Source organism: Sinohyriopsis cumingii, chromosome 1 (genome assembly GCF_028554795.1).
Source record: "Sinohyriopsis cumingii isolate HCF-2022 chromosome 1, ASM2855479v2, whole genome shotgun sequence".
NCBI classification, from domain to species: Eukaryota; Metazoa; Mollusca; class Bivalvia; order Unionida; family Unionidae; genus Sinohyriopsis; species Sinohyriopsis cumingii.
Window position 1 is genome coordinate 60,214,170 of NC_142961.1, and position 60,948 is coordinate 60,275,117.

The 60,948-nt window shown below is 35.3% G+C and overlaps 2 protein-coding genes across 2 annotated transcripts; both read left to right on the forward strand.

The window, feature by feature from the left end:
- The first annotated feature begins 26,717 nt into the window (after positions 1 to 26,717).
- On the forward strand, positions 26,718 to 50,357 carry LOC149806950 (N-lysine methyltransferase KMT5A-like). Its single transcript, XM_089960048.1, has 9 exons — positions 26,718 to 27,639; positions 29,364 to 29,403; positions 33,431 to 33,475; positions 37,756 to 37,858; positions 40,160 to 40,340; positions 42,149 to 42,353; positions 46,218 to 46,274; positions 48,606 to 48,749; positions 50,264 to 50,357. Exons 2-7 carry the CDS (start codon positions 29,371 to 29,373, stop codon positions 46,260 to 46,262), a joined length of 612 nt encoding a protein of 203 aa, XP_089816174.1. The 5' UTR covers positions 26,718 to 27,639; positions 29,364 to 29,370; the 3' UTR covers positions 46,263 to 46,274; positions 48,606 to 48,749; positions 50,264 to 50,357.
- Positions 47,769 to 60,706, forward strand: LOC149806951 (uncharacterized). The gene is made up of 5 exons (XM_089941193.1): positions 47,769 to 47,910; positions 48,606 to 48,749; positions 51,042 to 53,168; positions 56,329 to 56,448; positions 58,521 to 60,706. The coding sequence occupies exons 1-5, from the start codon at positions 47,769 to 47,771 to the stop codon at positions 58,805 to 58,807; spliced, it is 2,820 nt and encodes a 939-aa protein (XP_089797319.1). The 3' UTR covers positions 58,808 to 60,706.
- Positions 60,707 to 60,948: the final 242 nt, after the last annotated feature.

A 60,948-nucleotide genomic window follows, 5' to 3' on the forward strand; every position in this document is an offset into this window, starting at 1 on the left:
ACACAAAAAGTTGTTAAACATCGATTATTATGCTTTCTTCAATGCATCATTGTAAACAGTGACACAGAATAGAGCACAGTTCCACGAAACAATTTATTTCGCGGTACGTACCACGGTATAATGCAATTATATCAAGAACCTACATAAAACGTTCTACGACAGAGATCTGATACTTAACTCTCCACCTATCAATAGCTAGAAGAAAGAAAAATAGCTCTAATTTAAGGCAAATCAACACTATATGATATACATTATATTATATTATTGAAAACAAATTAATATATCGAAATAAAATAAAATAAAATATCTCAGCTCAAAAGAAAATCTTTGTCTATCCACAACCGGGATGAATTAAAATGGTTTCAGTTGAAATTTACTTTGTCCTTGTCAAAATGTTGTATTTCTTCTATTCTAAACACTGTAACTAAAGTATAATGATTGAGTTTGCTTTATAGCAGACACTCCGTGGAAGACTTTGTGCGGACAAGAGAACGTTGATCAAAAGAGGAAGCCTGGAAAATGAAGCTTACACTTTACTAGCTACACTATTGATATTTCAGGGATAGGATCTCTTGCGTGGGATGCGAACGCACGGAAAAATATTTGTCAGTGTAGGACAGTAAACAAAAGACACACACAACAAGCGAGGAAATCTTTAATGTAACTACTGCTATCCTGACAATTTTAGGATGATTCAAATATGTTATTAGATGTTTAATATTCAAAATAATTTGTGAAAATACAACTGTTACATACAAAACATAATAATAGTCTTTGTATTTATTTTATAATGAAAAATGAAAACATTATGTAATTACACTCGTAACAAGAGTACGCGATAAGTTCAGTACAGTTTTGTTAATGGACACTAACGAATAACCGGTACAGCAGGAAAATACAGGAAAAAATAATTAAAATAATTGCGGATTTTAATTAGATAATTAGGAACAAAAACTATCATAAATTTTGTCGTCTTTTAGTTCTGTTTTATTTGGTGCGGTTGGGGGATTAATTTTCTACTAAATTGGCATTATGTGTTGGTCTTTGTGCCAATGACTGACATACTGGAAATCAATTACTGAATCCAGCCTCTAAAGTCACTACATATTAACCGTCGCCTGGTCGGACCAGCATGTATCACTATTTATCTTGGGCATGAGCTGTATATTAAGCTATTTTACCAGTAATAAGCAGGGATATGTGTCTCTTAATGTCTAACGAAAACACTTACTTTCGGTTTACATCAGTTCCGCATCGGTTTACATGATCTGTTAAGCAGCTCTATAAATATCTGATAATTATTGTCAAGACTTATGAAAACTGAAAGATGATTTTTTTCGAATTCACCCTCAACAATGATTATTTTTTATTCTGAATTGTTTGTCGATCATTTGAAATCTGATCCTGCTTAGAAAAGAAAACAATGTTTATTTAGAATCCAGGCTCAATTTATTAGGATGACTAAAGAAACGATTCTCTTCAACTTGACAAAAGGTACACCATCGAGAAGGATGAACAAACGTTTGTAACTGTGTCAAAATGAAACTTTCTGTTAACACTTGAAAGGACAAAGATTAAACGTTCCACTAGAGCATATCATGAGAAATAAAGTTCTGAGCATCGATAATCTCCTATCTTCTTTTGCATAATTGCGTTTTCTTGAGCGTACATCAAATGCAAGGCAACAGACACCATCTAACAGGCCAATCAATACACAATCAAACAAAAGAGGGCTATCATACTCTTATGTCACGTGTTTTGGCTCGAATAAACAGTAACACAAGAAAGAGGAAAACAACAAGCTTTGAAAAAATACAATAATTTATTTCCCTGTAAAGTCTGTAAAAATGAAAAACTATGAACTTACGGTTTTATAGAGTCAAATCCAAAAATAACCCACGAATAAAATTTGAATAGTCCTAATAGCAAAATTTTCTACCGATTTCTAGTTCGAATCCAGACGAAGAATCCAAGAAGGAAGACGATGAAACAAGAATTATTACTCCGGTTTTGGAAATCAAAATAAATTTCTTATAAGAACTGTCTTTGATTAAGATTCTCACTTGAGCATATTTATTTTCCAGAAAAATAACAGAATTAATCCTTTTGAATCTAACTAATTTGAAATAACTCCAAAGAGAACAACATACAACTTCCAGTTTAACAGCCCAGCTTCTACAGATAATAACTCTCCAAAACAGAGACTATATCGTTTCCAAAAACGTAAACAAGGGATCATATGATCATCTTCTGGAAGCGTATAGTAATTTAAGTACTTGTTAAAGGTCACGTACACCCAGTGTGGCCCTGACGAAAACCAATCAGTTTACTCTAAGCAATAATAAAAACAAAATTGTTTACAGCTAAAAGACGAACTCCCATCACGACCTCGACAACAACCAATCATTTTCAAATAAAATAGAATTTGTGTACGTGGTTGCATCAAATTTGAAACAAGGTCAGATATACATAACATCATGTAATCCTTACTTGAAAGATAGAAAACAAGCATAAAAAATAGTATTGCTCTTGAAACTTCAATACTCTGACAGAAAAAAACAATAATATTTGTCGTCAGCATTGATATAATATTAGTATGAGAATATGCGTTAAGAAGGCTTTATTTATTGCAATTTTGATCACGATTAGGCAAGACAAATGTTATAAAGGTTTCAGTACTGAGGTCGATGAACATAATGCTCCAACATCCATCGATTGTTTTACTATTATAGTTATTGAAAATTTACCTAATGTGAGTTCCCAAATCAAAAGCTCACGAAACAGTACTGTCAACCGTTTTGTGGGTTCTCTTGTAGAGTGATGGCAAGAAACCTCGAAAGTTTTCATCTTTAATCATACCGTTTTGAAAATCATTAACGCTATTTCATTTAATATCCATATTTACTGAAACACGTGATGTCCTGAAACAGAATCAATACAATCTACACTTCGTGCGGGGGTTAGAAGGGGAAATACCACCCAAAGGACGCATGCTGTGTCAGTGACAAAGCCTCTTGAGTTCCTCTATTATTATTTTTTTCTCATGGGTTGGAATTTTCCATCTAAAATACATTTATGGGTTTCTTGATCACAACTACCGCAGACCTAAAGTATACCAGTTTTCGAAAAATAATATAAAATTAGGATGAAGCCAGTATCTTTTTCTTGAGCTATAAATGAAATTGGTTAGCATGCAAGCTTTTCTTTCAAAGAAGCATCCATTATTGGATGAAAGTGACTTCAGTTCGCAAGGAGACCGTCTACCATTAGGAACACCCACAATTAACGGGCCATATTTCACGGTTTATACGGAAATGTCTTAATTGAAGCATCGAGTAAAATGAACCGTCTTTTCATGAGTGAATAAGGTTCTAAAGAGTTGTTTGATATGCCCTGACAACATTATTGCACTAGAAACATCCAACAGCATGAACAAAGACACAGCATTAGAGTCGTCCATGTCGATTGATATTCATTAAATTTCAAGTTAAGTCCATGTAATAGCTTAATGGAGCGAAAAGGAACATTGGAAGTCAGGTTGAATACAAATATAAATGGTTTCCTCTTTTATACAGAAGAGAGAATAGTTTAATTGCAAACACAAGAAAAGTAGATTATAAATTCAAACAATTTACATCAGGTAGAGTTCGCCCCAGATATTACTTACAACTCATGGTGTACATACTGCTTGCAAACTATAACCCATAAAGTATATCAATAGAAACATAGTCTTGTTACCATTATCTTATAGCATGTACTTTCGATATCTAACAGAAATAATCGGCTGTTTCGGAATTACGTTACACCCACATTTATAAAAATCTTTTTTATTTTACTGAGCCATATAAAACGGCTTGTCCTGCTCTGGGAGAATGAATTTTCTGCACAAATTTTGGATTATTGCCTGTTTAGAAGCTTGTAACACATATGGAAGTATAATATGTAACTTAAAAATAATACAATGTGTAGCCCATTTTAGGTGTTTAGAAATAGATAGGAAACTTTTAAATGATCTTCGAGAAAAAAGAAAAATTTAAGAATTTTCTTTATAAAATCTAATGGTATGAATTACCTTCTGCATATTTGGTTCTCTACAAGCAGTGACATACTCTGCATGAGGAACGTATTTTAAAACTTTATTTCAAAATTGCAATGATATCATAGACATTTAGTCAAACCTGGGCCAAGATAGAATCCACAGACTGTATAGTGCACGAGGATTAAACATTTGTACGACAAGATCTTTTTTTAACAATGTGGTGATGAGAGACTCTACCATCTCTCTCGCTTTGTGTTGTCATATCCTTTACCATTTTTCAAATTTAGTTAAAGCCCATGTAAGCAATATACCACATAAAACAACGTAATACGTTTATAATTCATTATTTAGGGCCCTGCAATCATCCATTAAAATCAAGGCAGTCCCACATCTTGATTACCAGAGTAAAGTCGCATGGCTTCATTGCTTCATGTGATCCCAAAAATAACCAAACTGATTAGGCAACCATACAAAGATGACAATCCAATAAAGCGTCGCCCGTTCGTAAAGCAGTAATACTTGTGCTAAGGAAGTGTATTAAAAATTGCTGTTTACATTATAAGCAATGAAATGACTATTCCCTAGATTATCTCTTTATTTACAAAACATAATAATAAGTTTGATGGCAAATGCAACGGTAAGCTTTAAAATCGCAGTACACAGAAGGAGTCAAGTCCGTGCCAACTCTAAGGCATAAATGGTTAAAAATTAAAACAACAGAATAAAACATAGAAGTGATGCAATTTGATAATAACATGAAAAATCATGTCTTGCCACAAAGAAGGTGATGCGTTGGGTATTGAAGAGAGAGAGATATGGTTGTTAGTAGTATATTTACAATGTATATTTTAACACAGATATAACAAAAAACGGTACACTCCGATTATCTTAATGGGAAAAGTAGCGCATTTATACATGAAAGTGAACATTTTGATCCAGTAACTTTATGGCAGGTTTAGTTAGCAATGTAATAAAATAATGATTATTAAAATTCACGGAAGGTAGATGAAGAAGCTGGTACATTAGAGACAACTTTCATTAGCTATAATATTCTTCTAATATAGTCAGTGATTATGATATTAGGACACAAACGTCAGTGTTAAATCTTATTAAGAGACAAAATCGTATTGACGATATTGACCGGCATCTTAGAAGAACATTTAACATCGTGCAATGCCAGATGACAGCAAAATTGTGTGCAGTCTAAATCACTGTTGCAGTGTATATTGTGAGCATGCAAACCTGAAACAAATCTGGACACGGATCATGACTGTGATTATGATGTTGACCTAATATGAGTCACAATAATCCGCCTGTAAACTGAAAGATAGAGCGGTTTAGTTGAATTTGAAATTATTTTTGTGTTCGGCATTTTTTTCCATGATTGTAGATTGCATTGACCAGTTCCAAAGCAACATATTACAAAAGTTTATTTTGTCTGTGAAGATTATAATTTAACACAATTGGTATTGTAGGCAGACATGTTTACTTGTTCTGGAATTGAAGACTTTTGTTTTCCCCTCGGAACTTCTTGGTCTACTTATTGCTTGCCATGTTCTGTACTAATATATAAGTAAAAGATCTGACCTTAATTACAATTTGAAATGTCATGGAAATGAAATTTAAACTCTCATCCTGGTTCTCGTGTTCTATCTTAGATTTCTTTAAGATTTTTTTTATTTTTATCTTAGCATATGTAGTGTAGTCTTTTAGTTGCGTTCAGTTTTAACATGCAAGGACATTTTTATTGAAATTTTCGTTTTACTTAGCTACAACAATAGCTGCAAGAGTAGTAAAAGACATCTTCACCCGGGAAGTAGAAATTCCCTTGGAAATGTGTTTCAGGTTTTTCATCAAATTAGGAAACACTGGTTTGGCAGGCATCATCATGCACGGCGATGAAGTGGAAGTGGTGGGAGAAACTGTCACAAAACAGCGAGGTCTTCAGCGCGTTATAGCAGCAGAACTGACTCTCTGGCATGAAATATTTGTTCGGAAATTTTTTTCTTGGGGATTTAATTAATCTTTTTAGGAGAGTGTGCACTTGCTGCACCAAGTCTCTTATTTTAGATCTGCCTGCGTTTTTGGCGATTTCAATTGTGTAGCTTTGGTACTAGGATTTCATTTTAAAAATAAACAAATAAACAATGACCCGCTTCCATTATATTTCAGAATATTATGTTTGGGTTTTGTTTCGTATCTGTTCTTAGATCTGCCAGATTTTGCAAGGCTGCATTATATTTCTAGAAAGAAAAAAAACGTGCTGTTTCATGTCGTACGTGAATGATGTATTAATGTAACTGACGTGAAGCCAAAGTAAACCGTTGTAAAACTTATTGGAGAGTCGCTTCTAACAAATGTGAAAGGACTTGTGCATTTGTTGTGACAGATGCCATTCAGTGCAGAAATCCATTTTCGTAACAATGAGATTGAAAGGATATCATGTTGAATAGATTTAGTAATAATACAAATGAAGGGTGTTTTATAGTTGTATAGTTTTGTTTCTTTCTGACAGATGATGACGTGAATACCAATACCTCTTTGCAAACAGTTATAAAACGAATTGGTTCGAAATCTGAACTAATCGAGAGTGACAGGTTTTAAATCGATGAGTAAATACGTATGGAGTGTGTGAACCGCATCGTCATAGGCACAGTTGAACTAGAGTGTTCCTAAATATTTGGCTAACACTTGCAGCTGAAATGAATCTCTTGACTATTAAAACAAACATCCCATAATGAACGTAATGAAACTGATGCATTGATGTTTTTTACTTTGTTCTAAAATAATGTGAATAATATAAATAATACCGGCATTACGGTGCTGAACGTTTTGTGTGAATGAAAGTTCAACGAAGTTCATCTCTCCTAGCATGCTATCGAAGATGAGCAGATGTGTTTAGCTAAAGTCAGACATGGTCCCAACGTCTTCGCGAGGGATCCCTTCTACAGAGGAAAAGGTTTTTCATCTTCTTTTGTAAAGTGTAATTTTGCCAATTTGTGTTAGAGCCACACGATATGTTGTGGTGGACGATCGAACAATTACAATTTGTCAAAAGTTTGACAAATGCACTTTTGCCTGAACTACTAGGTCCAAAAGTAACGTGTTATGGGAACGATATAATGTTCCCTCACTTTATTATCTTACTTCTCGTCACTCGCTTTAAGAACTGATGATGCAGCCTGGTGTTTATAATTCTGAGATAACCATCAGTGATACAATACATTTCATACATTTTATGCATGTTTAATGTTTACTTCTTCTCGTGGAATGTGTAACAACATCAGCAAAACCAAATTTACATTTCAGTTATCAAGTATTGGAACACTAAACAAATCAACAAGTACAATTAAAACTACATTTGCATTTGTACAATTTGATACTAATTATAATCAATCGGTTCATGCCATATTGAATATACATAAAGCTCTCGAGTTGTTTTATTCTCTGTGGAATTTGTTGGCGTAATCTCTCCGGCAATGTCATTTTCTGATTCATCTACACTAATACTACTACTATTACTACTACTATTTTTTTCGTGGACTTGCAGTATTCTTTCCCATAGTTTGGAGTTCTATCGCTGTTTTTTAAATATGTCTCGAATTCAGGTTTCACTTATGACTTTTCTGCCACTGACTATTAGTCAAACATTTTCCTTTATCATATCTTTGCAATAATTTGCAACGCCTTGCATCGAAGCATCGAAGCAAAGAATATTCCGTTCATTTATATCTTTCGATTTGTAAGTCTGTCTGTACAACCATCTTGCTATACACGCTTCATGGTATGTAGGCAGCGTGGAGAAAGTACGACGAATGTCTTCTGCGCATTGAGAATACAACATATCTTCGTCACTATTTTCAACACTTTAACGCAATAATTCTCTAGTGCGCAGATAGTGGTTTTAGTTATGTATTTGCTGCGCCTGCTCTTCATAAACTGTCCACAAGGAATACAGTGGTAAAAGAAATCCGACGTCAGTAGTCACTAACACACACCACACGTCATCCTAAGTTCAAACAAATCCTATGTGGAAACAATTCCTATAAACGCTTTTGGTAATAATCTTAGTCGTAAACACTGTCATTTACTTTCTTCCATTAGAGAGTAATTTCTTTCTTTCTAAGGAAATAGTCATACGTTTTACAAATGGTACCTACTAGTCGAGAGCGGAATATACCATTTCCAGACACAGACACACAAAACACATGTCTTGAGAAGTCTCGTCTTGATCTAAGACTTCTTTTATTGTTTGTTTTTTTAAAAATATTTATCTTGTATGTCTTCATCCTCTGCAATTCTGTGTATTATTACAACGTTAAAGATAGAAAAGGTGACATGGTTGCCCGTATGAGTTGTATGTAGTTCATCAACGTCTGATCACTGGAACACTTTCAAAATAATCAGTCATCCTATGGCACAGATATGTTAATGGTTTATAAGTATATGTCGTTAAGGATGTAATTGGTTATTTGGCCTCTCAATTGCATGAGTGCAAGCTCTGTGGAAAACACATTCACGCAGTTCATTAGGTAAAGTAGGAATTCTCTCTTGCAAAGTATGTAGATAATATTCTTGACTAACCAAAAGAATTTAAACCTAATCGTTGATAGCTACTGACTTGATTGCTTTCATATTAATTGCAAGAATCGGCAAACATGCGATACAATCGAAATATTAGATGAGCTTTGTTGGGCAATTTGTTCGTCCATGTGAATTAATTGAATTTTAATGTGCTCTCAGCGAATTTGATATAGTCCATCTCGAATAGAGATTACATACAAAAACCCGAGAGTTAACGAACACACGTCGGTATATTTGAACTGTTCTGCTTTAGACTCATTTGGATCGTACAAATGGAGAATAGTAATGACGCGTCTTTCAAACTAACGTGTGCAAGGATCCGAAGGTTTTATCTATATTACGTTGCAATCTTCGACGATGCCTTAAAAATCCTAAACATTTTTCATAAGTTGTTCGCATTTGCGCCTACGCTCGACCATTACGAGAAATTCTTCGACTTCTGAATTCTGTCCCCGTTGGTGAGTTATTGTATAAAACTCTTTCTTTTTAGGAAAATCCAGTATGCGGAGTTTTCCGTTCTTGTTTATAATTCAGATGCTTGACGCAAACACTCATACAAATCTTAAATGATCTATGGGTTTTCCAAATATTAATCATCGACGGAATAATGACCGATCTTCTTCTCTACGTCGTCTTTGGCATGATGCATCCAGTTTGTCATGAGTCTCGCATAAGAAGGGTAGCCAACAAATCTTCTTTGCAGAATAAAGTCTATTTTCAGATAAGAAGTCATAGCTCTGTTCAAGGCCAATATCTGATATTAAAAGCCGTTTTCAGAAAAAGACATTTGACGTGATACTGTCATTTGTATGCCGACAGATTCTGAGTTATCAAATATCATTACTCTCCTCCCAGAAGCATGCTTCTGCTCTGACAGTGATCTACATGTTCCTGAATACGCTCATTGGAAGCTTGATGTTCCAAACAATCTGGCGAATATTTCAAGTCCCTGCAGATGAATCCCACTCGACTGCTCTGCTTCTTTTGGGTTAATTTTACAGGCATCTAGTCCTTCGTCTTGTTTCATTATATTTTGATGAATATAACATAACTGGTCAGAGTAGACGACTACATACAAAAGTAAAAGGACATGGTTTCTGTCCAGTTCAAATGGAATTGGAATGAACCTGTACACAGTTTTTACACACATCCAGTAATGCCCGTGCGCTTTTAATCAGTTGACCTGGTTAATTCTGCGTCGATCGTATTAATCTTAATATGAAATTTTTGCAGCAGTATCGATATCTATAAATACTTTCCTTATTTATTCCAAACGTGTAACTGCTTCTATTTGTTGCTTGGATTTTCTAATGCTGGCTCACATCGCGAAAATTCGTCTAGCACAGCACTACGTTTTTATCTGTACTGTAAAACTTGTCATTATATTTTTCCACATGACTCTTGCACAAATCGTGACATGTACGAATAAGTGTCGCAAATAAAGTGGTTTTCTCGAAATACTCGCACAGACTCTATAGCAAAATGCTGGCAAAGACTGTATAGTAAAATACAGGCACAAACTGTACAGTGACATATAGGCACGACTAAATAATGAAATAATGTTATAGACTGTACAGTGAAATACTGGAAAAGATTGTATGGAGAAATACATGCACAATATGTACAGTGAAATAGTGCACAGACGGTATAGTATACGGTTGATCACAATGAGTGACATGGTCTGAAGAGCTCCATAGCAACAGGAAGAGTTGGTGGCCTGGGCCCAACAGACAGGATTGACTGCACAACGACCCTGTCCTGTCCGAAATCGATTCAGTGTGGTCCACAAATGATATGGAATGTTGAAGCCAGGAGTGCAGACAGATGGCTCAACTACGAGGGAGTGGTTTACAAAATATGTTGAAGACCACTCTACACTCCATGCCGAAATAGCTGTCATATCCTCCAGCAACGAATCTAACGTGATTGGGCGTATCGAAGCCAAGCGTACTGCTGGATGTTAGGTGATGTCTATGTAGAGTGGAAGTTTCTCACTCACAAAGATCTTAGCCAACACTTTTGTGGTTGCTTCCTAGCGACGCAGATGTGGAACAGGAATGTTGCTGAATACAGGCAGTCATGGTAGAGGAGTAGGACATAATGTTCCAGAGATTATGCACATTGTTGTGTTGAGCTGGACATCAATTAACTTAGTATGGGATGATCGATACTCGGCTGTCGAATAACATAGGATCAGTGCTAATGTCTTGAGTGTTGAGCACTAACACCCAGGTTGAGCCAGCCAGTTTCGAGTGCAAAGATTTGCTGCAGTTTGTATCAGGTGGTTGTAGAATCTCAGAGATCTGTACAGAGTCACACAAAGGCATGTTGTGGCGGGTCGCATTTTATTTGCTGCCCATTGAGGAAGATGCAAATCTCACCACGGTTCGCATTAGGATCGCTAAGGTGCAATACGCTGGAGTCCATTAGTCTAATAGTGAAATACTGGCACAAACTGTACAGTGAAATGCAAGAACATACGGTAGAGTGAAATAATCGCACAAAATGTATAGCACAATACAGGCACAGACTGTACAATGAAATACTGAAACATACTGTACAATTAAATACAGGCACAAACTGTACAGTGAAATACAGGAACAGACTGTACAGTGAAATACTGAAACATACTGTATAGTGAAACACAGGCACAAACTGTACAGTGTAATACTGACGCAGACTGTATAGTGAAATACAAACACAAAATGTACAGTGAAATAAAGCACAAAATATACAGTGAACTACTGTCACACACTGTGTAGTGAAATACTGGCACAGACTGTACAGTAAAATACTAGCACAGACTGTATAATGAAACACTGGCAGAAACGGAACAGTGAAATAATCTCACAGACTGTATACCAATATACTAGCAAAATGTAAAGTTAAATACTGGTACAGACTGTATAGTGAAATACAAGCAAAAACATGTAAAGTGAACTACTGGCACAGACTGTAGAGTGAAATACAAGCATAAATGTAAACTTAAATATTGACACAGCCTGTATAATGAAATACTGGCACAAATTGAACAGTGAAATACAGGCACAGACTGTATAGTGATATACAAGTAAAATGTAAAGTGAAATACTGGTGCAAAGTGTATAATGAAATACAAGCAATAATTTAAAGTAAAATAATGAACAGACTGTATAGTGAAATACAAACAAAAATGTAAAGTGAAATACAGGCACAGACTCAATAGTGAAATACTAGCATACATGTAAAGTAAAATATTGGCACAAGCTGTATAGTGAAATAGTGGCACAAAATGTGCAGTGAAATACTGGTACAGACTCTGTAGTGAAATACAGGCACAAAATGTAAGATAAAATACTGACAAAGACTACTGTGAAATACTGGCGCAGACTGTCCAGTACAATATTGGCACAGATTGTATTGTGAAATACAAACACAAATTTAAAGTGAAATGCTGTAACAGACTGTATAGTGAAATACAAGCACAAAATGTAAGGTGAGATACTTGCACTGACTGTATAGTGAAATAGTGGCACAAAATGTACAGTAAAATACTGGCAAAGACTCTATAGTGAAATACATGCACAAATATGTAAGATGAAATACTGGCAAGGACTATACAGTGAAATACTGGCGCAGACCCTCCTAGTAAATACAGGCACAGACTGTACAGTAAAATATTGGCACAGACTGCATAATGAAATGCTGCCACAGACTGTATAGTGAAATACAGGCACAGAGTGTACTGTAAGGCACTGACACAGAGTGAACAGTGTTGGAAGGTTGTCTCACAATATAGAGCTGAGTAATTGTTTCAGGATGATACTCATTTATGATATTCAGTTTCTTTTATTATACTCTCTCCTTTACCTCTCTCTCTCTCTCTCTCTCTCTCTCTCTCTCTCTCACACACACACACACACACACACACACACTACTACTATTAATAAGAAAATAGACGTGACCGGTACTATAGGTTCGAATGATCTCCTGGAATTCGTGACACCAAGGCAATTAAGTGGTTTAATCAGACTGAACACTATCCTTGTGCTTCGAATAATAGCTTCTTAAATAGATAGTTCTCTATTGCAGACGTCATTATTATGCAATGAACAATCTTGATCCGAAAGTGTCAGACGGACATATGATAGACTCCAGACTTATTTTGTTTTGGCTTGGTAAGGTGTGATCCCAATTCAAGATTAAATACACTATACTACCATCTATTGGCATTAACGTTTGGGATATGCCACTATAAATTATTTTTCCATTTCGAAATTTAATCTCACTACTACTTAATATTTCGAAATTTAAACTACAGCCTCTCAGTTTTAGCCTGGTGAGAGCCAGGATATTTGTGATCGCAATATTAGATATATGATGAAAAACACCGAAGTTAGCATTTACATAAGACCTACGAAATAATCATCCAATTTGCGATGGAAGTCGTACTCTATCTTCAACGTGCAGTTTTTACTAAGTCAATCCAATTTCCGTCATATCGTTGACGTCCACGCTGGTATAAGCACTTTAAGGAAGCAATATGGAAAGAACAGCAGTGTCTCTCAAATACGTGTCTGCACACTGATTTAACCCTGTATATAACTCCATAAATCAACCACTGACAAAGCTGAGGTTTTTTAGTGTCCTCTATAATAAAACACCCATGGATTCAACAACTGACATAGCTTGGTCGTTCTTTATATAAAAAAAGCAAAACTATTATATTCGTTCAAATTATATTCTTTTGCAATTTTTACGATTTAAAAAGAAAAGAAGGACTCCTTTCAATGCGCCTCACGTGACAAGATTTGAGCCATTTGTAAGTACTTACAACAGTAAGTTACCTTTCCATCAAATTCCATTCATCCTATGCAAGATAAATTCAGAAATCGATGTCGGTGTAAGAAAATCAAGTAAAATAATTAGTGGGGGGGTCTACGTTTATCGTGGTATAAACTGTCAGTTGCTAAATCAGAACAACAAATAACGCCTTAAGGACTTTATATAAACAGCGTGAGTCGGACAGTCAGACAGTTTAAACCATGATTCAGAAAAACACATATTAAACTCGTTTAATTACAATTCTTTATAATTGTGATCCTTTTAATTTTGTTTTATAAATATATTTCCTACCAGTTTAAACGACTTTTTATAAGCATGAATTTAGTTGAGGTGGTCTGCTACATAGCTGTTTATAGAACAAGGGAATCTCCATCTGTAACGTAAGATAGGATCAAAGAAATAATGCTATCTAAGGTTTTGAACATTCCACAGCATGGTCTCTCCCGCCCCCATTTCATAACTATCAAGGTAGGCTTCTTGCATTGAAGGACTGTGAGCCCAGTTGTTAAAATGTTCGTCTTTGAACCCAGCTCCTCCCAATACCGATATCCATTTACATATAGTTTCAAATTCATTTGTAGCGAGTCTCAGCGAAAGTGGTGTAGCCCAATATTCTTCTTTGCAGATTTAGATTTTTCCAGCTTTTCTTCCAAAAAAGTTTCAAAATTAATTTATCTTCCGAAAAAATACAAAGTTGTTTTATTTTATTCTGTCAACTCAAACTATTCAATTTTCTAAATAAAATACAAACCCATCATTTTTATTTCGTTTTAAAGGCATGCAGTGTGTATGCCTTCTGTTTCAGTGTTTACATACGAAATTAGTATAAAGTAGTTTTCCGTATAGTTTGTACAAAAACTCTTACGTTACGTGTTTAGGCTCGAATAAACAGTAACAAAAGAACCAGTGAAAACAACAAACTTTGAAACATTTAACAAATAATTTATTTCCCTGTAAAAACACCGTAAGAATGCAAAAAAAGAACTTACAGTTTTAAGAATCAAATCCAAAAATAATCCAGAAATAATCCACAAATTAAATTTTTGATGTCCTAGTAATGAAATGTTCTAATGTATTCAAGACCGAGTCCTGACGAAAAATCCAACATGGAAGGCGATGACGTATACTGTAGTCAATGTGGTGTTGTATCGTCTACAGTTCCTTTTTTTTTATTCCACAATCATTAACATTCCGGTGTTTGAATTTCAGAATAAAATTTAAATAAACGTCTTTGTCCAATAATTCTGTGTGGGCACTCAAATATTTCCAAGAAAAAGAATTATCTTTTAGAATCCAAATAATTCGAATAAAAATTAAAATATGATTCCTAAACTAGTCACAAATACACACTGTCCAGTGTAAAGAAAAAGACCCAACTGAGAAATATCTCTATAAACAAAGGATATACAGTAACTTGATACGCAAAACATATTCCCGGATGAGGTTCAACTCTCCATAATTTTTAGATGTATTTACGTATAAAAGCACGTAGTCACAGTACGGCCTTGACAAAAAAAACAATAATTTTACTCTAAGAATAAGAAAAAAAATAAAAAGTTGTGTACCTGTCTCAGTGATTTCTGAATTAAGGTCGGGAACTGGGTCAGCATTAGATACAAAGTTCGGTGTTTACGATTAACTCTAAGGTCAAACTAATTTCTAGAAAATATCAAATTCCTAGTAAACAAAATTACATTATTTTGAGATACAATGAATTTTTTTTAAAAAATTGTAAAACTTACAAACAATTAAATTAATCAAATATCAATAAAATCAAATATACATAACAAATCAAGCGCAGTTGAGTCTCATCACGTGGTTATGTACTGATTAATGGAAATCTTCCCTAAATTAATCAACTGATGCAGGTGCAATTATACAAATTGGAAATACTGGCGACATGTAACAGCTTTTAGAACACTCTTCTGATGCTGAAAATAAAATCTGAGCTAAACACTAATTGTAGGGTAATGAGTACGAATTGAGAAAATAAATTTATTTTAGTAGAGTAGACCTCAGGCCCAAATTATATAACATATTTACAAATAATGCAAACCTGTTCAATTTGTTAATGTTCATTTGTAAATATTCAGTTATATAAACACCAGTTCCTTTACTCTATTTCACATCGAGAAAACTAATAAATTTATTTTAATATTTTTTTCTACAGCTAATGGCCAGGGTATTAATAAATTTGTCGAAATGTGATTTGTACACAACTATCTTTTAAAAATTCGTTTGGTTTGATTTCGTTAAGTCTGTTTTGGTGTTACGCATTTAACACCATTTTTCAACACCTGATAGGCTATACATGGGGGGAAGAATAGTCAGTAGAAGAAGTAACCGAGAAGACCCCTATAAGAACCACCGTACTACTGGCAAAGTTTTCTTTACAATAGAACCTTAGCCGAGCCGAGAATGTACCAAAGCGGACAGAGAAGAAGTGCGAGTCATCACTAAAGGGAAATAACTTAGATCACTCATTTTGGTACATATGTTACATGCAGCGCAAATACTTTTTGGTCACAGCAGAGGGTAAGGTGTGTGTGCATGTGTTTATATATTTGACATAGCTTCACAATTTATCTTCCAGTCATATCGCTACGATGTCTGCAGTATGGCAGCTTAATGTCTTGCACTGGGGCATCATGCCGCAGACATGTAGCATCATTTCCCACCCAATGACATTATCCTGACCAAAGACCAACCAGTCCTAACAATAACCTGTTAAAGCTGAACGAGGCAGCTAATAGTACCATTTTTATAAGTTTTTGTTATGACTCGGCCGGAGTTCAAACACGCAACTTCCTGCATCAGAGGCAGACGCTCTAACCGCTTAGGCCACCTGAGCGGTCGAGGGAAAGGTCACGAGTAGTTAAGTGGGCCACTTTACCGTCAATGGGAATTAGCATTACAAGACCCCTTGGGCAACTCTAGCGTCAAGGGAAATTTAACATGGAGAAAAATCGTGGGCAACTCTAGGGACAATGGGAATTTAACATAGAGTTTGGGTCTGTCTAGCGACAAGGGGAAATTAACATGGGAATAGAGTTTGGGTCTGTCTAGGGACAAGGGGAATTGAACATATGGAAATTGAACATGGTGGGTCTGTATAGCGTCAAGGGGAATTGAACATGGTGGGATTGTCTAGGGACAATGATGGTAGAGGGTCAAACACAACAGAGACAGAAACATACACTAGTACAAGCGTGAGATTTATATATAAAGCATCACCAAGACCTGAAATCTTGCTGGGGTGTTCAAAAATTTGCATAATTGTAATGATGCTATAAATAGCTATAATCAAGGAAATGCTCAACGACAAAATGGATGTGACTAAAAGTAACGCTAAAATGACGAAATTGTCCCAGAATTTAAAGGAAAATAAACATATCCCCGAAAATTAAGTTACAATGGTTTAGACTAAAATGGATAAAATTAGTAACTACTTACAATATCAACTTCTGTGACGATCGTGAATAAATACCTATGTATCTATAATCAGCTGAAATTCCTATGAAATCCCACTATCTATTTATAGCTCCAACTTGTGGGTTTTTCCTTTGGAAAATCCCACTATCTTTTTATAGCCTCAGCTTGAGTGACGTTCCTGTTTATGAATTCTAGTATATATGTATAGCTACAAAATGTGGAAATCCCCAAGTCGATATTTATAGTCTCAAAATTTCCAGCGTCAGTGACGTCACTGTACTGAACACTAGGGGATAAATGTCAACAGTGTTGCAAGTGGCTGACCTGAATACACGCTACTGCAGGTAGGTAGGTAGAGTGCATCTGATAGGGATAAAGTGAGTTTTTATAGGGACAAACAGACACCAATACACACACACACACACACACACACACAACGTACGCGCGCAGACATACGCACGCAAACACACACACACACACACACACACACAGGGAAGAGGAAAAAACAAACCCCAAATATACTATCAATACAGAAGGGAGATAACACAAACCCCAAATAAACTATCAACACAAACGTACGCGAACGCATACAAACCCCAAATGTACTATTCACACAACGTCGCTAACGCATACAAACCCCAAATATGCTATCCACACTTGGGAGGAAGAAGAAAAAACAACCAAATATACGATCTACACAACGTACGCGAACACACACACACACACCACACACACACACACACACACTCACACACAGAGGGAAGAGGAAAAAACAAACCCCAAATATACTATCAACACAGAAGGGAGATAATACAAACCCCAAATAAACTATCCACACAAACGTACGCGAACGCATACAAACCACAAATATACTATCAACACAGAAGGGAGATAATACAAACCCCAAATAAACTATCCACACAAACGTACGCGAACGCATACAAACCCCAAATATGCTATCCACACTCGGGAGGAAGAAGAAAAAAACAACCAAATATACGATCTACACAACGTACGCGAACAAACACACACACACACACATACACACACACACACAGGAAAGAGTCAAAAACAAACCCCAAATATACTATCAACACAGAAGGGAGATAATACAAACCCCAAATAAACTATCCACACAAACGTACGCGAACGCATACAAACCCCAAATATACTATTCACACAACGTCGCTAACGCATACAAACCCCAAATATGCTATCCACACACGGCAGGAAGAAGAAAAAAAACAACCAAATATACGATCTACACAACGTACGCGAACAAACACACACACACACATACACACACACAGAGGGAAGAGGCAAAAACAAACCCCAAATATACTATCAACACAGAAGGGAGATAATACAAACCCCAAATAAACTATCCACACAAACGTACGCGAACGCATACAAACCCCAAATATACTATTCACACAACGTCGCTAACGCATACAAACCCCAAATATGCTATCCACACACGGGAGGAAGAAGAAAAAAAACAACCAAATATACGATCTACACAACCTACGCGAACAAACACACACACACACACACACACACACATACACACACACAGAGGGAAGAGGCAAAAACAGACCCCAAATATACTATCAACACAGAAGGGAGATAATACAAACCCCAAATAAACTATCCACACAAACGTACGCGAACGCATACAAACCCCAAATATACTATCAACACAGAGTGAAGAAGAAAAAGTTTTTTGAAAGCACCTAAGCCCTCACCTGCAATGACCAACTCTGCCAAACACCTACACCCCACCCCCACTCCCAACACTACAAAACCCATTTAACCCGTTATTTTATGGCATCAGTGTGTGATTTAGGAAACATCAAGACACAAAATGATGGATGAATAGACTGACTATTGTTTACCGACTTGCATGCCTAAAGAGCGTGCGTGAAGGAAAACATCCTTCCATTTCAATTCTAACTAAAACATGATCCAGAGGGATAGAGAGAGGTGAAAGAGCACAATTTCATAAAGTGTGAGTAAAAACAAAACACGCCATCCTTATTATACAATGTCAAGACCAAGAGACACTTACGTTTTCTTTCTGGTCTATTCTCTTTTAGAAGGTAGTATGAAATTTCACATCAGGGCCAACGCATCGGCTCACATTGTCAATTTTTCCATTTCCATGTCTTTACTGGCACAAGTTCTTCATCATCTTCAATTTCTTCTTCTTCTGAATCCCTCTTCTCTGTTTCGTCTTGTTTTTGTTTCTTCTCTTTTCTCGTAGGGCACTCTGAATTCCAGTGTCCTTTCTCCTGACAACGATATTAGGTATCTTGACTTTTGTCTCTCTTTCTTAGACGAAGCAGGTATTCTGGAGACAAATACCCATTTACCTTTGCAGATATAGCAAACTTCATTAGCACTTACACACTTTCGTATGACTCTCATCAAATCAACGATCAAAAGAGTAAGTTTTGTTGCCAATTTCGCATGTGAATTATGCTTTCGTATGACTTTTAGCAAATATTTGACCAGCAGGTCGATCTGTGCTGACTCTTCCATCTTCTTGATCGTTTGAGAGCGGAATGAATACTCTGACGCTAAGATACTCTCCTTATATACAGGGACCTGCTGCGTATGAAACCTAGTCAAATGTAATTTTGCAATAAGATGAAACGATTTCATTGAGGAAGTAAAAAGCAATGATGTACCGTATCGCCTCACACAAAACCTGAAGTGTTAGTTCAAATCCGTGTCAGCGATTTCGAAGACGACATAACTGAGCTTTAATCAATGCTCTCCAATTATGACACAAAACCACGAGTCCTGATTCACGCCAAAAGAAATTTCGTTCGGTCCATAAAAAATAGTATCATATCTGAGAAACGCAAAAAGGAACTTCCAGAAAACTGAGAAAGACGGCTTACACCTACAACGTAAATGTATGAGTTCAAGTAGTGCGTAAAACTTAGTCAAATTAAATTTTTATAGTCAAGACGAAACGATCTCTTTTCGAACAAGAAAGCAGACACCAAGCGACAATGGCGATCCGTGTCACACAACACTTTTCAAAATGTATATTATCAGAGGTTTGTTCTAGCGATCTGCACGGTTAAATTAAATGTTGATGTATTTTGCAATAAGACGGACACAATTTCCATGGGATCGCCCATAGTACGAATGTTCGTGCATTAGTTTAATTTTTAAAAATATTTTTTTTATATAAATCGCCTATAGGATAGACCCAGTAAAGCATGGCCATTCTCGTCACTGTCTGAATAGCTACTCAAGTCAATTCGAAGCGAACGCGGTAAGAAAATAAGTATAGCCAATGAAATGGCTTACAACGGGTGATGCATTGTTTTGTTCTAGGACTGTGTGGCATAATAATCCCTATGTTCTTGCGTTGTTACCATTACAGTGCAGACAGACTGAAATGTGAACTTACAAGCCCTCTTTGTGTGTGTTGTACCATTTCCTCTTACCACATCAAAATACTGAGCGTCACAGTATTGGTTCGCGTTTTCAAACTGACCATTTTTTTTTATATCTCACTTAAACATTTCGACATAAACACTCACACTCACATCGGTAGAGTCAGAACAGACGTGTTACAGTATTGAGGGGCATGTTATCTTTTCGTTTTCAAACTAATAAATTTGGGGCTTGTATGAAGTAAAGAACCGAAAGTACAGTGAAACTCAAGGATGATGACCCAATCTGTCTGTCTATTGATGCGTGTATTTACTTAAGAAGAAATATGACCTCTAAAACACAAAGAGATACGGCAAGCATGATTAGATCAAACACAACGATGTTTTCCTTCACGCCCGTGTAATTTAGAGTTTCAATCGTCTTTGAAGACAAACTTGGTCTCCTTTTGTAGGGCTTGAAATAATAAAAGAAACTGAAAAATCTTAAGCACTTTGCTATAGATAATTTCATCAACAGACTAAACAACATAAATACCGTTACAACAATAGAAAGCCTTAAATCTTCTATCAAAAAGAAATGCATGAAAAAAATTAAAGATTAACGATAACTAACCAATGAAACCGAATTTAACAAAGGCAATGACATGTGAAGAAATGCCTCTCACTTTGGAAAGGTAGGCGAATGTACTCTGTCATGCACCATCAACTTGAAAAAAATTATAAACAGAGAGAAACCTGAATTCAAAATTCAGTTGTTTCTTTTTCTTCAAAATTGTTTCGTTTCTTTTTTCTTTTTTTTTTGGAACAAATCTAAGCACTAATATAGAGTGGAAAAGGGAAAATGCACATACAAGCTTTGATATTTCTGAAAAAATGAGGGGATATTCCTAACGTTCATAACCACCTATATATGCTTGGTCTTGTCTGTGACTTATCCACAAAACAAGATGTACATATTTCTGGTCAAGCTGCAAGTGTGTGCGTGTTTTTGAAAATGGTAAAAATGGGATATACAATTTTCTCGTGACACTTATAAAGTGAAGAGTCTGTGCAAGTGTCAAAAGCCAAAGTCATATAAGTTTTGTATTTTGTACGGCTTGTAAAGATTTCCACTTTAGAAAATGTGAAGTATCACAAGTTATTATCACAAACGGAAGTGGAACATAGGGGCTTGCAAGAAAGAAAATAACCCAGACAGTTGGTGTCATCAAGAGTGCTAGAGACGGTACCCGAACTTGCTTGCTTGCTTACTTGAATTAAAGTGATTTTCGCTCTAATGGAGCATGTATCACTGGTTTAATAACGCACCGCGTGATTTTTAATTACTCCTGGGGAAGGAAAGAGAGCCTCATCCCCCCAGGCTTTTATGTACTCACAGACTACTTTTAAATTTAGCCAATCAGGTGTAGGACTAACTAGTCCTTAACAACCTGACTGAAAGGCTTTAAACATGAGTGGGAATTGTCTCACCACACACTCATTTTTCTGTCCGAGCGTGGTAAAGGAGGAAAAAGGTGCTCAGCAAGACAGCCATGGATGTTAAGTACTCACCAAAACGCTAGCCCGTACTTATTTCAAATCAAGTCGTGTCACCAAAAAAGACGACGTGTACGACATCAAAGGCATTGTCAAACGCAGAATGCCTCAGTGCTAACTGGCTAGGTCTGCATTTCTTACTCCCGCTGCTGTTGCGTATATTTCTTCCCTCCACACCGAGTTCTGGGCCTAATTCTTTAAATTTCGTTGTACCCGAACTTACATTATCCATATTATCACCAACAAAAAAAAAACCCAAAAAAAAAACCGCACAGACCTAAAAGAAACACTCACTCACTTTTTACAGAACATTACTATTTTTAAAATTTTGATAAGCGACGGAAACGAACAACTTAGAGCTATGGCAATCGCTTCAAGTTCCCCCAAAAAATTTCAGGGCTACCCCATATTCTGTATTTTTTCTTCTAACTGACTAACATATCATAGGCAATGGAATGTTATTTCTTTTCGAGAGTATGGGGTAGCCCTGAAATTTTTTGGGGGAACTTGAAGCGATTGCCATAGCTCTAAGTTGTTCGTTTCCGTCGCTTATCAAAATTTTAAAAATAGTAATGTTCTGTAAAAAGTGAGTGAGTGTTTCTTTTAGGTCTGTGCGGTTTTTTTTGGGGGGGTTTTTTTTTTGTTGGTGATAATATGGATAATGTAAGTTCGGGTACAACGAAATTTAAAGAATTAGGCCCAGAACTCGGTGTGGAGGGAAGAAATATACGCAACAGCAGCGGGAGTAAGAAATGCAGACCTAGCCAGTTAGCACTGAGGCATTCTGCGTTTGACAATGCCTTTGATGTCGTACACGTCGTCTTTTTTGGTGACACGACTTGATTTGAAATAAGTACGGGCTAGCGTTTTGGTGAGTACTTAACATCCATGGCTGTCTTGCTGAGCACCTTTTTCCTCCTTTACCACGCTCGGACAGAAAAATGAGTGTGTGGTGAGACAATTCCCACTCATGTTTAAAGCCTTTCAGTCAGGTTGTTAAGGACTAGTTAGTCCTACACCTGATTGGCTAAATTTAAAAGTAGTCTGTGAGTACATAAAAGCCTGGGGGGATGAGGCTCTCTTTCCTTCCCCAGGAGTAATTAAAAATCACGCGGTGCGTTATTAAACCAGTGATACATGCTCCATTAGAGCGAAAATCACTTTAATTCAAGTAAGCAAGCAAGCAAGTTCGGGTACCGTCTCTAGCACTCTTGATGACACCAACTGTCTGGGTTATTTTTTTTCTTGCAAGCCCCTATGTTCCACTTCCGTTTGTGATAATAACTTGTGATACTTCACATTTTCTAAAGTGGAAATCTTTACAAGCCGTACAAAATACAAAACTTATATGACTTTGGCTTTTGACACTTGCACAGACTCTTCACTTTATAAGTGTCACGAGAAAATTGTATATCCCATTTTTACCATTTTCAAAAACACGCACACACTTGCAGCTTGACCAGAAATATGTACATCTTGTTTTGTGGATAAGTCACAGACAAGACCAAGCATATATAGGTGGTTATGAACGTTAGGAATATCCCCTCATTTTTTCAGAAATATCAAAGCTTGTATGTGCATTTTCCCTTTTCCACTCTATATTAGTGCTTAGATTTGTTCCAAAAAAAAAGAAAAAAGAAACGAAACAATTTTGAAGAAAAAGAAACAACTGAATTTTGAATTCAGGTTTCTCTCTGTTTATAATTTTTTTCAAGTTGATGGTGCATGACAGAGTACATTCGCCTACCTTTCCAAAGTGAGAGGCATTTCTTCACATGTCATTGCCTTTGTTAAATTCGGTTTCATTGGTTAGTTATCGTTAATCTTTAATTTTTTTCATGCATTTCTTTTTGATAGAAGATTTAAGGCTTTCTATTGTTGTAACGGTATTTATGTTGTTTAGTCTGTTGATGAAATTATCTATAGCAAAGTGCTTAAGATTTTTCAGTTTCTTTTATTATTTCAAGCCCTACAAAAGGAGACCAAGTTTGTCTTCAAAGACGATTGAAACTCTAAATTACACGGGCGTGAAGGAAAACATCGTTGTGTTTGATCTAATCATGCTTGCCGTATCTCTTTGTGTTTTAGAGGTCATATTTCTTCTTAAGTAAATACACGCATCAATAGACAGACAGATTGGGTCATCATCCTTGAGTTTCACTGTACTTTCGGTTCTTTACTTCATACAAGCCCCAAATTTATTAGTTTGAAAACGAAAAGATAACATGCCCCTCAATACTGTAACACGTCTGTTCTGACTCTACCGATGTGAGTGTGAGTGTTTATGTCGAAATGTTTAAGTGAGATATAAAAAAAAATGGTCAGTTTGAAAACGCGAACCAATACTGTGACGCTCAGTATTTTGATGTGGTAAGAGGAAATGGTACAACACACACAAAGAGGGCTTGTAAGTTCACATTTCAGTCTGTCTGCACTGTAATGGTAACAACGCAAGAACATAGGGATTATTATGCCACACAGTCCTAGAACAAAACAATGCATCACCCGTTGTAAGCCATTTCATTGGCTATACTTATTTTCTTACCGCGTTCGCTTCGAATTGACTTGAGTAGCTATTCAGACAGTGACGAGAATGGCCATGCTTTACTGGGTCTATCCTATAGGCGATTTATATAAAAAAAATATTTTTAAAAATTAAACTAATGCACGAACATTCGTACTATGGGCGATCCCATGGAAATTGTGTCCGTCTTATTGCAAAATACATCAACATTTAATTTAACCGTGCAGATCGCTAGAACAAACCTCTGATAATATACATTTTGAAAAGTGTTGTGTGACACGGATCGCCATTGTCGCTTGGTGTCTGCTTTCTTGTTCGAAAAGAGATCGTTTCGTCTTGACTATAAAAATTTAATTTGACTAAGTTTTACGCACTACTTGAACTCATACATTTACGTTGTAGGTGTAAGCCGTCTTTCTCAGTTTTCTGGAAGTTCCTTTTTGCGTTTCTCAGATATGATACTATTTTTTATGGACCGAACGAAATTTCTTTTGGCGTGAATCAGGACTCGTGGTTTTGTGTCATAATTGGAGAGCATTGATTAAAGCTCAGTTATGTCGTCTTCGAAATCGCTGACACGGATTTGAACTAACACTTCAGGTTTTGTGTGAGGCGATACGGTACATCATTGCTTTTTACTTCCTCAATGAAATCGTTTCATCTTATTGCAAAATTACATTTGACTAGGTTTCATACGCAGCAGGTCCCTGTATATAAGGAGAGTATCTTAGCGTCAGAGTATTCATTCCGCTCTCAAACGATCAAGAAGATGGAAGAGTCAGCACAGATCGACCTGCTGGTCAAATATTTGCTAAAAGTCATACGAAAGCATAATTCACATGCGAAATTGGCAACAAAACTTACTCTTTTGATCGTTGATTTGATGAGAGTCATACGAAAGTGTGTAAGTGCTAATGAAGTTTGCTATATCTGCAAAGGTAAATGGGTATTTGTCTCCAGAATACCTGCTTCGTCTAAGAAAGAGAGACAAAAGTCAAGATACCTAATATCGTTGTCAGGAGAAAGGACACTGGAATTCAGAGTGCCCTACGAGAAAAGAGAAGAAACAAAAACAAGACGAAACAGAGAAGAGGGATTCAGAAGAAGAAGAAATTGAAGATGATGAAGAACTTGTGCCAGTAAAGACATGGAAATGGAAAAATTGACAATGTGAGCCGATGCGTTGGCCCTGATGTGAAATTTCATACTACCTTCTAAAAGAGAATAGACCAGAAAGAAAACGTAAGTGTCTCTTGGTCTTGACATTGTATAATAAGGATGGCGTGTTTTGTTTTTACTCACACTTTATGAAATTGTGCTCTTTCACCTCTCTCTATCCCTCTGGATCATGTTTTAGTTAGAATTGAAATGGAAGGATGTTTTCCTTCACGCACGCTCTTTAGGCATGCAAGTCGGTAAACAATAGTCAGTCTATTCATCCATCATTTTGTGTCTTGATGTTTCCTAAATCACACACTGATGCCATAAAATAACGGGTTAAATGGGTTTTGTAGTGTTGGGAGTGGGGGTGGGGTGTAGGTGTTTGGCAGAGTTGGTCATTGCAGGTGAGGGCTTAGGTGCTTTCAAAAAACTTTTTCTTCTTCACTCTGTGTTGATAGTATATTTGGGGTTTGTATGCGTTCGCGTACGTTTGTGTGGATAGTTTATTTGGGGTTTGTATTATCTCCCTTCTGTGTTGATAGTATATTTGGGGTCTGTTTTTGCCTCTTCCCTCTGTGTGTGTGTATGTGTGTGTGTGTGTGTTTGTTCGCGTAGGTTGTGTAGATCGTATATTTGGTTGTTTTTTTTCTTCTTCCTCCCGTGTGTGGATAGCATATTTGGGGTTTGTATGCGTTAGCGACGTTGTGTGAATAGTATATTTGTGGTTTGTATGCGTTCGCGTACGTTTGTGTGGATAGTTTATTTGGGGTTTGTATTATCTCCCTTCTGTGTTGATAGTATATTTGGGGTTTGTTTTTGACTCTTTCCTCTGTGTGTGTGTATGTGTGTGTGTGTTTGTTCGCGTACGTTGTGTAGATCGTATATTTGGTTGTTTTTTTCTTCTTCCTCCCGAGTGTGGATAGCATATTTGGGGTTTGTATGCGTTCGCGTACGTTTGTGTGGATAGTTTATTTGGGGTTTGTATTATCTCCCTTCTGTGTTGATAGTATATTTGTGGTTTGTATACGTTCGCGTACGTTTGTGTGGATAGTTTATTTGGGGTTTGTATTATCTCCCTTCTGTGTTGATAGTATATTTGGGGTTTGTTTTTTCCTCTTCCCTCTGTGTGTGAGTGTGTGTGTGTGTGTGTGTGTGTGTGTGTGTGTGTGTGTGTGTGCGTGTGTGTTCTGTAGCAAGTGGGGTCTTTATTTAACACTCTCCCCCTTAACTGGGGTCTCATCACGCAAAGACCCCAGTTACAAAAGACCCCACTTCCGAAAACCATAAAAATAAAATCTACTATCCCTGTTTTATTATAAAAAATAGTTTTTAAAAATGACCCCTATTTCACCTTTTACTTCGCTATGATCTCACACCGAAAAAAAGCATACCGTCTTCTGACCACAAAATTAGATATCCCGTCTTCGCGCATGCGCGTCTTTTGTTTCCGGCACCATGCTATGGAACTAGGCGAGAAGAAAATTTCGGAAATTTAGGAGCGGGTAGGTGCTTTTAAAGTCTTTTGTTAATACGCCTTCATTTAAAAAAAAATCATCTATGTCTGCCTCATTTTTTAATTAGGTTGATGTTCATTCAAGCGGAAGAAATTATATTTTGATATTGACTTTGAACGGTTCATACTTTTACCGGCTTAAAACATTTGCCGGGCGCAATATTTGTATTTGAATAGATTTCGTCGTTTTCAATCTGAAGAACAATAAAACATAATTTTAAAAAATGGTGGGTCAAATATTTATTAATATTGCTTTTGCAACAAAAGAAATGCTATATTATATGCTGGTTATACAAAGAGAACAGTAATAAATTGGGTTTAAGTGTGTCTGTTAAGTGTTATACAAATAATACAGCGGTTCCTAACCGGCAGTTTGATGTGTTTTGGTCATTGTTATGCATAATGTACATATTTATGGGATTTAGACAAGCTCAAAGCATTTTCTATACTTGCAGCAAAGCGTGACATAACTGTCAAGGAAACTTACGAAAACTGCATTATCAGCTACGTGATATCATGTGATATCAGTGGAATACAATGGCTGCTCCGAAACTATGTCATGATGATACTCAAAGACATTCATCAAATACACATATTAAGTCTATCTTTAGAGGTATATTGATACATGTAGACTAGATTTGAATCAGTAATTGATGAATGTTAACACTTTAAGTCTCCATTTTCTCAGTTGTTGACTGCTCACATGATTTGTATACATTATTAATAACTACAAGCATGAGACATATCTAATTAACAATTCCAATGAACTGGACATGGATTACTCTTAAGTTAATTAAAGTGCATGTCAACGTGGTCATGTAAGCTCATTTACTCTTATTAAATTAAATATTACTTATAATTCTATATATTTAGTACTACTATATTGTAACCAAATCAATTCAGTCATGATTGTTGAATGCTCAGCACTACCAAATGTCATCAAAAAACTTTAAAAGGAAATTTGTCATCATATAGACTTTATAGATACTACATTGGGTCAAGAAAAGAGGACGTAAAATATTGACTCATGATAATAGATTTATATAAATAAAATATTTAATATTTAGAGAAGAAAGAGAAGGAATAAGACAGTTCAAAGATACACAATGTTATGCTATACAAATTAATACATAAAAATCAGAAAAGTTTGCTTTATCTTTTTGCTTATCCTTATCTAAAAGAAAATATATTTAACTGAGTTAACATAGCAGCCTTACAAGGACAAAAATGTTTTTTTTCCTAGAATGCTGGAATATATTCACTATTGTGATAAAATTTAAGGTATATGGATGGAAAGTGCGACTGTAATCAGATTCACCTTCATCCACATATGCTTAAAATGACAAGTAATATTATAAATTATTTTAGACTACATTTTTGTTTTACCCAACTCAGAGTAGTATCGTCTGCAGAAAGTTCAGTGGAAGACATTGAATTCCTTAACTTAAGAAGTAAATCTTTGATAAATAGGAATCAAATAACAGAAGTCTGAGGAGCGCTGTGTGGTATGCCCATATTAATATTTTTACTTTCAGAAAGTTGACCATTTAAAGATACTTTTCGTACTTGGTTAAGTAATAAGTAAACACGTTTAGCGTGTTTTCATTATATTGATGGATTTTCAAGTGAAAGTTCATGGACTGTAAGATCAAATGTGTTTCTTATTAGTCAGCATGAAATAGTAAATCTTAACAAATAATGAAAAATCCTAGCTATGAGCTAACAATTATTTTTTTAAACCTATTGACTATTGAGATTAGAATTTTGACTTGAGATTATTGGGTCAAGGCTCAAATGACATGAGAAATTTTAAATAGATTAAGGACCCTGAAGTGGTTAAACACCTGTCCATTTGCACAGTGAGCATTTATTGTGCCATAAGTGCAGAATGTTGGTACTACTCAATTAACACAATCAACAAGTTGATTTACCATTTAAGGCATTGGCGACTTGAATTTTATTTGTTCAGTCTGACCAAAGTTCACTTGTTAACTGTTGTTATAGTGACTGATATTACTTTTCACTACTCCATTGCATCCATGACGGCTGTGGTTATTATGATAAGTTGGCAAATTTAGTAGCCACAGATTAGCGTTTATTTTTATTCCAGCAGAGTTGAAAAGTTTTAAGCTGTCATTTTATCGTACATCCATCACATACTTGACGTTAATATTAGACTGTAGGAGTGTTTGGCAAGGAGAGAATTTCCATTTTGTTCAGAGGATATAAAGGGTAACAAAAGATTTGTCAGGTAAACATGGATATTTCAGTTTCAGACTATTTTGTATGCATCACAAGTTGCTACAATCTTCTAAGCTGGAAATTTCTTCTTTTCAGAATCAAAATGACAGAGGCACTTACACGTGGTAAAAAGGCTGTAAGTTGACATTTTAAAGTTTTTAATGTTTCTGCAGTTTTGAACTTGCAAATTATGAATGGAGGCAATATGGAGAATGCAGCTGTTTTCTTTTCCGGCATTATATGTTGTGTTTCAGCAACTGACAGTTTATACCATGATAACTCTGAAGAAGAAAAAAGCAACATTAAACTGATAATTGCAATTGTTCATAACTTTACTTTTTTATTATTATTTTGCTTTTTTAAAGATATTTCCTAACAGTTTGAGAGCCTTATTTAAGCATATGAGTTCATTAGGGTTTTGACATAGCTATTTTTAGAATGGGAGATTTTCCATTAATAATATAGTGGCTATGCCAGCATGGTCATCAAACATGTAATTCCACCGGCAGATTCTGAACAGTCCACAGCATTGTCTTAATATTTATAAATAGTGTAGATTAATAAAAGTAAACATTTTAAGTCTTCCACTATTTTTTTTACCTATGAAAATATGGACCACAGACCTGCCAACTCTTATGATTTGGCCATAAGTCTTACGAAAATTACCTTTAAAATACAAGCTTAAGGCATACTAGCAAAAACAACGGGAAAATGATTGTTACCGAAAAATCCGGATAATTGGTTCATTTTTGTTACAGAATTTTAAAAAAATGGCGTCCAGAAAGCAATGCAGGTTTAAATTGAAAGAGAAAATAAACTTCTAAACAAGTGTTAACCCTTTACCTCATACAAGCGTCTTTTGACACCTCTACTCCATTGGCATAGATGCACCTTTTGACGCCTCTACAAGATTCGCATGGAAGCGCCTTTTGACGCCTGCTGTAAACAAAAGCCATTTTGAGCTAGTTTTCGTAGCGCCACCTTCAGGGAAACCCCCTATTAGATACTACATTCATTTCTGTGAATGACAGTTACGTCAGATCACATGGTCACTATTCATGCACTGGTCGATATCAGCTATTTAAAGTAACTGGGTCGTAATCTCCTCTCTCCAAAATGGCAGCCACGGATTTCATTCAGTACGTACAAAGTTTTCACGATTAGAATAACAACCACGAAAGATTCAATAAATTAGGTAAAGTCTCTGATATTGATGTAGGCAGCAATTAGTTTTTATAAATTATCAAATTCAGATGACTTAGTGATATAGACACACGCGAAAACCTTGTAAATTTTGAGTATCGGAAATAGCAGCTACAGTTGGTCACGCAGCCTCACTGACATGACGGTGAACAAGTTCTCTCAAGATTTTGAAGCTCATACAAAAATTCTTCTGTGAAAAATAATTACACAGCTATAACAATCGGACTTTACTCTTAAAGTTTTCCACATATAATATATGTGTACCAAAAATGTAAAATGGTTAAAATTGATTTTAAACGTAACATACACTACATTGCTTAACAGTTCACAGGCAGGATTTTATTCAGTACTTACGAAGTTTCACGATTAGAATCACAACCACGAAAGATTCAGTAACTTAGGTAAAGGCTCTAATATTTATGTAAGCAGCAATTAGTTTTTATTGATTATCAAATTCAGATAACTTAGTGATGTAGACGCAGCAGACGAAAAACATGTAAATTTCGAGTATGGGAAATGGCAGCTATGATCGGTCACGCGGCCTCACTAACATGACGGTGAATGAGTTCTCTCTCGATTTTAAAGCACATAAAATATTCTTCCGTGAAAAATAATTACACATCTATAACAATCGGACTTCACTTAAATTTGTCCACATTTAATATGTGTGTGCCAAAAATGTCAAATGGTTAAAATTGATGTTAAGCGTAACACCACTCATTGCTTAACAATTCACAGGCATGCGTATGCGGTCGGCTAGGTAACAGGTGTTCTATTTATAGCGTGCTGCACTTTGTCACTACGCTTTATGAGGTAAAGGGTTAATAATCAACACTGAAGAATAAAAAAGAATATTCAGATTCTTGTGAATAAAAGCTGGAAAGGACACAGTTACATTTATTGGACATCACATGCCAATTTGAGTATGCCTTGAGTTGGGAGATATGATTGCCGTCATCATATGAAATGGAAAATAATTTCCAAGAATTATATCAAGCTGAGAGATAGCAACGAGCCATTGAGCTGCATAGGATTTGGAACTTGAGTTTGTGCAACTGTACTAGTGGTAAATAAAGTCGACTCATACTTAACAAACTTTTCGGTTGAACATAATGTTTATCGTTGATGCGTCGAACTTTTAATTACGTTTTCCAGCTATACAGTAGCAATGATTGATATTTTGTTACACCTTACTGAAAACTGGTCGATCTTACAGAAAAATATCAACTGCCTTACTGAGATGGACTTGTCAGGGTTGGCAGGTCTGGGACCAGCAGGTCTTTTATACAAATACATTTTAAATTTACTTGATGGTGGACAACTTGATTTGGACAATATTTCAGCACTCCTGCCACTGTTTTGGGGAATTAGGCAAAAAAGGATAGTGGTACTTGGTACATATAAAATGCTATTTTATAATTTTATAATATTTGCTTGCGCTTCCATTTGTTTATAAACACACTACCCCTTACCGATTTTAAGAATGAAAAGTATCAAGCATATTTTAAAAAATGTACAAAACTTGGTCATTTCATTCCTAAGTATATAATTTCTAATCTTTCACTCGTAGGGCCCTAACACTGTCATCTTCTGTGTGTTTCAAACCAAACTAAACTATTGCATGGGACGGTCTATATTTTTTCAGACAATAGATGTGATGTAGTTTGTGGTTTTTGGTAATTGCTCTGAATAATTCCTTAACTCTTCAATAACTCGTCTTACTCTACTCCCGCTATGCACTCTTTGCACAGTTTGCATTATATCCAGGTCACCACTTTTGAGCAATAGTCTAAGCCTACATCCCGCACAACAAGTTAAAATGGCACAAAACATTGGTTGATTTCATGCCATTTTCTCATTATGCAGGCAGTTCAAGCAATCAGATTTTAAATTACATAGATTCATGAAATGCTGAAGGAGAAATTTACCTTAGAGACCCTTGAGAATCTTGTAGATCTTTTGAAGAAAATTGTAAATAAATGTTTTAAGAAAATGAATTGAGTTAATCTGAGTGTACATGATTCTGAGTTTGTTTCAAGTCTTTTACTTTTTAAATGCTCAGCGGAGATTTCCAGCAAAGAAAGGAATGTAATGGGCAAGAAAAATATGCTACTCTATTTGCAGTTTCACACAGGGTAAAGGTTGCAAGAGACATGACAAGTGGAATTAAAATTATTTCTTGAGCTGAAGTTTTGAATTGTTCAGTGTGAAGTCATAATGGATTTTATGGATTATAAATGACACAAGAAGCAAAATGGTTAATAAATTATTATTTTTCTCTTTATGCCTGAGTTTTGTTTCCGTGTGTTTCATACAATTTATACCATTATATACATAATTTTAATAACAACGTCTATGACAATTTCAGCTTAATTGAGGAATACAAAGCCAAAAATAGCTGATTTACTATAAGTAGCCTCCTCTATAAAGATAGGCAAGTCAAAGTGCTATCATTGAGACTAATGGGATACTGGCACTGATAAAACTAACAATTCTCTATGATCTCTCTGCATGTATGCTGTTGCGGAGCACCTAGCAGTTTGCCTCTGGAGTTAACTTTTGGGAGCTAAATTCCTTAGAACACTTTTATGCAAGAGTTGCACTTTTTTTAATTGTTCAATTCCATTTAGAAAAATATTGAAACTAGACATTACAAATATTGGATGCAGATAACAGTTTTTCTTGACAATGGACTGTAGTTGTTCTTGAAACCTGCAAAGGACAGTGAGCTGTCTGTCTGGTTGTTTACAGAGACATATGTTTGGTTTTAAACTCAAACAAGATGACAATATTAAGGCCCACCTGGCAACAACCGGGTTAGAAATTATAAATTGATAAATGAAATGAATTGCCTTGTTCTGCATTTTTTATATCCTTGATTCATTTTGATTTTAAAATTGGAGAGTAAGTGAATACTAGTATTAACATTCTTAATATCAAGCTGACAAAATATTTTGCAGCTAAAAGAAAGTTTGATGAGAAATTCTGCAGAGCCAAGATCAAAGGTAACTAATGATTTAACTAGCACAGTATATTTCCACTTTTATTATGCACTAATCTTAGGAAAAAACTTACCTTTATATTTGCAATGTTGCTTTCATTAGAATACTTTAGGTTCCTTGTTGACTTTGGATAATACATTTAATACTTCTTGTCCCTTTGCTTCAGTACATGTCAGTATATTATTGTAACATGCATCTGTGTAATATCCATGACTCCTACTTCATTGTTAAAGATTGAAACCAGATATGTATGTAGATTGTGCCAGCATGTTTGGAATTTTGATATTGGCCCTTAGGGTGGGTCTTTGGGCATGTGAGCCTGATATCCTTTGCATATAATACTATATATGATCTGGTGGTATCTTTGAAACTTTTGGTATCCCTCCCTGTAACCATGTTCAGAGATACTGCCAGTGCAAATCGTTCAAAATTTGTACTTGTTCATACATTTGCCTTGGAGATCAGTGATGTGCAAGAACTCTTGCAAATTACCGCATATACTTGTGAATAAGCCTGTTCACATATAAGCTGAAACCACCACCCATAACTGAACAGATAAAAACATAAAGTGCATGACTCATGTATAAGCTAACCCAAGATGACATCGATGCACACAGTAAGTTCTATATGCATTTATTTATGCTACCGTATGTTTTCGGACTGCAACAAATAATTAACAAGAACAAAGTTACTGTTAGTTCACATGACGACATGCAGCCATGAAGTAAAACAAGTATATTGTCTAATACCACGGAAAGGATAATGAATGAAAAACGGTCATTACTTGCCTATTTTGTCTATCTGATACATGTCCATCCACCAGAAAACACAGCCATACCTGTATTAGAGCCACGATTGTGTGCATATTTTCCAAAAGAACTGCCAATTTAGTAATCTTGCAATCCACTGTTTAACTATCTGCTAATCAGTGATCATTAAAGTCTACATTACAAACGCACGCAAGCTTTATTTCTGTGTAATTAAGATATTAATACAAACGAAATAAAAAGACTTTGGAATTATAATTCTTAAGATATTTAGAACAGAAACATTTTAGTATCGAGAGTAGAAATACTGGTACATGTATGATTTCTAATCTTAGAGCACCAAGGGTGAGAGGCTCCATATGGGGTGAGTTGTAGGCATGCCTAGCAAGGGTAAAAATAACAAGAAAGTTGAAAAATATGAGTCAACGTGATTAATATGTTGTATTTTTTAATAAAAAAAGTGATGTATTTGTTGTGGTTCTCTCTTTTTTTCCCCACCTAACCGAGGGTAGCTTCAAAGTGAGCAGAGCTGTGACTTGAAACAATGACTGCTCAAAGATTGTTTTGATGCATGTCCAAGATTTCAAGGTTTCTAGATGATAATTTTTAATAATATAACTTGCAGGATTTCTTTGACAGGTGTGTTCAGAAATAAAAAGCAGCCATCTGGATTTCATTAAAACAGCACACGATGTACCAAACATTTAGCACCCACAATCAAATTTTTTTATTGTCTACAAAGAGGTTTATTACCTGTAGAAAAATAACTATGTTTAAACCTTGGTATATAATGCCTTAGGGATAAGGGGTTTGTTTTGTTGCACAATGCCAGTGAATTTTACTAATCCATATCGACTCTGATGTATTGTTTAATGATATAAAGCAGAGATCATGGTTTTTAATCAAAGCCATAACTGTCACACCTGTTTGAAGTGGTTTCATGTGTAACAATGTCTACACTGACCAATCATATTTTTGTTAGCCAAATCAAGCTATTAAAATATAAAGTATAAATAAAATACCCACCACTATCAAAAGTTTATATACTGGATAGCTGTCATTGTGAAACTTAATATTGTTAGTGCTGTAATAATTGAGATGGATAAGTTTATCATACGTTATGCAACAAGCGAGGAGGCACTGCCTAGTTCATGGAGAGACTCTCCCTTGCCAAAATTGTCTCCAAAGAGGCCAGTAGGCCATCCACAGAAGCGACCTCGAATTAATGATTATGAGGATGCATCACAAAAAGAACTGCCTACTAAGAAAGCTGCTCTAGAGAGTGCTCGACCTGGTTCTGTATGTGGTCACTATAAACATTATACATTAAAGCAAAAGCAGGATATCATTAACAATGCAAAACTTATGGGAATTAGACCTACAACGGAAAAATTCAAAATTCCAAAATCCGCTGTGAGTACCTGGATGAAAATTGACTTTTCTGCAGATCTGAACTTGAACAGACATTTGCCTAAGTGTGGATGAACCATTTCATATGTACAAGTTATGGATGATGAGATAGCTCAATGGGTGCTCACTCAGTGTGACTTACAAATTCCAGCCAGTGTTGAGGAAATATGTATATATGCCAAGGAGCTTGTCTCAACAGAATTTCCGGAGAGCAAAATTCCGTGGCGACCAAATGAAGCAAAACTTTGTATCAGTTAAATAAACGGCAAACATGCTGTGAATTTTACATATAAAACGATGCAGCATATCTTCCTAGATTCCGTCCGAAAACATAAATTGTAGAAAAATTTATAGCAGAGCAATGTCCGAAAACTTACAAGGCATTTAAATATTATATTTCCCCGAAAACAATGGTGTCTGAAAACATAAGGTAAATACGGTAACTTATATTAGCAAAATTTATGTCTATGCCTTTTTCGGGGATGGAATTTGTGATTATTACAAGAATGTTATAAGTTTATATACTTTGCTTGAAAAGTCAGAAAATTTATTTGTTTCTGCCTAATTTAGATTTGTGTACAATTTAATCAGATGATGGCAAGATTTGGGCATTCACAGGTTGCTTTAACAGTAACCCGTACATTTTGACTCTACTTAATAGCTTGTTTATGCAGTATTGCATTAGAATTTTGTATCAATGCAGAATTAATTACATCTTTATTTGCCTTGAAATTGTAAATACCTTCCATATTAAAATGTGCTTCCAGTATGACAGCAACAATAGGGTTTGGTTACCGGTAAATGCTCACATTCAGGCTAGTGTGCATATTTATATTGAAGGTTTAAAGTTGCGCTGAATGAAGTACAGCCCTTGGATTCAAATCATAGGTACCACTGCACTAAACTTAAATAATATCTCCAAGTACAATAATGAAGTTTCAGAAATAATGTCGCAGAAATTATTACAGCAAAACCTGTTACGAGAGACAACCCCTTCTGCCAGCAAAAAACGGTCTCTCAAGACTGGTGGTTTCTCAACAGGTTTGTACAAAAAGACCAGTTTCCAAAGTCCAGTTGCAGAACAATTTCAAGAAAAATAACCAGTCACTGTACATATTCTATTCTTTATTAGAAGATCTTGCTAAACTATTGTATGCATTTATAAAGCAATAAAGATATCCTTCTATCATTAAACATGAAATCCCATAAAATTTTACATTTGATGATCACATGCACATGCATATCATACAGTTAATGAAATAAAAGAAAGCGTTATCTCATCCAGAAACATAATCATTTAAACAGAGACGAAAGTCAAAAGCTTAATTCAAAGAAGACACACAGAGATCAACTCTATAATAAACAAAGTGTGTAACCCAGTTGCACCAACTTGAATAGATGACAGCTTGTTGACTGGGATGTAATCACTATCACTGGGAATATATTAAAAAAATCACAAGCCAAGTTTAACACTATCAATCGAATCCCGCAGACAATTCTCACTTACTGGTTTAATAGTCGAGACCTTAGTCATCCCCATGCAATACGGATTAACTCTAAAGGGTTACGTATTAGAGAAATCATTATCGGGGTTTCAAAACCACCACCCCCCATTTCCTATGCGTACGTACATTATCAGTAGACCCCCCCCCCATACACAGGCGTACGCATTTGGGTTAACATCCCACCCCCACCATGCGTATGTACTAAAAATGGATGGCCCCTAACAGTAGACAAAGCAGAATACCATGCATAATTAACCGTTTACCTGATATGTATGGCTTTGTAGACAGATAATATACATTTAGCAAAGTTATACAGTGAAGTATGCTATAAATAGAATACCTATTATTTTGTAACCTAATTGACTTCATACACATAGGCCTACCAATTAATTGTTGACAAACATTTGCCCAGAATACACATTTAAAGGGGCTGGGGGCATGTAATTTAAAATAAGTTATAGCCCAATAAGTGCTATAGCCACCAATTATGAAATCTTTAAAAAAATGTAGACTAGTCTATTATGCAGATAATTCTGGATTCTGACCATTAGATGATTTTAAGTCTAGTTTGACTCTTTATTGGACCTTTTTTTTGTTTTAGGCTGGCATGAGAAACCTTTCACCCAAAGAATGGGCCCGGTACTGGTGTGAGACGGGGCTGGATCAAGATGGGTTCGAAAAAAGATACATATCCAGTTATGTTGGTGAGTAAATTTAAATTTACCTTGTATGTGACTAAAGACAGAATAATATAAACCTCCATGCGTCTTTTATGGCCATGTGTGCTTTCAACACTAATACAGTGTAATGTGTTTTATCCATGTTCATGATGATTGGGTTTTTGTGCAACTGAGTCACTATTTTGGGGACCCCAGTTTTAAGCATGTGCATACACTATAGGCATTTGGGACCCCAATTTTAAGAGTGTTATGGGACCCCATTTTCAGCTTTGTGTGTCTGGGGTGATGGGACCCCAATTTCCAGTTTTAACAGTTTTTTTTTATACATTTGGATTTGTGATCGAACTTTTAGCACTGTTTGGGATTTAAATCACATTATTATACTTTTTTTTCAATTTTCATTTTGTATTCTAGGGAAATAAACTATTTGTGCATACATGATATGCATTTGGGACCCCATTTTTAACTGGCGTTTATGGGACCCCAGTTTCAGCTTTGTGTGTCTGGGATAATGTGACCCCAATTTCCAGTTTGAACACTTTTTGTTTTTTTTCTTTCTTAAATTATTGCTTGTGTTAAAGCAGATACCTATTAAAAATGTCAACAAATGCCATGGGCTGGTGACTACAAAATAATCACAAGCCCCAACTAAAATTCCACAAGCCCGGATTACAATTAAATGCCTGTCGAGTACGGATAGTTAATCTTTTAAACAACACGAAGCAACTGTTCAAAAAACAAGCACATACGTATTATTGTCTGTCAGCCAATCTATTCCATTGATAAAATCATACTGAAAAGCATAGGTCAATTAACTAATTGGAAGGTTCAATTCAATGTGTCGAATATCTTAACATAAAGATGGTCTCCTGTTTGATGGTACACACAGAAATGACATCATTAGCCAATAAATTGTTTGCCATATGTGTCCAGAATCAAATCCTCCTCTCCTCCCCCCCACTTCTTTTTGCTGGCATGCTTCACAAAGAAAACTGTCAAAGAAAGCGTTCTGAAATTTAGTTTTACTTGTTTTGCTTCCTAAATCACCTTCAACACTTGGACACTATTCAAGCTACTCACTGCCATAAAAATCATGCTTTTCATTTTATGTATATGGGGTAAAATCTGACTTCAAAAGAAAAGTTGTCGCCATTGACAAACTAGTCAGTATTCTTTAATACAGTTTGCTTAAGCACCTGTTACCCAAAAATCAGACCCAGCATTGATGTGAAACTGGGTTCAACCAAGATGTGTTAGAAACAAATATGTATATATATATATATATATATATATATATATATATATATATATATATATATATATATATATATATATATATATATATCTGGTTATGTTGGTGAGTAGTTTAAATTTATCTTAGTGGTTGAGACAAAACAAAATAATATAAAACTCCAGGAGTCATTTAAGGCTTTGTGTTCTTTCAGCATTAATCATGTGCTTTATCCATGTTCATGGTGATCAGGTTTTGTTGCACTTGAGGCATTGCATTTAAAGTATGTGCAAACACTATATATTCATTTGGGACCCCAATTTTAAGTGTTGATGGGACCTCAGTTTCAACTTTGTGTGTCTGGGATGATGGGACCCCATTTTCCAGTTGGAACACTTTTTACATGCATCTAGCATCTGTTTGATTTACCTTTTTTAGGTTGTTCCATTTGGTTACCTTTTTTACCTGTGCGAATTAGCACAGTGGGATCACCCACTAGTCTTCAAATGCACCACATTAGCTATTGTGAGCCAGTTAAGTAAATCATGCAATAGTGGTTTATACCTGACCTTTTTGCCTTTTAATTGCCTTATTTAAACTGCCAGAAGGAGTTTTACATCAACTTTAGTCATGACTGCTTACCATTTATACATGCTACATGTAATGGGTATATGCTGAAGTATTTATTTTTGTTCTATTTTCGAAGATTACTTAAAATCATATTTTTTAAAACAAAGTGTCAGGGGTTTTGGGAATAGAAATCCTGGTTTTAGCATGACATGCTATGTTATGGCAGGTCAACATCTTAAAAATAAATTTCTACATTTCATCAGCATAATCTGAGCTTTATCAGGTAAAATTAGATTTTTTCAATACACCTGACGAGCTCCTCGCTTATTTGAAATTAGAGAGGTCCCGGGTGTCAGGCTATTGGATTTTTGAACTATGTGTAACATCCTTACAAAATAATGCTTAATTTTATTACACAAAATATATCCTCATAAAATTCTAGTTTTAAGCTTTGGTTATTAGGAACACCTTTGCTTGCTTATTTTAATTTTTAATTTGTTGCTTTTGCCTTTTGCCCATTATAGGTTATGGTGTCTTTGCAAATGTGGCATTCAACAGAGGTGATTTTCTACTTGAGTATGTAGGGGAAAGGATTGACACATTAGAGGCTGAGAGAAGGGAGAAAAGATATAGCAGGAAACAACGAAATCATAAATACAACAGATGTTATCTCTTTGGCTTTAAATATCACCAGAAGACACATTAGTAAGTTTCAGCTAATATAATTATTATATATCTAAGATTTAATACAATTATCAGGGCTGAAACTGCAAGGATTTGTGGGCTAAAAAGTCTACAATTAAAACCTCATGCAGCAAGTACAGAGAGAAATTCAAATAGACGAAAATTGCTGATAACACCTAAAATTTCTCCATGTGATAGTAAATTGTTCCTTGAATCAGAACATAGCTTCAACCTTGAAATTGCAGGATAATATGAGTGCTATATGTAGGTATATTTTTTTGTACTTATTATTTAGTGTTTAGCATAAAACAGGCTTTTTTTTGGTCTGTTTTATGTTGCAAATGAGAAATAAATCAATGCACAAATTCCAATTTCTGCAATCAGTTTAGTGAAAGTTGTATTGCTAGCTGGAAATTTGAATGGAAATGGAACCTATAATCAGCAATTAAGCTTTGATTCATTAGTGTTTGCTATAAACTGCCACACTGCAGACATTGTAGCGATATGACTGAAAAATTGTTAAAGCTACGTTAAAAATCCAAATCACACACACACACATTAGTGTTTGCTTACAATGAGTACACATTTTCACCAGCAGAGTGGCTCCATTAACCTGTGCAACCAATCAGGTGAAAGTGGCTTCTTCCCTGCATGCCATTCAAAACATGGTATAGAGTAGAGGTCATATCAGAGACAAAAAACAAATCCTTTCAGCCAAGTAATTTGTTTGGGAATTGTGTACTAATTGTTGTATATAATAGTTGCAATCTTTTAATTCAGTCTAATTAAATTAGATTTTTTGGGGCATGTTTAAATTAACTGGCTGTGTGCATGATGTTGAACACCTTTCAAGTTACACTGAAAGTCTCTTCATGCAATTTTCTTACAGCAAAAAGTTTTATACAATTTATTTATACATAATCCCCAAATTTAGCTGAACAAGAGTTACTGTCCTTTTTCACTCCTAGTAGATCTTCAGCACTTAACATTTTGGTCATACTTAGTTTGAAAATAAACGGAGAATAGCTTCTAGTGGTACATTCATTTGATTTTTAGTCGGAATTCAAAAGAACACTTTTTCAGGACCGCTTTAATTAAGATGACTGAGTTCACAGACTGATTTCAGTTTATCAGGGTTGTGGGTGTTGGCAATAATAGACCTCCTTCTCCACCAAATATTGAACTTGGATAAAGAGATCATGGGCTTATTATTGCTGATGAATATTCAGATTTTCTCCAGATACATGTCATAGACTAAGAAAATTTTGTATTCAATCAGCGGTGTAGAAAATTGCGTATTAACACTGGAAAGGATGATAATGAAGTATTTTTAAAGCCCATTCTCTATATATTAGGATTATTTAGGCAAATGCAGATGAAAGTGAGATAAGAATGAGTAATAAGGACCATTCAGATGTTCTGAATTCAGTAAACAAACTCACCACCTTGCAGTGGTCCATAGCATCATTGAGGTGTAAAGCCCAACACTCTAAGACTTGCATTGTAAAGACATCTGCACAGAGACGTAATTATACATGTACTAAATTGAACTATTTCAGTGCATTAAAGATCAGACAAAAGGCCACTAGTGTCTTGCAGATCTGTCCCTTAAAATTTGATGTAGACATGTGGGCATTGTAATTATAATTTAAGAACTTGTTATGTCATAGGGTGGCTGGTATTCCCTATTCAGCTCTAGTATCTAGGTTAATGTGACTTGACAGTTTTGTTTTAGTAGATAGCATGGACAGATCTTTGCTATGATTGTTGATCTATTTAGAGGATTGGAAGATGTAGCTTTTTGTAAGTTGCATTTTCTTTTACTTTAGTATAGATGCAACATCTACAAGAGGACACGTGTGCCAATTTGTGAATGATGCTGCAGACCGCACAAAATCATGCAATGCACGTATGAAATTGGAGGTGTACAATTCTTACCCAAGGCTTTGTCTCTTTGCAACCAGAAATATTGACAGTGGTGAGGAGATTAGATATGACTATGGAGATGGAAAGAACTTGTACTGGCGGAATAAGGTAGCGCATTCATATTTAATTTATCCCCATCCCGCAAATTGTTGAGTGATATATATATATTGGGAAACTTCTTCAAAAGCTCATCATGTCTCTCTATAATTTATTGATACAGTTATGGCATTTTAATAAAGTCTTGTATTCAAGTTTATGACCACAAGACCTTATATAAGTTTCAGGGTCTTTGTCCTCAAAATTTTGTTAAATTAAAACATTTGCACAGTGTATTAATACTTGAGTTGTAAAGTGGTGGTTCTTATCAGGCTTTGGATAATTATGGAATACATATGTACATGTGTACCATTGAAACAAGTAGACAGAATTAACTTGTCCCGAAACAAGATCAATATTGTCCAAGACATAACAAAAGTGTAATTCTCCAACAACATAATGTATTAAATTGATAAACAAAATATGCGACTGATATGCTGGAGTGAACAGATACTATTTGATGTTTGCAATTTCAGATTGGTGTGTGAGTTTTCATCACTGTAATATAAATAAAATAAAATATGTACCATTGCAATTACTAGAGAGTTAACTCCTGATGAAAATAATAGTAAAGATTAAGAGAGTAGTTTTGATAAACCCTTGATTTTGATGTTTGGTCATGTAAACCCCTTGAACATGAAAAGTTGAAAAACTTACATTTGCGTTCACATCTCATTTATTAAAAATCTTGAAGTTTTCTAATATCTGATTTAGTACTATTAAAGTTTCATATTTACCTATTTAATCATTTTGGGATAAGTTGATAACTAACCGTCATTCTAATCCTTCTTTGCATGACACGTTAATTTCTTCAGATAAACATTGTCTTATCCCTGGCCTTATGGCCAGACCAATAGGTTTTTACTTGAAAATTTTCAAACCTAGTTTAGGTCACTATCAGTTAACCAGTCCATGCAAATTACTGATGAAGCATTGTGAATATTGACTTAGCTGTCTGTTTTGATGAGGAAATGCGTGTTCAGTTACAAATGGATCATGGATCCCAAATGCTCATGGAAGTCCAGATCAATGTGTGGTTTGTGTAATAACCTGGCTGTACATGTTCCGATGTTTACTAGGAAACCTTGGACAAATGTTCCTAGGAAAAACCTCGGAGTATTGGTTGCTGACTTTCCTATGTAATAGTCCAAGGACAAATTTTTTTTATACCAATGTCCACGATTTTTACTCTCAAAAGTCTAAGGTTGACCTCGGACTTCTAAAGTTTTTTGTAACCAATACTCTGAGGTTTCCTAGGAATCCTCAGAGATATCCATGGTTTCCAAGCATTCTGAGAATTCATCGGATATATTGTACAAGGATTACTTGTACATAGCATCTGAGGATTCGTCAGACATATTGTCCAAGGAATTCTCGGACAAGACAACTCCCTGACATAAAACATCAGACCAAGAATTGAATCAATATTACAGAATATAAAAATACATTTTATTGTCAGAAAACACTGAAGTGTTTGGTGCATTTTTCCAAAATCATTTTGAAAGGGATTAAACTTCATTGTAACTGTGCTTATTATCAGCTGTCATACGAAAAATGATAATTAAAAATAGTGCCATGCTAAACATCCATGTAATTTTTGCTCAAACTACGTTGTATATTTATAATTATTATTTTTGTAACTAATGTGACAAATAAACAGTGCCATGCAATTTTTCAGAAAACATTTGTACACTAACATTGTAATAGTGCATTATCCTTCTAAACTGGTATTTTAAATTATTATTCCTGTAACTAACAATCAAAAAAAATTGCGAAAAATGTCATGTGACCCTTTAAGCATTGAAGACTTTACTTTAGATTCAGTCATTAGAAAATATATTTTTTACAGTTGTCATGTGTGGTTACAGGGCATTAGAATTGGGACCACTGTGTTAAACTAATGTGATTGTATGAAGTGATTATGAATACTAAGAATTTTTCTAACTGGGGGATTGCAGCATGTATATAGGTTTCGGATCTTTATCTCATATTTTTGTCTCCAAAAATATGTGATCTGTTTGGCACCATGTTGCCTGAACTGAAATGGTACACTGTAAAACCCATATCAATCAGTCAACATTACTAAAGCCAAGTTTTTACTCAAATCCCTGACTTGTAAGTTGTTTTGGTAATGACAAACATTATTCATTTTAATAAACTGTTAAAATAAGTTCTGAATAAATATGTAGAAATCTCTTAGTGCACAGTTAAATCAGACCGAGTCCATTTCCTAGCTAAAAAAATGTTATCAGTCTACATTTCCGAGCTATGTCCAAGCTACAAAATGACTAAGTTCTTATTTCCTATGATTTTCCGAGCCAAAAATAAACATTATCATGTCCAAGGCTTTGTCCAAGGTATTTCCTTCTTTTTTTAAATTATATTTGAGATAATGTCTGAGGGTTGCTGATAAAACCATGGACAAAATATCAGCATTGTCCAAGGTTTTCCAGGTTTTCCTAGGAAAACCATAGAAAAACCTCGGACTTCCAAGGTTTTAGGTCAAAATTCCAAGTATAACCTCTGAAAATGTACAGCTGGTTAGATCTCATTTTCAGATGAGAGGAAGATTGGGGAGTAGGCTATTTTCTTACATATGGGAAGAAGAAAAAAATAAACCCGTCACATGCAAACAAGTTGGAATCCTGAACAATTATTCATACCTTCCTTGCATGAAGACAGATTCTGAGAAAATTTCTGTCAGCAGCAAATCCCCTCCAGGTGCAGCTGGTGGATCAAAACTCACATTTGAGACTGATCTACCTCCCAAGCAATCACAATTAAATGTCTTAAGGACTGATACAAATGAATGTCTTGAATCAAATTTGTGCAAAAAGTTAAAAGGTTAGTCCTTTTCTACATTAATTTTTTGTACACTTTTCATCACAGAACTACAAACAGAGTACCTCAAGAAGCATTCATGATACAGGTGACTTGGAGGGTTTTTGTTTGTTTCTGTCTTGTACTTGTTGCATTTCTAAGCATAGCTTGCCAGTTTACTTTTTGAGTTAATTGAATTTGTTGTTAAGTTTTTGCTTTGGATACAAATGGATCGTTGTGTGCATGTTTAAGACTGAAAAATTATTTTATATCAGAGGTGACCTATAATTTTGTTCTTGGCAAGGTTGTAAAGTTGGTTCAAGTAGAACGGCAGCAATAAGTTGATGCAGTTTCTTCCTCGCTCTTCCACAATACCTGGAAGACTATAAAAATCTATCATGAAATGCAGATAGTGAAATGTATTGTTTGACATAGTCTTTTCAGTGGCTTAGTTTTTCCTGCTTTTTTGTCAGACTGCATATTTTCCCATACTTTTTTCAAAATGACCCTTCCATCCCAGTTTTGGTATGATTAAATTGGCTGTTAAGAACCTGTTTTGATTGAAAGTTATGAACATAGTTCAAATGAGGGTTTCATTACTCTCAGCTGTTAACAAAATTTGCTATTCTTGATAAAAAAATATCCCTATTTTCCACTATAATTTCTCTATTTATTTTAAAACAACCCCCCTTTATCCCTTTTATTTCGCAAAGGGTTGCTGGAAAGACTTTATGCATGTTAAGAATGTCGTATTTAGGCTCCAAGAGAATACTCTCCATCAAGAAATGTAGGTAATATGATTTACTGACTGCAAGCATCTGACCAATCAGATGCAAGTTTTGAAATGAGCACGAGTTCAAGCATGATGATGATTTATAATCTTGAGGCCTAATGACAAATTTACATTCTGTCTCACCTATCTGAACTCTTATACATAACATTATGAATTTTATTAATATTTCATATTACTGTTTTGAAAGATCATATCTGATAAACACTCTACAATGGAGGTACCATTTTTGTCCATGTTGACAAGTGTGACATTCATATTTTCAGATGATGACTTGGATAAAGATATTGACTTGGACCCTTTTGATTTAAACTCCAGTCAAGGTATTTTTTAAATGATATTCTGGTGTATTTTCAACAATACATGTCTGTTTCTAAAGTTAATTTAATAAGTGTTTAATTTGCTAGTTAAATTGTTAGTAAGAACAAATATAATAGTCACATTTTCCATCACAACATGACATCATATATTTTGTCAGCATACTTTGCAATCTTCTGTTTCAGTTGGGTCTCTGTGTTATATTGCTTATGTTTATATATATCTGACCCGTTGGGTCTTCTTCTTGACCTGCTGGGGTCTCTGCTGCTACTGACCAGAGGCTTATCTTCTGGCTTCAAGGTGAGGGAGTTCAGTAGTTAAATATTTAAAGCACTAAGTCATTCTGGCAAACAACTGTTTATATCCAGATATTCACATACTAAAGTTCTGTCACTTATCCAAGTTCTACACTACAGTTTAGCTACATGGTTTCTTGATATAGTTGTCCAATCTCATAATATCTATCACTCCACTATATCTATTAGGTATTCTATCTCTTTTATCAAGTTCCCATCTTGTATATATCTATATCTTGTAAGTCCTTTTATGAAATTTCTCTATTAAGTTCCCATTTTCTATTTCAGATCTATTCTCTGTCTGGCATCCATATATATATATATACTATATCATATACCAACACCCACTTCCCCTGCATATAGAATATGATTGGCTAACCCTTACTTTCCCCCAGTGACCAACATCTTTATATATCACCCAGTTAACCCAGATTTGTCATGATGATGATGCTGACCCATTTCCAGTTTTGTCATAGCTTCCTGAATTCCACAAACTTTTCCAAATTCTCACTTATAAATTGTTCAGTAGAAACCAGATACTGGTAACTGGTTAATGTTTTTTTCCTGTCCATTCAAACTTGTATGTTTTACCTTTTTCCCCACACTAAACATTCTTTGGTCATATACCTATCAGTTTCTGGTAAAGGGCAGAAGGTACTTGTATCATTTTTCATTTGGTTGCTTTCAGGGGAACGTATATATCATGACAATATCTTAATTTTGGCCACTGATACTTTAGGAGATGTATATTGCAAATCACTTTGGTGACCTGTACTTGCTTTAGCAGCTTAAATAATCTGTACAGACAGCCACACAGGCATCAGTATGCTATTGTACTTAAATGACAAGTATGAGCAGCCACATACAATAATATGCCGACAATCTTAAATGACTAGTACAGAGAGCCACACAGGCATTTATATGCCCATGAACTTAGACGAAGAGAATGAGGATCAAGCTGAAGTTTTAGAAATCTTTGTTTTGGCCTGATAGTTTCATTTTTTGTTCTTGAAGGCTAAAAACTCGGTGTTGGGATATTCATGGGTACTTTTCTATTTAAATGCTTGTGTAGTAATACTGTCTTAGCTGTTTTCGCTCTTCAAACAAATGTATCTGAAATATCAGTTAAACTCTTAGCAAGACACCCATTTTATGTCTGACATGTTTTAGGAGTAACAAGCAGGGCAATTGATGTACAAGGTGATGGTAAATGACATGATTGGCCTTGTTATTTCTACTAATAATGGACAAAAAAAGAACAGTTCCAAAAAGCAAACATCACAACTTGTTGACATTAAAGTACTTGGAATGCTAGTGAAATACCTACCAGATGTTGACAGAATTGGTTGTAGTTAAATGTTATTATAGAGTCTCGATAAAGTCTGTTGAAACTGGAAATTACAACAAATTCACTAGTACTTTAATGTTAGTAACTTGATGATCCTAAACATTTTTGCATATTCAATATAAACTGCAAAGTAATTCCAGATTTTTTTTAATGTCTTGGTAAAGATTCTATATCACTTAACTTCAAGTTTAGAGTTTTCAGAGGTCTGATATTAGTGTCTTTTTCTCTGATTATGATGAATCAATGTTAGAACCACAATGCCATATATTCACATTAACTACCATTTTGGCTACAAAGTTTAATCATATCCATGTTCAGTAGCAAAATATATTTATGAATATACAAGCTGCACCTGTCCATTATTGGCAGATGACGTTTCAGTTTTGACCATATAAGACAAATGTTAGAAATGTCCTATTGATTTAACCCAAGAGAGGACTTGTGTCCTGTACTCTTATAATTCCAACAAATTAAATGTTATGTCCAACCAGCTGCTTATATTCCCATCCAGTTTTTGTAAAATGTTCTTTGCTTTGTGCGAATGTTAAGTGAATGTGGATTGGGTGTGTGTAAGGCTGACTTTGACAACATTAAATTCATTTACATCAGACTTTTAGTATCGATTGTTTTCTTATATTCTGAAGTAGCACAATATCAAGATCTAATACTTTCTTGAACTTCTCATTTTCTAGTGTTATGCAACCAGAATGAAACTGCTAGAAGCAGTGAAAAACAGCCACAGATTATACTTCCAGCAGATACTGAATACAAGGGGGTAGAAGATGAATCTTCAGAAGATGACAGGTCAGGTGACAACTCTGGTATAGATACAAATGGTAAGGGATAGTTCACATGGGGGAGGGTATAGGCATCATTTTGTTTACATATTCACAAGTATGTCTGTTAAGGAATATTGTACAGTGATTCATACAACATTGAGTGTTAAACTTGTCCATGCTTCTGTATTGCTTTTCATTTTAATAGCGTTTGAAAAACAACCAGTTTTAACCAGATTTGTTGGGGAGTTTTAGGACAATATCTAGGCCAGGTTCTGATATAAACATTTGTATAATATATTTTACTAATATTTTTGGTTCGTGTTTGACTTTAATACATAAAAATAACTCGGTTTCCAATGGAAAACTTTTGAAACACTTCAATAAATTTAGTCAGGTTTGATAAAGAGTTTTATTAGAGTAATATCAGTCAGGTTCTGTTATCGTCGATATATTTTATTTGGAAAGGTTGAGCCTGCTTATTGGAAGTGAAACATAGTGCTCTCTTTTGTGTCATTTGTCCATCCTTTTAATCAGTGTTTAATCAACTGATCCAATGAAGATTATCAATTTTTACTTGCATTTGAAGTAATGCCACCTGTAGGCTTTTGTCCTTGTGTCGTGAATTTGACTTATAATTGTGTAAGAAGAAGCCCATACAAGAGATTGGCTTCCTGGATCCAGAGAAGGCCCTAGCACCTGGTTTGTTAGAAAATCCTTCCCCATTTCCAGTTTCTTTGTAAAATGTTTTTGGATTGAGTGGATGTTAAGTAGATGGGGAGGATATAAAAAGACAATTTAAAGTTAGTTAATTATATCAGTTTTTGTTGAAAGTGATTTTATTCTTATTCTTTTATTCCAAGATCTAATACTTCATTGTATGTGAACTTCTGTACTGATAATTTCAGTTTACAGAGTTGGGTCAAGTGACAACTGTATGTACAGATATGAATAGTAAAGGACGCTTTATAGTACCTAACTTAAAATGTATGTATTTTATGGGAAACATTCTTGTATATTACTAGCCCTAAGAATTCAGCCAAATTCAGATAGATTTGTGTGTACGTGGTTTATCACAAGGCATATAGTATTTGGTTTGTCCTTCTGTTGGTGATCTTATGGGGGGTGGTATTAAATGTGTCCTAATTTTGTTTTTACACAATTATGTCTTGTTGAGAAATGTCGTAAAATGATTTTTAAAATTCATGTGTTAACACTGCGTGCTTTTATTCGGGGGGGGGGGGGGGGGGCATCTAATCTAAAGCAAAGACATCCCTCAAATTTGCTTAGAACAGTGTAACAAAAAAGCCTTAAAATCCAGGAGCATAATTGGGATTGGATTCTGAGATAAGTCCTAGAACTGGTTAACAGCTTTCCAGTTTAAAATTTCTGAATAATAACATCAATTTTAATATTTTTTCTACTGTAGGAGTTGCATCAGATTCAAATATTTTCTTCCTTCTTTGTTAGTAAATCAATGACACTGTTCCTAATGGTTATTATTGGTCTTCTTTTAAGCTTCCATTCTCAAATGGTTTACATATTTAGCTCGAATTTTTCTTAATATTTGATAGACAGTGATGCTGGTGATCCTACATGGTTCCCTTCAGATGATGGTCAAGGCAGTTACAGTGTTGACAGTTGGGAAGAGTTTCCAGCTCTAAACGGTGACAAACACTTTATAAAAATACAATTTGATAAGTGATAATATACAGCTGCCATCATTTCCTCTCCTTACTCCAGATAACTAGCCAGGAAGTCTTTTAAAAGCTATTTTATGGTTTCACAGAGTTGAGACAAAGTTAATCGTTCTGTTAAGTTGCCATCCAGATCTGCAAGTGAACACATTGTTAGGTTTTTAGGTTAAAGTTATTTCAATTTTCATAGCTTCAAAACCCTTCAAGCGATTGTTTGAGTTGACTTCACACTCGGACCTTTCAAAAGGTAAAGGAGGTATAGCTTGCAATTATTATTGACACGTTGAACTATATACATGTGTACATTTGATAGGTATGTGGTGAGTTTGCACATGCATTGATAGGACAAGGTGAATGTCATTTAGAATCTTTGTTAAGTGGGTTAAAAGTTTGCGAATGAAAATTCTCATGGTTCATGATGGCTTTTGAGCAGGCAACACAATTCATGTTGTACAAAAATATCAGGGACAAGTTAGTTTAAAAAAATCAAATCTCCAACCTAAGTTAAATTTCAGAATCACAATATGGCACGCTGAAATCTCGATAATACAGCATAATATTCCAAAAGTTGGCTATGTCAGAACTGTGGACCACAAATTTGCTCAGTGTTATAACAACATGCTGATGTGACTGATATTAGTTCATCTGTTTACAGGAATGTACACATGTAAGGAGTGGGAGTTTCCGAAAATCAATGAAGAACCATCTCATTTGAAATATCCAGTTGATGTTAAGTGCAAAGAGATTGTTAATGATGACTCAGATGATAACTGTAGTACCATAATCAGTGGTATGGGATTCTCCAACCAATGCAGTGAAGATCTGTCTCATTTGAAATATCCAGTTGATGTTCAGAGCAAAGAGATGGTTAATGACAATTCAGATGACCACTGTACTACCATATTCAGTGGTATGGGATTCTCCAATCAGAGCAGTGAAGAGCAGTCTCATTTGAAATATCCAGTAGATGCTCAGAGCAAAGACATGGTTAATGACAATTCAGATGATGACTGTAGTACCGTAATCAGCGGTATGGGATTCTCTAACCAACCTGGAATCATAATTCAGACCACAAATACTGATGAATCCAAAAAGCAGAAATGGGACAAAAAACATGCTTGCAGTTTCTGTGGTAAATTAATTGGGAAGATTGCACGTCATTATGAAGCATGTCATTCAGATGAACAGGAGGTTGTAAGCATCCTTTTGCTTCCAAAGAATTCACAGGAGCGTAGACGAGGTTGGAATGTGCTGTGCAACGAAGGTGACTTTAAACTTAACTTAGATGTGTATAAAAAAGGTGAAGGAGTATTGATTCCTAAATATAGACCATCAAATTGTGCTTTGCCTGGCAGAAAACGTGATGCATCTGAGCTTGTTCCTTGTCCTTCTTGCAAAGGTTTATATTGCGAAAAGGAACTGGCAGAGCATCAGAAACAGTATTGCATTACCAAATCTTCAAGGAGTTTAAAGAAGAAAAGAAGTGCTGTGAAGGAAGGGAAATTATTGCTTCCTATTCCTAAAAATATGACAGAAACATTTTACTCTAATGTGATCAACAGTATGAAAAATGATGAAATCTCAAAAATAGTGAAAAATGACCTTCTCATAATTAACTATGGCCAACGCCTTTGGAACAAAAAGGATATTGAAGAGCACACAGCAAATTTTGTTTCAAACAAAATGCGGGAACTTGGTCGATTTTTGAAAGAGGTGAAGAAAATGGTAGGTGTTAGAACTTTAGAAGAATGTTTTGATTCTAGTCAATTTGAATCAGTCACGAAGAGTGTGAAAAAAATGGCAGAATATAGTGAAAAAACTAACGCATATAGAAAACCTAGCGTTGCATTGAAGCTTGGATATTCCCTGAAGAAGTGTGCCCAAATAATTCGAAGTGAGGGGCTAAAAGAGAAAAATCAGCAGAAAGTGGAAAAAGGAAATACATTTGTCCAGTTGTATGAAAGTGATTGGGGAGATCTTGTTTCATGTACAGCTCGTCAAAGTCTGGAAAGCAAGAAATTTAATAATCCTTTAACCATCCCATTCTGTGGAGATGTGAAGGAACTTTATGATTATGTAAAGAAAACTAGTACAGACCTCAGAGAGGAAATCAAGAGCAATACAGATGTTTATGCTAGTTTAGCCAAAGTAACCCTATGTGAAATCAACCTTTTTAACAGAAAAAGGGGAGGAGAAGTGCAGAGAATGAAAGTGTCAGAGTTTGAAAGAGCAGGTGAAGTATCATGCGCACCACTTAATGAAGAGGTCAGGACATCATTATCCGACATAGAACAAAGACTTTGTGATAGTCTGATGAGAGTTGAAGTGAGGGGTAAATTTGGAAAAAGAGTTGCCATCCTTCTGACTCCAAACATGATTGAAAATATAAGAACTCTTCTCAAATATAGAAAGGCAGCAAATGTTGACCAGTCCGAGTACTTGTTTGCAAGGCCAGGTAATGCCCAACATCCTTACAGAGGTCCAGATGTATTACGAGAACTGTGTAACAACTGTAACCTTGAGTATCCGGATGCAATAACATGGACAGGACTTAGAAAACATGTAGCAACCATTGCACAGGTTATGGAAATTACTGAAAGTATGCAAGATCAGCTTGCTGGATTTCTTGGCCATGATATACGCATTCATAGAGACTTTTACCGATTACCCTTGTCAGTCTTGCAGAAATCAAAGGTGGCCCAAGTTCTCATGAAGGCCAGCTCCCAAGAAGACTTAAAGGAATTGGAAAAGAGTCCAAAGGAGTGGAAAATTGAAACTGGTGGTAGGTAAAATTTTAGTTTTTCTGGCTGTAAGGCAAAGTGGGTTTATCGGTGACTGTGTCTGTTGTACTGTGAATGTTCATCTTTCAACTATTGCTTGTTACTTCTGTCCATATTCGGATCAGATTTCAGTCAGATATGGAATATGGGTTTATTTCGTCAGATTGAACCTGATTAAATGACTTGATTACACTTCGTAAGCCATATTCCTGATCCGATTTTGTTGAAACTTGGACGACATGCTTATATCTTTTAAGATCTCTGAAGAGTTCATTAATAAACGAGGTTAACAGTTTTTACCTCTGAATGCTATTTATCTTTAAAATTTGGAACATATCCTTATATCAAGTTCTTGCTTTGATGCGTTAGATGCACCCATATCAATAAGTTCATGTTGCATCTGTATTTTAATTTGGTTTGTCTACCTTTTCTACGTTGCATTGCGAAATACCTGCTGAAATGAGGGTTGACCAGTATGCAGTCTGTTTTTGTCCATCCAACATGAACACTGGATTCATATTTAATATACTTGTTTGGAACAAAGTCACTCACTGGTATCTCATTTAACACTTTTCCAGTTCCTATAATCTGATATACATCATAACTTTAAAAATAAATTGCTTTCATTTCTGTGATAAGCCAGATAAATGTCAGAGAAAGTGGCAACATTTGTCACGTTTGTCAACAAAGCACTATTAAGTAATGTGTAATTGCTAAATAAGACGCAGATCTGATATGGAAATGCTTATAGTGCATCCTTTTCGTGTTTAACAAGGTAATCAAGCAGTATTTCTTGGGGCAAAATTTGGTGCCTACCAATCAAATTCTAGCAGTTTAGCATTAATACATTTCAATTCTATTTCAGATTGTACCCCCTGTTAACTTCAATAATTAATAATGTTCTGAAGGATTAGATTTTAATTGTTAAATAGTTTTACAAACAAGTAAGATAGGATATGACACCAAATCTGGCAAGACTTTCAGTGACAGATTAAAAACATTAAACAGACCCTGCCAACCCTTATGATTTTGCCTTAAGTCTTACGAAAATGACCCTTCAAATACGGACTTGTGGAATAAAAGCAAGAACTACAGAAAAATGATTGTTGCTCAAAAATCTGGATAATTGGTTCATCTGCGTTTGAATTAGAATTAGAGGAATATGGGAACCAGACTAACTTTACTGCAGTACCTCAGACACTTTAAACTGCACATTTTTTTCATGATATGATTGCTGTTGTCATGGGAAATGGAAAATAATTCCAGGAATTATGTCAAGTTGAGATACAGCAACAGCCCATTGAGCTGCATCGGGTTTGGAACTGAAGTTTGTGCAACTGTACTAATGGTAAATAAGGTCTACTTTACAAAATTTTTAGTTGAACATAATGTTTACCAGTAGTAGTTTGTGATATTTTGTTATACCTTACTGAAAACTGGTTAAACTTACAGAAAAAATAAACTGCCTTACTGAGATGGTCTCATCAGGGTTGGCAGGTGGGATACTAGTTAGACAATTGGGAAGCATCTATTTATCTACCAACATATTTATAAATGTCTGAATTTGAAGTTTTACAATTTTTCATTAGGCCTAAACTGCTAAGGGAGGAAAATATTTCTTTCTGATTTCCAGATCAACCCTATTTTTCCCCTGCTGTTGCTATACATGTTTCCAACTATGACAAAAAGAAAATGAAAAAATTCTGGACTTTCTGAATGTTGTGACCATTTTTAAGAATGTGCATGTCAAACTATATACGGTATCATGTTCAATAATAATGACAAGTTCTTTAACCAAAAGGTTTAAAACAGATCATTCATCAGTTATTGGTAAATGTCAGGGGTTTGGTGTGGTGTGAAAATTCATGGTTTTCAACCATAACAAGAGTGGGGGTAGTGGAGGCTTTGTGTGATAATTGGGCCTTAGGGGCCGTCCATTTAGTACATACACATGGTGGGGGCAAGGAGGGTTAACTCAAATGCATATGCCTGCGTATAGGGTGGGGGTCTACTGATAATGTACATACGCATAGGAAACTTGAGTGGTGACACCTTGATGATAATTTGTCTAATACGTAAACTGTTCAATTGGGTTCAGTTGGCATTTGAATTTTAGCAGACACTAGACAAACTTTTTTAAAGGTACGAAGCTTATTTCTTTGATGCAGCCAGACATTCAACATCTGTGGACTGTTTTATTAAACACATTGATATCATCAATTCTTGATCGTTTCTGAATGGATTAAATATAGGCTGTTCTTTAGAATTAGGGGGGCAGTGCATCAAGCGTATGCAGGTGGGGGTGTGTAAAAAAGTATGCATGTGTACATGGAGGGGGAGGGGTTAAGCTTTTGCCAGATTTTTGCATACGTACTAAATGGATGGCCCCTTATGGGAAAGATTAATAGCGGATTGCAGTTGGAAATAACATGTCAGCCCAAGTACCATCCATTCCAATGCTGATCCCTTCAGTTATGACCCATGTCCCTATGAATGAAATGAGGGAATGATTTTTACTGGCCCTTGGTGGCAGATAGGTCTAAAGTTATACTGGCTGCCATATATAGCCTATCTTATGCTGAGAAATAGCATTAAACCCCAAAGCAACAACACACCTTTACTGATTGACTGGCCTAAGTTTTAATTTTGTGTTTGTATGAAACAGGAAACATGTTTTAATCTTATGAACATTGCAAAAATGAAACCAGTTGTTTATGAATTAACAGAGCTTCTCGGTGAGTGTTGCAGGTAGAATTTAAATTACAATGATCCCTCAGGGGGCTGAGTGGTCTAAAGTGCTCTCCTTTACTGATCCCTGCCACCACACCTCTGTCCACATGGGATCAAGGATCGACCTTGGCCAATGCAAGTCAGTGAGAAAACTTTTCATTAGCTTCTCATGGGGTATGTGGTTCTTGCAGGGGTTTCCCCAGGTTCATCCTTCACCAGTTATACTGGCCACCATGTATAGTCTATCATGTGCTGAAAATGGCACTCACCCCTCCCCCCAAAAAAACCCTCCTAATATAAAGAATGATCCTTATTTTTAAGGTCACCGTGGGATATTTTAATTCATACCAATCATAATTTAATAGTAACAAGAAGAATTAAATAATGCAAGTCTGTCATTTGTATCTTATATCATGAAAATTATTTTGTCAGATATTATTGTGCCAGAAGAAGAAAATGGAGATATTGCAAAAGAAGAAATTAAAACAGGAAATGGGCCAACAGAGCAAGGGGAAATCTCAGATGAACTTAAAGAGAATGCAGAAATTCCAGGTAAAATGTGATGATAATATAAAAATATTGACATTGATAATTTTTAAACTCATTAATAAGGATAGAACTTTGTGATGTCATGGTTAAGGGTTTGGCGATAGACATACTTGAAGATTGATTGGTAAAATCAGATGAGCAAATCATGGATTGCAATTTTCATAATCTGTTATAAATGACTGTGGTAGTATTGGTTCTTGGGATATACTGTTCAGATTTGCCATTATTTTTCAATGTGTACACAGCACAGAAGTGAAATTAATGTTAATTTTTTGCATTAAAAATGTAATTAAAAATATGTAGCTTCTGTCACTAGAATCAACCAATAGATTTGTGAGATAATGTTGACTGGATAAACTTCAAATATCATTAAAAGCTGATGACTTTAATAATTTGTGTAATGTGTTTCTATTTAATGAAATTTCTCCAGGGTATATATGTAGATAAATACTTTCTCCATTTATCAATTTATGTTTATGTATAGTTGAAAGTTACAAAAAGTGGGGCAGATGACATATCCAACAAAACAGCTAGTTTACACTTTATCAGCTCTAATTTCACAATCTATTTTTAAATAAATATGAACTTATAAAATTATTCTGATTTTTGTAATGTAAAGCCATTACCAAAGTCTCTGCACTGAGAAGACCTCTGATGCGTGTATTGTTTTGGTAATGAGGATTGTTTTGCTTCCATTCTATTGTACAGTTGTTGTTTTGGGTCTAATGCCTATTTTCAATGCATGATATGCTATACATGGCAGTCATTATAACTGATAGAGGAAGAGCCCCCAAAACCCCTGGTAAGAACCACCAAGTCACTGGAAGCAACTGACATTGGCTGGACTTGAGATTGAGTCTCAAAGGTGAGATGGCAGTGATTGGTAAAGTTGAGTATTTTAGACCCCAGGCCCCACTTTCATTCTGCATTTTGTTACTTAAAATAGAGAAGCTGCCAGGGTACATGAGTGTGCAAATTGTGCAAAAATTTGTGTGAATTTGAAAGCAGTGAAGCGCAAGAACTCCCGCAAATTAGCTCAAGGGTCATGTGTATACTCAGCATGGTATAGAATTTTATTCATCTTCTAACCCTTGAAGCATTCCACAAAATATATGTTGTGCTGCTGGTCAAGATCTTGTATGCTTACTTACCAATGTTGTTTTTCAGGTAGGTAACTATTACACATCTGGGTACTTCAGCTTGACATGAAGGGTGTTAAGCTTAATTTAATAGGTACATTAGGCTTTGGAACAAGCATTTTGCTATAGTTTTAACTTTGCATTCATCAAGGCAGTTATACAGATTCTTGTTTAAAATATGGGCCACCTAGACAACCCCACATGGCGGACTATCAATATGGTTCATCATTAGGTGATGATTTCCTTTTTGCAAATAGTGGCTGAAGTTGGTGATGATGACAATGATTTTGAAAGTTTGAAGTATTTCATAACAGAGAATGTGTTACTGGAAATGATGTTGTATCAAGACAAATGTACGTTTGCTTTGGTGTTGTTGGTTTTAACACCATTTCAAGCATATGACAGGCTATACGTGGCAGTCAGTATATTTGGTGGAAGAAGAACCACCAACCCATGGAAAGCTACACATGTTGGTCAAGCCAAAAGTTGAACCCATGCGGACAAATGTGGATGAGCTGTAAAGAGGAGCATTTAGGTCAATGAGCCATCTGGAGCTCCCAACCAAAAGTGCTTCCATGAGAATGGTGTAGAGGTATCAGAACAGGTCCATGTTGTTGTATTACTTACTGGTATTTTAAAACTCCTATCCAGTATTACTTTAATGTTACCTTTTTAAGCCGATTTCCAACACTTCTGATGGTTAAAGTTAAAATAAATTAGTTTGTCCATGTAATTAAACTTGCCCCCCCCCCATTATCTTCTGCAGATATTTTGTTGTGGCATGTGTGGCACCAGTTGTAGAGGATATGAATCTTAGTTGCTGTTTCCTCAGGTTAGTAGAGCATCATTCCCTTGGTGGAATTTTGTTTAAAGTTTTTCCTTAGTCTTATCAACATAATTATTTTGATATCTCAGAAATCATCTTATATTTTTCAGTTCTTGAATCTAGAAAGATATGTACCAGCACTATACCAGTTGCAGTATCGACAAAGAGACATAAAATCACCAAATCAAGAACTCGACGAAGACCTTGGACAAGTCAAGAAAGGAATGCTGTGCTCCAACACTTGGGTTGCTTCATCAGGATGCTCAAAGTGCCTAGGCAAGAAGATGTACTTAATGTTCTTGCAAAAGAACCATGCCTTGGATCAAGATCATGGCGAAATATTAAGGACTTTGTTTACTATCAGATACAAAGGGCCAAAATAAATATGAAGTTGTAATGTCATTTGCACAGCAAGTGATTATTTGTCTTTTAAGTTAAAATTGACAGTAAGTCACATTCACATTTATTTAAAAACCTATTTATTGCTGCATGTTAACTTGGCTGTTAGTTTTGAAAACTCTAAAAAAAAAACAATGTGGAAATCTTGTGTATAATTAGAGACATCATTTTAGTTTCTATTGATATGTGAGCTTTTTGATAATTTGGTAGCAGTTTTGAATGAATTTTGTTACTGACATTTTTAAATCAGTTCACAAACAAAATAAAATCACTGGAAATGGATCTAAAACTTGTTTTGTCAAAGTTTATCCATCTTGAAAAGTAATTGCACCACCATCACTGCAATGATGTGCCCAGCAGCTGAAGCAAAAGTTTCAGTTTTGACATAATCTAAGGTGATTCCCATGATGATGAAGACGTAAGGCATTACATAATATGTGTGGCAAACATGACAGCGCTGTGGATAAAAACACATACACACATAATCAGATTTTGGAGATAATTTTTTTTTTTGTTCATTTTAATTTTGTCAGTAGGAGATGGGATGTCCAGCACAACCATATTAATGTTTCTGCAACTGTGCAGTTGTGTATATTTGAAATCATTAAAATCTATGTTGGAAATTAAAAATTAATAAAATTAATCCATAAACAACAACATGAAATATTTGTATTTATACTAAGTAGTTTGAATATATTTATAATAACGGGTATTTAGATTTTAGCTCTACTAGTCATAGACCAAGAGAGCTAACTAGATTGTCTGTTATCTTCTGTCTGTTAAGCACAAGTTTGTCAACAAGATCCCTAAACGTGTAATAGCCATGAAACATTACATGCAGTCATCCCTAAGTCTAGCTGGTCCTAAATGAAAATGGTACTGCTGAGGCATGACCATCTTGAAAATCTTGTTGCAACTTAACCCGAATGGATGGTCAATATATCAATACGGGGTTTTCACTAAAAAAAGCTTACGTCTTGAATGAAAATCATGCATGTCTACTGTCCCATTTGGCAGTCATCTTGAAAATCTTGTTGCTACTCAAGAAACGAAAATTTACATAAACTTTATACATAAGGAACTTGTATGATGTCTAGGTAGTCATAACGAAGACAGTTCTGTTTCTTTTTATTGCTACTTCTGAACATCACCATGGGGTTTTTACTATAGGACATTGTATGATGTTGACTTGGTCCTAAATCTAAATTGTGTCAGACTGACATCCAATTTAGCCACAAACATGAGCCATCTTTAGTCGTATCAACATGGTATTTTCACAAAAGGAATTGTTTCGGTATCTAGTTGCATTGTTAAGAAAATTTTGAAGATCTGACATACACTATGCCCACCACAGTGGCCAGTTTGAAAATATTTGTGTCCTTATTACTCCTTGATGCAAAGCCATGCAAACATTTGGTTATTACCAGGTCATTTTGTATATGGTGCTAAATGAAAATGGTGCATATCTGTTATCCACTATCTTGTTATTGCGACTCCTCGGTAAATAGAAAGTCGTTTTGACTGGGCGTGTGTGTGACAAGATTAATTATAATATCTATTTGTCCTTATTGAAAATGTGCTGATCTGGCTTCAAATATGGCCATCATGATAGCCATCTTGAAAATCGTATCCTTACTCCTCCTAAATGGAATCTCTTATGGGGTTTCTCATCAGAAGAAATCTTACAAAATTTAGTTAGGCCTGAATGTAAATTATGTTGGTATGATATCAATATGAAAACTTTGTAAATACTGTTATCACTACTACAGAAGAATTGATATCCACATAGGGTTTTCATCAAAAGACTTTTTACGATATCGCTACATGCCAACCATTGCATTTTATGCTTGCTTGTATATGGCTATGCTTTTTTCTGTACATTAGAAAATAAAATAAATGTAAAGCAATAACAAGTTGTTTTTATCATTTTTATTATCATCTTTTTAATTCCACTCATATATTATTTGGAATTTGTCATGGTGGCACAAAGCATTCTCAATAGAATAAGTAAACTGTACTAGGTGACAATCGACGATAAAACTATTAGAATGGCTGAGTTTGAAATTGTGCTAGTCAAAATGGAAAACCATCAGCTCCGAGCATAGACACAGAAGCGGGGCATTAGCGACCAAAAACCAG

What these genes read in the sequence shown, in the direction of transcription:
- LOC149806951 (XM_089941193.1), top strand. Translation starts at nt 47,769, where the DNA reads ATGGTAAATGACATGATTGGCCTTGTTATTTCTACTAATAATGGACAA. An exon ending in CTCTGGTATAGATACAAATG is followed by an intron (nt 48,750 to 51,041) that starts GTAAGGGATAGT and finishes ATCTGTTTACAG; the next exon opens with GAATGTACACATGTAAGGAG. An exon ending in GTGGAAAATTGAAACTGGTG is followed by an intron (nt 53,169 to 56,328) that starts GTAGGTAAAATT and finishes TTATTTTGTCAG; the next exon opens with ATATTATTGTGCCAGAAGAA.
- LOC149806950 (XM_089960048.1), top strand. Translation starts at nt 29,371, where the DNA reads ATGACAGAGGCACTTACACGTGGTAAAAAGGCT. An exon ending in TATCACCAGAAGACACATTA is followed by an intron (nt 40,341 to 42,148) that starts GTAAGTTTCAGC and finishes CTTTTACTTTAG; the next exon opens with TATAGATGCAACATCTACAA. An exon ending in ACTTGTACTGGCGGAATAAG is followed by an intron (nt 42,354 to 46,217) that starts GTAGCGCATTCA and finishes TCATATTTTCAG; the next exon opens with ATGATGACTTGGATAAAGAT.